This window comes from Onychomys torridus, chromosome 2 (assembly GCF_903995425.1).
Source record: "Onychomys torridus chromosome 2, mOncTor1.1, whole genome shotgun sequence".
In the NCBI taxonomy this organism is placed as follows: Eukaryota; Metazoa; Chordata; class Mammalia; order Rodentia; family Cricetidae; genus Onychomys; species Onychomys torridus.
The window spans coordinates 154,898,667-154,961,953 of NC_050444.1; the positions used below are offsets into that span (position 1 = coordinate 154,898,667).

At 52.7% G+C, this 63,287-nt stretch overlaps 2 protein-coding genes across 3 annotated transcripts; one reads left to right on the plus strand and one right to left on the minus strand.

Annotated features, from left to right (window-relative positions):
- Window positions 1–268: 268 nt before the first annotated feature.
- On the plus strand, window positions 269–27,717 carry Epha2 (EPH receptor A2). 2 transcript variants are annotated; one of them, XM_036178484.1, is made up of 17 exons: window positions 269–490; window positions 5,552–5,619; window positions 7,500–8,175; window positions 15,413–15,568; window positions 15,643–15,975; window positions 17,208–17,323; window positions 17,644–17,797; window positions 19,070–19,169; window positions 19,609–19,664; window positions 19,851–19,976; window positions 20,094–20,282; window positions 20,421–20,482; window positions 20,565–20,774; window positions 20,932–21,081; window positions 21,806–21,999; window positions 22,427–22,582; window positions 26,730–27,717. In XM_036178484.1, exons 1-17 carry the CDS (start codon window positions 409–411, stop codon window positions 26,833–26,835), a joined length of 2,934 nt encoding a protein of 977 aa, XP_036034377.1. In that variant the 5' UTR covers window positions 269–408; the 3' UTR covers window positions 26,836–27,717. The 2 variants fall into 2 exon arrangements, with proteins under 2 accessions (XP_036034377.1, XP_036034376.1); XM_036178483.1 differs by having other exon boundaries at window positions 363–490; window positions 20,094–20,482; window positions 26,730–27,626.
- Window positions 27,718–56,125: 28,408 nt separating this feature from the next.
- Window positions 56,126–56,557, minus strand: LOC118577382 (60S ribosomal protein L29-like). The gene has a single exon (XM_036177537.1). It carries the CDS (start codon window positions 56,555–56,557, stop codon window positions 56,126–56,128), a length of 432 nt encoding a protein of 143 aa, XP_036033430.1.
- Between the last annotated feature and the right edge of the window lie 6,730 nt (window positions 56,558–63,287).

Genomic DNA, 63,287 nt, shown 5'->3' on the forward strand with positions numbered 1-63,287 from the left:
CCGCACATTTGTGCTTGGGTATCAGATCCCGGGGGACTAACCACTGGAGGCGCTTTGAAGCGCGCAAACTCCTCAAGGTTTGGGGCTGAGGAGATGCCAGCCAGTGCACAGGGCCCCCTACAATCCTCCCCAAATCCCTGCCTTCCCCAACCCCAACTTCCCTCTGACTTCCCCGCCCTCCAGTCCCGGTGTCAGCCCGGCCCCTTTAAAGACATTCCTGAGGGCGTGGTTTCGGTGACGTCAGCGCGGGGCATGAATGAACAGGAGCGGGTTCTCACCCAACTTCCATTAAGGACTTGGGGCAGGAGGGGGAAGCAGTAGTCCCGTGGCGGGCGGGCGAGTGGGCAGGAGCGGGACACCGAGACCGGCGTGCGGACAGCAGAGATTGCGGGGAGCGACAGGCGCGGCATGGAGCTCCGAGCAGCCGGCTGCTGCCTCGCGCTGCTGTGGGGTTGCGCGCTGGCGGCCGCGGCAGCACAGGGAAAGGAAGGTGAGTGTCTGCGTGGTGGCCGCAGCCAGCAGGGACCGCGGGCTACGGGACCCCGTGCGCTGGAGCCCCACGCTCCTCTCCGGGGCACACCTTTGGAAACTGACTTGTGGCTGCTGGATCTCGGCGCACTGGGTTCGGTGGGACGCGCGGGTTGCAGTCGGGACGATCTTGGGGGACCCCCTCCTGGGATCCCAGGGTCTCTGGAACTAAGAGATTTAGGCTGGGGCGTGCAGGGCTCGGAGGCCGCGGAAAATAGGACGCGGCGCCCGCCACGCGGTTGCAGCCTGGCGGCGGCTTCTGGAACGCGACCCCCGCAGGGCGCGCGGAATCCCTCGGAGGAAAGAAGGCGTCTAAGTGGACTCTTCCCGGCGATCAGCTACTTAGTAACCCTGATTTACCCATCTATCCCGATTTCGTGAGGAAGGCATTTGGGTGCAGGCCCCGATTTTTGGGGAGGGGGCTCCTCAGCGGCCTGAACCAAGATGGTTTCTCTGCTCCCGGTTTTCACTTGGGTCCCAGAGGTCAGCATAGGGAGCGCCTAGAGTCAGCTCTGACCACGCACACCTTCCCTCCTAGCCAAGCTTCATTCCCAGGTTCGGTAGACAGGTTAAGTGCCAGGAGGGAGGACAGGAAGTCCCAAAGTCAAGTGTTCTGAGCAAGGGGTGACTCAGAAGGAGGAAATGCGGCAGGTGGGGTTGCGGCCTTTCTCGGTGTAGAGGTGTAGAGCCGTCATCTCGGGCCACCCGGAGCCCAGGCACCTGGAGGTAGGGAGTGAATCACCTGTCCCCGCCCCAGCGTCCCGGAGCCACGCAAGGTGAGGGGGCCGCAGATTTTGCCTTTCCCAAGGCGGCCAGGGGTGCGCTTGGGGGCGTTGTCCCTCAGCTAGGGTCTCGGAGAGGATGGGGATTCCTGGCCTGCCCTTGGCCGAGGATCTTCCTGTCCACCCAGCCGGAGCTGGCTTCCGTTTCCCACAGCGAAAACTTTTCCCTGCTTTTGGTTCTAGCGCGGCTCCTGCCGGCTCCAGCCGGGGAAGCGTGGAGGAAACCCTGGTGGGTGAGAAGTTTCTTTATTCTTTTCGCCTTCCACATTGGGAAGGTAAAAGGCCAGTTTGGAGCTCTTGGAAGGTGGGGAGTTTGAGGTGGAGGGGTGTCACATCCTGGCCCCATCCCAAAGACATTTCAAAGCCCCCGGGCCCCTCGGGAAGTTCTTTTTGTGAAGGTGTGCCCCAGGACAGGGCAGGGCAGGGCATCGACGACCCTCATTCCCTCTCCCTGATTCAACTCTGGCTCTCTCTTCCTGGGAACTGTGGTTGGGGAGAAGAGAGAGACAGCTGGAATTGCTAGCCCTTTCCTGGGCTGCCACGGAGTTGAGGATTAGACGTCTGCTTTGCTATGCGGGCTCCTGACCCCCAGCCCCCAGCAGGGAAGCCTTAAACAATCTTGTACTTGTGCCCCTGGGTGCATCTGTCCCCCTCATCCCAGCCTTTGTGATTAATCCCGTTCTGCATGGGATGGAGGAGGAAAAGGGTGCATATTGATTGCCCTGTGGTTGTGGAAAATTCTTTGTATAGGCTCCGGATTCCCAAGGAGCAACTACCAGGCACTGTCTGTGTGATGGGCGTGGGCGCAGGGGTGGGGGTTGGGGGGGTAGGTGGGGGGGAGTGGGGGGGTGGGGGGTGTTGTGACCCAACTGGTTTCACTGGGTGGGGGGAGCTGTGGCCAGGTATGATCTGTCTCCTTTCTAGCCTTGACACAGCTGTGCAGGCCCTTCTACCCTTCTTTTGCTGAACTTGGAATCCCAGAGGGAGCCAGTTAGAGTCTCAACAGCTGCTGAATTTGCCTCCCTACAGCAACTTTTACTTTTTATTACATTGTGTGTGTGTGTGTGTGTGTGTGTGTGTGTGTGTGTGTGTAGCTCAAACTTGTTCTCTCCACCATGTGGGTTCTGGGGTTGGAACACAGGTGAGAGACAAGTTCCTTTGACGGCTGAGGCATCTCACTGCCCCTGTCCTTCTTTACAGAGAGGGAGGGAGGCCCACCACTAGTCAGCCAGGGCGCTCTCTGCGCAGAGGGTCTGACCCACACATCCAGCTGTCTCATCCAGCCAGAACCGCTTGCTGCTGACTCGGTTGGATGGGGGTTAGAGGTTCAGGAGGCCTGGAGAGGGTTTCTTAGCTCAGCAAGGGCCTTGCCTGTCTTCCAGTCCCATGCTTGTTTGCATCCGGAGTCTCTGGTTCCCCCCCTCCCCACCTTTTAGGTGTAAGCTGATCTTTGGGTAAAGAGGGATGAGGTTAGCAGGGAGGTGGTAAGGGGAACATTGCATTGTGGGAAAGCTTGTAAAGTAATGTAGCCCACAAAGGTAGCGTTATGATGGCGGATCTCCCCCATCCTACTCCGGTCAGAGTGTCTCTTAGGGGACAGAGGACTTATGGGGTACCTTATCTAGGGTAACCTTTGGTGAAACCCTGAGAGGGTCATGCCAAGGGGCTCCCAAGTTTCCTGCTTCCAATAAGCCAGAACCTTTGATTACCAGAGCCCAGGGACTCTGTCAGGGCAGAGGGACAGCTGGGCTCTCCCGTTCCTGATGGTTGGGTTTAGGGAATTTCCATGGGAGGGGGCTGTGGCTGGCAGCCCTTGGGGTGCGGGAAGCCTTCTTTTCTCCTCAGATTGAACCTGGTGATATTTCTATCTAGATTCAGGCTTGGGCTGGCCCTCCTGCCAGGTTAACCCTTCAAAGCCCATTCCCCAGGGGACTTAGCTTGAAGTTTCTACACTGCTAGTGTGTGTGTTTTGTGTGTGTGTATGGTGAAGTGTGTGCTATGTATTAGATTTAGAGACTTAGATTTGAGAGCAGTCCTCCCTTTCACTCCCCTGCCTAAGCCCAGAACCATTCCCGTGGGGTTGGTGAGTTTCCTAAGGTTAGGCCCTGGGCACGTCTGAACAAATCCCTGCCGTTACCCACCTCGTCTTCCACTGTCTCCAACTTACAGCCTCTTCCACTTCCACCAGCTGTGGGATATGGGACCTGAGTCACTTCAGACTTCCTCTTCCTTGTCTGGGCTGCCAGACCCTTCCTATGGTGGCTGAGGCCGGGGTCAGGGTGGGAGTGCCTCTCACTGGTCCTGTGGCTTCCCTAGGAAGGGAGCTGTGCAACCTCAGAAAGCATTCTGTTTGTCTGAGACACAATCTCACTATGTAGCCCAGGCTGGCCTCAACTCACAGAGCTCCTCCTGGATCTATACTCAGCTGTCCTTTTTAGTGTTAGTTCAAGACATTTATTTATTTTTGAGACAGGGTCTCACTGTATAGCCCTGGCTGGCCTGGAACTTGCTTTGTAGACCAGGCTTTCCTTAAACTCACAGAGATCCACTTGCCTCTGCCTCCTGGATGCTGGGATTACAGGTGTGTGCCACCAGCTCTGATTTATGTGGTGTTTGAGATCAAACCAGAGCTTTGTCTATGTTGGACAAGCACTCCGCTGTTTGTTGTTGTTGGTGTTGTTGATAGTGGTGGGACTTGCCCCCTAACTATGTACTCCTCAGCTGAACTACACTGTCCTTAGGGCCGTGACTCCCACTCACCTCCTATATCTGGAGCCCTAGACTGTCTCAGTGTTTCCCAGGGAGCCATTCTCCTAGGTCTTGGTGTGGAGGAGTGTAGCTTCTGAGGTCAGATCTTCAAGGTACCTTGCCCATGAAAAGAATTACTTTACTGTTCTTGCTTCCTCCACCACGGGTCCCTCCCTGGCTTCTGAATCTGGGGACCTTGCATGGGTCCAAAGCCTCAGTTCCCCTAATACCTTACTCTCCAGGGAGGGTGGCATGACTTAGCCTTTACTTGGAAATGGAGGAGAAACAGATGCACCTGGCAGAGAGGTAGGGGTGGCAGAAGGAGCCCGAGGGCTAGGCCAGGTGCAGGGAAGCCCCTGGCAGAGAGGCCTCCCTTTTTAGATTAAAAGGGATTTTATGTTATGTGCATTGGTGTTTTGCCTGTGTGTATGTCTGTGTGAGGGTGTCAGATCCCCTGGAACTGGAATTACAGACAGTTGTGAGCTGCCATGTGGGTGCTGGGAGTTGAACCCAGGTCCTTTTAACTGCTGAGCCATCTCTTAGCCCTCTCCAGATGTCTCTTGAGGGAGGATAGGGTGGTCTCGGCACCAATGGTCCCTCTGGGCCTGGAAAGTCCCCTATGAGGATTTGCACCCATCATTCACACACACACACACACACACACACACACACACACACACACACACACGTACTTATGCCAGGGGTAAGAATGGCTTTCCCAGGGAGGAGACCTGGCCAGAGATGTGTAGCTTTGGGATCCTCCTTGAGACCTTCATGCCCTTGACTGTGGGAGGAAGATCCGTTTCCAGGCTACCCACGTCCCCCAGATCCGTCCCTCTTGTTAACATCCCTTTCTTTCTTTTCTTTTTTCTTTCTGACATGGTAGCCTTGCTGGCCTGGAACTCACTATGTAGACCAGGGTGGCTGAGAACTCCTAGACATCACTTGCCTCTACCTCTGGAATGCTGGGCTTAAAGCTGTGTGCTATCATGAAAGGCTGGCCAACAACCATTCCCCATGGAGCACTTGAGTGCCGATTACTCACAGCTACTGTGTGTGCTGGGTGGCCTGGTTTGGGTCTGGGTGTTCTAGCTAGGGGGACGTGACAGAAGCAGACAGTCCTGTCCTGTGTCCTGTGGAGTGTTCTCTTGTTCAAGGAAGCAGATGGGGCAAGGGGGTATCATTTTATTCTGTTCACCCCAGCATACTCCCCAGCTGCTGTCCTGCAGTGTTGAGGTCTGCCCTACCCTGCCCCAGCTGGGGGCTTAGGGGACAGCATAGCTGAAACCCTGGTGACAGGCATGAGTCCTGCCTCTTCCCAGATCAAGTCATGTATAGCTCCTGGGGTCGGGGTGTCAGACAGACAGACAGACAGACAGACACACACACACACACACACACACACAGAGGCATGCACACGCCACCCCACGCTGGTCCTGCCGTGTTGCTCCTGGGAAAGCCCCAGCTCACTGGTCCTTCCCCGTCTCTTACAGTTGTTCTACTGGACTTCGCAGCGATGAAAGGGGAACTGGGCTGGCTCACACACCCCTATGGCAAAGGAGTAAGTAAATTCCAGGGCTGAGGGTGGGTGGGGAGGAGGGCTGCGGGTCCCCGGAGAGATGGAGGATGGGAGCCTGGATCACACACAACAGCTCGACCCAACTTGCAAACTGCTTTTACCACACAGGACTGAGTTAGTGACCTCAGCCGCGGCAGAATGGAGCTAGGCAGGCAGGAAGGGACCTTAGGTGGCCTATCTGGGGAGACAGCTAAAGACCCCAGCAGAATGGGATGCTCCAGAGGGGCTCTACCTGCATCTTGGGAAGGAAGGGTTAAAGGCTGCCCTGTCTTGGAGGTCTTAGCACAGGAGGTGAATTGTGAAGGACATTAACTCCCTTCCTGCCTGGGGAGGACATCTCCATTTCTGCTATGCTTTACAGTGATCTTGCCCTGACCCCCGATTTGGAGGCAGAGGCTGGAGGACTTTGGGAAAGATGCTACTGTGCTTCAGGCCTCAGATTGCCTTGCGTGCAATGCACCCTTGTTAAGTTGGTCCTGGGACTCTGAGCCGGGGAGAAGGGTGTGTCTAGGGACTCTAGGGACAATTCTACAGCTGGCCAGATCTGAGTGACTTGCGTCTATCCCAAGTCCAGCGCCAGGGAGGCCTGAAGTAGGTTTGGGAAACAGACTTCTAGGACCCTGGAATGTCCAGCAGGAGGCAGATAGCCTTATTCAACCCAATCGTTACACATGGTGGGGAACTAAGCCCTGGGGGCACGTGGGTCTTGCCTAACGTCACACAGGGCAGGGCAGGCCTCTTTTGTTGTTCCCTTTAGTTGTATTCATGTATTTACTTATTGACTTTCCCCCCCATTCATTTATTCACACATTTCATTCATCTGGGACCTCCCTAAGTACCTACTCTATGCCAGAGAGGCCCTGGGGATTCAGAGCTGAGTCAGTCGCTATTCCCACGATGAAGAGTTCAGAATACGGCCCTGGGAGCCAGGCTTAGGTTACCATATGCCAAGTCTTCCGATGATAGAAGGGGACATGGAGAAGGTAGGGGCACACAGCCCCACCCAGACATTCTGGAGGCGTCTGAGCTATATTGTAAACAGAAGCTGATCAACACCAGGGCTTGGAGGATCATCCATTGCTTTAACTTAACCATATATGTCACCACACATGGCACACAGTAATGACCCTAGTCACCATGGCACCATGCCAACTGTTTCATGTGGTTGTCGCCCTGAGTGCCATGTGCTGTGTTCAGTGTTTTGTAGACATTTTGACATTTATCCCCACAGCAGTCCTGTGAGGCAGAGTATACTGCTCCCATTGCACAGAGGGCGTTTGGGGAGCACAAATGATGAGAGCCTCAGACTACCCCAGGCCCACTGATGGAGAGACTCAGTACCCAGACACTGGGACCAGAAAGACCCATAGTTAGGTCCTCTTTTTTTTTTTCTCCCGAGACAGGGTTTCTTTGTGTAGTTTTGGTGCCTGTCCTGGCTGTGTAGACCAGGCTGGCCTTGAACTCACAGAGCTCCTCCTGGCTCTGCCTCCCGAGTGCTGGGATTAAAGGCGTGCGCCACCACCGCCCGGCCCATAGTCAGGTCTTGGCTCAGCTATTTTTTGGTTGCATTTTTCTAGGTCCCTATTTTCCTTCCCTGTAGAATGAGGGCATAAGAACTGAGAGTCAGGTGTGGTGGTACATACCCATCATCTTAACACTTCAGAAGTGGAGGCAGGGGATCAGACGTTCAGAGTCATCCCTCATGACAGAGAGAGAGTTCAAGGCCAGCTTGGGCTACATGAGATACTGTCTCAATAGAACGGCAAAACTTAAATATGGGAAAGGGAAAAAATTATGAAGCTGTGCCCCCTGGGATTCAGTCTGTGCCCTCCCCTACTAACCCACCTGTTACCCACACACAGTGGGACTTAATGCAGAACATCATGAATGACATGCCCATCTACATGTACTCCGTCTGCAACGTGGTGTCTGGTGACCAGGACAATTGGCTTCGTACCAACTGGGTGTACAGGGAGGAGGCTGAACGCATCTTCATTGAGCTCAAGTTCACGGTGCGTGACTGCAACAGCTTCCCGGGAGGCGCCAGCTCCTGCAAAGAGACCTTCAACCTTTACTATGCAGAGTCGGATGTGGACTATGGTACCAACTTCCAGAAGCGCCAGTTCACCAAGATCGACACCATAGCCCCTGATGAGATCACAGTCAGCAGCGACTTTGAGGCTCGCAATGTCAAGCTGAATGTGGAGGAGCGCATAGTGGGGCCGCTCACCCGGAAGGGCTTCTACCTGGCCTTCCAGGACATTGGCGCCTGTGTGGCGTTACTCTCCGTTCGTGTCTACTACAAGAAATGTCCTGAGATGCTGCAGAGCCTGGCTCGCTTCCCCGAGACCATTGCTGTTGCAGTCTCTGAGACACATCCCCTGGCCACTGTGGCTGGTACCTGCGTGGACCATGCCGTGGTGCCATATGGAGGCGAGGAGCCCCTCATGCATTGCACAGTGAATGGCGAGTGGCTGGTGCCTATCGGACAGTGCCTGTGTCAGGCAGGCTACGAGAAGGTTGAGGACACCTGCCAAGGTGAGTGGAGGTTCCTGGGATGGTGGGAAGCCGTGCTGGTGGGGAGGTCACGGCTCTGGGATTGGACCATCTTAGTAAGTAGGTTGGAGATGTCACTGCCCTGATGATGGCCTTGTGACTAGAAGCTGCCTGGATCCTCCCAGGACTGTGTGAGGGCTGTGGGTCTAGGACAACAATGGCATGGGTCCCAGTTCCCAGACCCTCTAGTTTCATCCATATCCTTCATTCCCCTGCCTGAGTTTCATCATCTGTGAAGTGGAGAGGGTCATAGTATCTATCTTGGGGGGTAGTTGTGATAATCACATGATCTCATGCTCGTAAAGTGCTGAGGTCAGTCAGTGCCTGACACATAAAGACCTGTAAGTGTGTGGCTGTTATTTTTTGATTCATCCCATGAATAGTTCCTGCTCTGCTGGGTCTCTGCAGTCTGTTCCCAGGAACCATTTCTGATTCTCATGCTGTGTGGCCTCAGGCAAGTTGCCTAACCACTCTGGGCTTCAGCTTTTCCTTGAAGAGAGTTAAGTAGTTTGTTGATTCAGACCCAGGGTATGCTAGAATCACCTGAATGCATTTGAGAAGCTGTGAAGTGGGGTGCACTCTGAAGTGGGGTGCATTTGGCTCTCACTGGAGCCACAGACCCAGATCCTGTTGGGGTTTATTGACGACATATTGAGATTGCAAAAGGCCCTGTTTGGGTGACTCTCTGGGCATTAGTGAGCTCACACAGCGGAAGCTATGGGGACAGCCAGGGCCTGTGACAGCGGAAATGTACAGCCGCCACAGGTTCGCAATGGATGTCTCTGGAAGTGACTGGGGCAGAGCATGTGTGGAATGCAGCTGACCTTTGGAAGGCCACCGTCGCCTGGTCGCCTGTCGCTGGGAGCTGCTTTTGCAGAGATAAGCTGGGTGTTGAGAAACTGGGGGCTAGGGCCTTATGTGCCTTGCAGGTGCGCATACCTGCTGGATGACCCTAGCTGGGTAGGTCCCTCCTCATTTCTGGCATCATTTCCTGTGAGCAAAATGGGGTGGGGGATCACCTTCATCTGCACACCTAGCTTGCCATGAAGGCTGAAAGACCCTAAAGCTTTTTCTAATAGGTGGTCTATGTGCCTTCCAAGGCAGTTCTTAGAACCTCGCTTAACACAGTGCATGAGCCCCTGCGTGAGCGGTTTCTTAGGAGACTTTCTCTATCACCCTTGCTGCCCTCTGCCCTCTACTGAGTGAGCCCCCTTTCCTAGGTGGCCTCTGCTTAGGTGACCTCAGATGCACACTCTCAGCTTCAGACAATGACCATGGGTGTGTGTATGTAGAAGGGGGGTGCTGGACAGGACGAGTGGGCCCAGGCGCTCCTCCCCCATGACATCCTAACACAAGAATGCAGGGGTGGAGGAGGGGTGGTTGAAAACTTTCCACCCTGGTGATTCAGACCCTGCGGAGATAAGTGGGGCTTGGGGGGGGGGGGGGGGTCTTCATGCAGAGGGGCAGCTCCCTTCTCTTGGGGATCAGGGTTCTTGGCAAGCTTGGTTTATAAAGAGCCCAGCCAGCACCCCTTGGGAGGAGTCATCCCAGGAGGACCAGTTCCTAAGAGGGACACTTGACTTAGCTGGCATAGCCCTCTGGGTTCTAGCCACCCACTGCTCTGGCTCTGTCCGCTTTGCACCTCTTCCCAGCAGGGAAAGGGTCCTGCCATGCCAGCCTGGCAGCCTGCGTTCAGTTCTCAGGTAGAAGGATAACACCAGCTCCGACCGCCAAGTTGACTTCCACACAAGTGCCATGGTGTGTGTGCACTCAATCATGATGAACACAATTCATTTCAAAATTCATTCTTCTTCACTCTGCTTGGCAGCCTGTGACCATGGCACTGAGGGGTTCGATGACAGTGTGCTCTGAAAAGTTTGTCTCCTTGAGTGTGTACGTCCTTTCTGTGAGGCCGGGGCTCTTTGGTAGTCCCACTGAATAGATGAGGACACTGAGGCTCAGAGGCTTACCTGGAATCATATAGCTATGTCAGGATTTAAACCATGGTGCACAACAGTACCCGGGCTGCCATGGGTCAGGAAGTGGGACAGGAAATGACCAGATCCTGTGGAATCCCTGACTCAGCTCTTGGCACCGAAATGGGTTCGCTGGCCAGTTCTGGGATGGCAGGTCTTGGCACCGGGGCTGGGGATCCATCGGAGGGAGGGGTGGGGTGACTAGAGGGCCATTGCTTGGGTGTGTTGGGGACATAGCTTTTACTGATGAGGGGGGCGTGGTACCCCAGGCCGACCTGCACCTTGTCAAGGTCATTTCCAGAGTCATTGGGCTGCGTATGTGTTCTTTCTGGGGATTTCCTCCCCCAGAAAGCTGGAACTAGTCTGGAAAGAGTTAAGTGGTTAGTGGAAAGGAGGGTCCTTCCAGGTGCCGAGTGTGGACAGGTGGGCATGCTGCCCAGCCACAGCTACCCAGAGCTATGTCAGGAATGAGCCAGCCTCCTCCAGCCTACCCCCAGCCCTGTCCAGGGGACAGTGGAGTCACTCAGGCTGACTGCCATCTCCCTGGGGGCTGCTTTGTCTGTGCTTCCTGTGTTGGCTTCTGTAGGGCCCCCGGCTGGCGCCTCGCCTCGGCCCAGGGAGACCGAGGCCAGGTGAGCAGGTGGCCAGCGGCCTAGGCCAGAGGCTCAGCCCAGCAGCTGGAAGGCTGGCCTCTGGAGGATGTCACTGCCTGGCTCCGGTTTCATGGCCCCCTTTCCCACACAGTGATACTTTATTCCAGGTACCAGAGTAGACATTTCCCAGGCAAGGTTTCTAATCTGCACAGCATTGAGAGAGGGTGAGGTATCTCCCACTTTACAGATGAGGAGATCAAGGCCCAGAGAGGAAATGGCATACACTGTCCCCACTTGCCTGGGGCGTGGAGTGACTATGACTGCGGCAGAGTCCCTGTGGGCTTTTTCCTCACTATCTGCAAGCAGCTCTCAGGGACCCTGAGACCCTGTGATTGGATCCTAGAAGTTGCCGTTTTCTTGGTCAGATCAATATGAGCTATTCCATGTGATTTACTGTGGATGGTGAGAAGGGACTCCCAGCCCAGGGCCCACAGCAGTGAACTTGGACTATGGTGGGGCCGGGGGTTCTCAGACTTATGCCTCACCTGGTATGTGATACCAGGTCTTATTTCTGTGGGTTTCAGGGGTAAGGGTTGTGGCGGCAATCCCCCAGCCTCACCTCTGTGCTCCCCAGGAGCAAGGCTAGGCCCCAGTGGCCCGGCCAAGCAGGCTCTGCCCCTCCCTAGTTACCGGAGGTAAGGAGGTAAGCGGGTCCCCTGAACGGAAGGAAGGAGGCAGGCAGAGAAAGCCAAACAAGATAAAGGCTGGAGGTGGGAGAGCTGGGTAGGCGGAGGGCAGCACTTAGCTTATCTGCTGGGTGGCGGATATGCCCACAGATAGCTCCCAGGGCATATGCGAAAGGAGCAGAGCCCTGAGAACCAGGAATGGGGTTCACCTTTTCTGTAGGTACCACAGGGCCTGTTGAGGACACCCTCCATGCCCTGGGTCATCGACTCACAGGTTGAGGTTCACTGTCAGGGTACAAAGTCCAGGCTCCACTACCAGAGGACCGAGGTAGTGAGGTGGTATTTTGGTCGTTGGCTGTTCCTGGCTTGGGAAGGCTGATTGCCACCGGGACTGACCTCTTGACCTCACAACCTCACCTCACTGAAGCCTAGGAGGCGGCTGGGCCTGGGGAGGGGCTCCACAAGGAGCTGGATTAGCGCCACACAGAGGGCGTCTGTCCCTGAGTCACCCTGCACTGCCACCTGAGGGGCGGGTATCAAGAACTGGAAAAACCAGGGTACAGCCCTATAGCTGTGTAGTGCCTGTGCCCCGGTTCTGCTTGGAGTGGCCCAGGCCTGCCAGGCAATTGGGGCCAGAGATACACTCTACAGGTGCCCCAGGTATGCCCAAGCCAGGCTCTCCTGCCAGTCAGGTGGGTGTCCAAGTAGATGGTGTCCCTGAGGGGCTGAAATGCCACTCACTACTGCAGCCCTTGGCATGTTTCACTGTGCGTGGTGAGTTTACCGTTCACTTGCTCCTTCATTTCTTCACTCACTTCATTTTTTCAAGACCCATCCGTTGAGCACCTCCTCCTTCACATCAGGTCCTGCGCTGAGCCACACGTGGGGCAGATAGACCAGACTCTGATGCTGTTCTTGAAACTGCCAGTCTCAGAGAGGAGGGAGGGGGAGGAGGGGGGGGAGAGAGAGAGGATCCTCATATGTGCACAAATAATTTCAAATGAGGCATAAAAGCTAGGCTGTGAATTCCCCTGGAGCTGAAAAGATGCTAATCTTTCCGTCACACCACCATATCCCAGTTCCCAGCATCGTGCCAGACACGTAGGTTGGGCTCATTTCTGTTGGGTGAACTTGAACCTGAGTAATAGTTGCCCTATTGGAGCACCAAGGAGCCCGAAACTGAACAGTTGGTGTAGGTTATAGAGGAGTCAAGCTGGCTGGCTATTGGCAGTGGGTGGGTGCTTGGTGTGGTGGGTATATTTGGTGTGTGTGGCCCTGGATGTTGTTTGCCCTGGATGTTGGGGAATGTGAGCAATGCTGAGGGTCCTGGTGGTCTTCCCGATGTGTTCTGGGACTCCCCAGACACTTGCAAAGCCTGACAGGCACGGCCTGGGGGTGACCCAGGGCTCTGTGGTTGGAGGAGGAGGGGGGCAGTGCGTTTTCGGCAGGCAAGCGCATGCTCTGTGGACGCCGCCTCTCGTGCATTATCTGGCACATCCGCAGCGGAAATCTCTCCAAATTCCCTTTTTCCTGCCGGCAGGCAGGCCACCCCCAGGCTCTGGGGCCAAAGAATAGAACCCATCTCTTCCCCCACTTCCTCTCCTGGCATGAGATGGTGGGGGAGCTGGGACATAAGGGTTGGCAGGTGGCTTAGGCCTTTGTGACCACACTAAGCACAGGGGCTGGGAGGAGGCAATTGTGATTTGGGGGCTAGACCCTCCGTCTCCCAGTCCCCTGACCTTGGTCCCCAATGAACCAACACTTACTTACTCACATGCAGGCGTCTCAGGGTTTAAGTGAGAGCATTAGGGGATTGGAAGCTGGGATTGCAGGCCTGGCATCCTTGCCTCTCATTTTTGTGGTGTCCTTCTCTTAAGAGAAGGAGAGAGCTATTTTTGTATTGTAACAGCTATGTAACGGGAGCGAGGCCAGAGACACACAGCTCTCCCAAACCCACCAGGAGGCTTTGCAACTGACTGAGAAAATGACTCTCGCTAACCCCGTACCTAGCCCATTGGGGTGGTGTTTGGAAAGATCTGGGCGCTGCCCTCCGGGCCGCTCTGAATAGTCAGGGTTTCCTGGTTGGTAAAGCAGGACTCATGGCTTGCACAGCACTGAACTTTGTTCCAAATTGAGGTGTTCCTAGGAACAGAAAGGGATGACAGGGAAGGTGCTTAGCTTCAGGCATCCTCGGTTTATCTTTTTGGCTTGGAGACCTTGAATAAATTGGCCTGTCAGAGCCTCAGTTTTCCTAACTGCAGAATAGGGTGAATGCTAGCCACATCTTGAGGACTAGATTGTCAAGTCCAGCACTGAATAGTCATGCTTCATCCGTAGGAACTCACACTTTGTGCAGGTTAAGAGCTATTCCTAGGTACTTTGTCTTGCTATTTGGTTCTGAATTAACTCCCTTCTCAAGTGTGTGTGTGTGTGTGTGTGTGTGTGTGTGTGTGTGTGTGTGTGTGTGTGTCCAGTGGCTGGGCCAGCCTGGGATACCTCAAGGGGCCACAAAGAGTTAGGATGTTGTTTGCCGGACTTATAGCAAATGCAGGGCACAGGCTAGCCCTTGACAGAGCCCCGCCCTCAGTCCCATCTCGCTTCCACCTCTGCTCTGTTGCCCAAGGAGGGCTAGGCTATGCTCTCCAGCCTGCTTGATCAAAGGTTTGTAGAGGGCGGGAGACTTGAATTGGCTTCCCGGGGTGGATCAGGGTTTCTCAGGCCATGAGGGCCAGGGCTGCCCCGTATCCGACAGCCTTTGTCCAGGGATTTTCTTCCCCCTATAATGTGATGTCATTTTCTATATCAGACCTTCGGTGACACCCTATTGCTCCCAGGATAAAATCCAAACTTCTTTCCGTGACATTCAAGGCCTTTCTCCACTTCATTATTGCTTCTGTTCCTTCTGTTTGTGTCAAGAAGGCTGCTCATATCTTCTGTATGACATGCTCTTGCTCACCCTAATTCCCTATCCTCGGAGCTGCTAAACTTCTACACAGCTGTTAAACCCCAGCTGAAGTATCTCCCCTGCCCCCCATGATGCCTCAGATGCCTGGCTACCCTCTTTGGCCTCTGCCAGCCACTCACTGTACATGTCACACCCTCCTGTTTTCTGTACTTAAGATTCTCCGTTTTCACTTTGGGGTCCGTGAACCACATGGGGCTAGGCAGAGGAGGTGGTCAGTGAGTGACTGATGCAGGACCCCCCCCCCTGAAGAAAAAGTGAAAAGGGGCATTCAGGGTTGAAAAAGGAGGTCCCCAGGAATAGCACTCTGGCCTCTTCCAAAGCCACCCCAGCCCTGGTGAGCCCCGTGAGATGAGCCTCGTGGCTGAGCAGCTTCCTGTCTGTAGGCCAGGAAAGGGCTTGGGGCAGGGTAAGGTGGTGAGAGGAAGCCCCCAGAATCAGGTGCCCGAGTCTCTAGCCAGCTGGGCCGGGATGGACTGCTGAAGAAGGAAAGGTTACTTCCTGGCGGCCCCTCAGGGCAGAAATGACATGGCTTTGGAACCGGATCCAGGGAAAGAGCTGGGCCTGGCCTTTCCTGCCTCTTGGAGGCCAGCCCCGGAACAGGAAAGAGACCAAGTCAGGTTAGAGGAGCCTTGGCAGGGGGGCATCCTGACTTGAGAAGGCCAGCTGGTTAGTCAAGGGTGGGGGTACGCAGCTCCAGTCTCCACCCTGGTCAATTCACATCTGCTGTACACAGGAGAAATCCCGCCGGGCCATTCTGCACAAATCAGGTTATAGGACCTATTTATGCTGGAGGGCAGGCTGTAGTTCTAGAAATGCTAGGCTTTGAGGTGTGACACTTCTTGCAAGAGGCAGCTGGCATCAGATGTACCAGGGTTTGGGGCACTTGGGACAGGTTATTTTGGTGCCCAGCAGGCACTGGCCATGGATGTGATGTCAGTAAGAATACAGCTGGGAAAGGACACATGGAACTGACCTCCCGTCTGTCCTTGTTCCTCTCAGCCTGTTCGCCAGGATTCTTCAAGTCTGAGGCATCCGAGAGCCCTTGCCTGGAGTGTCCGGAGCATACCCTGCCGTCAGCCGAGGGTGCCGCCTCCTGCCAGTGTGAAGAAGGCTATTTCAGGGCACCTGAGGACCCGTTGTCCGTGCCCTGCACACGTGAGTCTTGCAGAGATCTAGGGAGGGGTAGCCGAGTGAGGGGACAGCCCCTTTGACCTCCACTCTTTTGACAGGTCCACCCTCTGCCCCCCACTACCTCACGGCAATCGGCATGGGTGCCAAAGTAGAACTGCGTTGGACACCCCCCCAGGACAGTGGGGGCCGCAAGGACATTGTCTACAGCGTCACCTGTGAACAGTGCTGGCCGGAGTCTGGCGAGTGCGGGCCCTGTGAGGCCAGTGTGCGTTATTCAGAGCCTCCCCATGCCCTGACCCGCACAAGTGTGACCGTCAGTGACCTGGAACCTCACATGAACTATACCTTCACTGTTGAGGCCCGCAATGGCGTCTCCGGCCTGGTGACTAGCCGAAGCTTCCGCACTGCCAGCGTCAGCATTAACCAAACAGGTGAGCTGAGGGATGCTAATGACTATCCAGGGGACCTGCTTGGGTGGGACTTGAAGACAGGCACCCAGGACTCAGCCAGAGTGTTCAGAGTGGCTAACATCCTTTCATACCAGCCAGGCGATCTCTATGAGTTTGAGGTTAGCCTGGTCTATTGAGGCTAGCCAGAGATAAATAGTAAGATTCCTGCCAGGCATGATGGCCTATGCCTATAATCCCAACACATGTTCTGAAGGTGGAGGCAGGAAGCTTAGGAGTTCAAGGTCATCCTCAGCTATATAGTGAGTTCAAGGCCCACGTGAGGCAAAGGGAGAACAGGGCGGTTCAGTAAGTACTTGCTGCATAGACTTGAGGACAGCACCTCATGGGGTGTGGACCCCTTGCACCCATACAGGCAGAGACAGGGAATCCCCAGCTGATAAAGCCAGGTCATGGTTCAGTAACAGACTCTACCTCAAAATACCTGCCCCACCCTCACATGACATCTCTGGACTACTTAGCCCCGGGACTTAAAGTATTTCTCTATAAATTTATTTTTTCTTTTTTTTTAGGGAGGGTTGAAAATATATTGTATCGGGGATGGGAAGGTGGGCTTAGTCAGGCAAGTGCTTACTGCACAAACATGGGGACTGGGTTGGAGTCCTCAGCACTCATGTGAACACGTGACACCACGGGGTAATCTGAACACTGGGGTGGGGACAGGACAGATCCCCGAAGCTCATTGATCAGTGAGCCAAAATGAATTAGTGAATTCCAGACTCAGTAAGATCCTCTGTCTTAAAAACAAGTAAGTCGAGGGTTTGAAAAAAAAAAATAATCGAGGAAGATGCCCGACGTCAATTTCTGTCTTTAACATGTATACACACACACACACACACACACACACATACATGCCACATGCACATGTGCAAACATCTACATGAACACATTCCTACATAGAACACACACACAAAAGAGTATATTATATAGGACTGTTTGAGCCTTGCTTGCCTGGTCTCCAGAAAGATTCAGTGGCAATCACCAAGTGTCTTAGTTATTATGTATACATTCATAACTGTCACCAGGGCACCTCTGATGGGCTAGCCTCTGATCAGTCAGGGCGGGATCTCTAACCAGAAATCCAAGAACCCAAGGCAGGGCCTGAAGAGCATGGGTGTGGGGCAGCTGGCCCTCTGTCTCTCCACCCTTCACCCCTTGATGACTTCTTACGCCCCTCCCCACCCTCTTCTGCCCAGAGCCCCCCAAGGTGAGGCTGGAGGACCGCAGCACCACCTCACTGAGTGTCACCTGGAGCATCCCAGTGCCACAGCAGAGCCGCGTGTGGAAGTACGAAGTCACCTACCGCAAGAAGGTAACAGGGTCGGCACAGGCCATGGAGATGTTTAGTGCACAACGATCTGGAGAGGTTCCCTTCTGCATCCGGGGAAACTGAGGTCTCCCAGAGCATCACGGGGAGAATGTTTTGGGTTCTCAGAACCAGTCAGAGTGGGCTGTGTGAGATTCAGGCAGTCCTGGGGTCGGAGGGTCCCTTCTACACCGTGGTTTCCTGGTCCTAAGAGTATCTGTCTGATTGGCTGACACAGCAAACCACCTTTGTGGCTGGGGTCTTGGCTCCTGGCCGAGGCCCTGCCCTACCTCACTTCCTGCCCCTTTACCCACCACTACCCACAGGGGGATGCCAACAGCTACAATGTGCGCCGCACTGAAGGCTTCTCCGTGACCCTGGATGACCTGGCTCCCGATACCACCTACCTGGTGCAGGTGCAGGCCCTGACGCAGGAGGGCCAGGGTGCTGGCAGCAAAGTGCATGAGTTCCAGACACTGTGTAAGTCAGGGGACCAGCGTGTGGGCCAGTCCAGGGACTCTGAACTAAATAGGACATTGTTGAGGAGGAAGTGGAAGAGTCTAGAAATGCTCCTTTCTTTTAGCAAGGGCATAGAACAGCCAAATGTGGGGAGAGTCAGGACTAAGGCTGGCAGGCAGGACCAGGGATGTGGGTTCAGAGCAGTGTTAAGGGGTGAAGGCAGGCTGTGGCTCTGGCAATGATATTTCTGAGTTCAGACCCTGCATATACTAGCATAGAGCTCAGTTGGTCAAGTGTTTACGTAGCATCCCCAAGGCCTTGGGTTCAATCCCTTACACGTGTATAAACCCCTGGTGTGTGCCTGTGAAGGATCAGAGGTTTAAGGTCCTCCTCGGTTACATGACGAGGCCAGCCTGGGCTACATGAGATTCTGCCTCAAAAATTAAATAACTATTTAAATAAGTACATACCTAAAACAACTTAAAAACAAACAGCTAAAGATTATGGTCCTTAAATTTTCCTCCATGGACCATCAGGAAGGCCCCCTTCTCTCTGTCTGGCTGTGAAACGGTAATTAATATCCACAGGAGAGGGTCTGGAGAGGTGGCTCAGTTAAGATGGAGTACTCCTCTTGCAGAAGACCTAAGTTCCCAGCATTCCTGTCAGAAACCCCTCAGCCACCTTAACTCCAGTGCCAGGCACCTGCATGCACATGTGCACATATACCTCCCCATATATGTATTTTCATAATTAAAATACATCTATTTGTCTTTTTTTTAAAAAGATTTATTTATTTATTATGTACACAGAAGAGGGTGCCAAATTTCATTACAGATGGTTGTGAGCCACCATGTGGGTGCTAGGAATTGAACTCAGGACCTCTGGAAGAGCAGTCAGTGCTCTTAACCTCTGAGCCATCTCTCCAGCCCCTATTTGTCTTTTGCTTATATATTTTGGTTCCCTTTTTTTTTTTTTTTTTTGGTTTTGTTTTATAGGTTATAGGGTTTTTTTGTTTTTGTTTTTTGTTGTGCGTGTGTGTTTCTTGGTTTTGTTTCTTTGTGAGGCTGTTTGTTAGAGAGAAGAAAGAGAGGGCATGGAGTTGGGGTAGGGCAGGAAGATCTAGGAAGGGAAAAGTGTGGCCAGCAAAACAGAAAAAAAAAAATCCTTAGGAAATTGTAAGGTAAAAGCACCCGGTAAAAGCATCTGGTCCTTACAGGGAGCTTTGAGTGCAGTGGGGTGTGTCTGTAGGATCTGAGAGTGGGCGCTGTTTTATCAGCTGGTCTTTCCCAACAGCCACAGAAAGCTCCGCCAACATGGCGATGATCGGTGGTGTAGCTGTTGGCGTGGTCTTGCTTCTAGCACTGGCGGGAATCGGCTTCTTCATGCACCGAAGGTTAGCCACAGCTCCTCCTGGGCTCCCCAAGGGCTGGTGGGACACAGAAAGGCAGATCCCCAAGCAGGCCAAGGTTATTTAACCTAATCTAATCCAAGTCTGTAGGATCCCTGACTATGGGAGGATGAGCTGAATTTTAGGGGCCACGGGGCCATTGTCGTTACACTCCTTCTTAACTTCCTCTGGACACTAGCAGGACGCACTAGCTAGTTCAAATGAGGACAGCCCTCATTATGGCTGCTTACAAGGCCATTGCAGTGAGTGATCTCCAACTGTGAGTCCAGACTTGGTGGCTTTCTCTGCCTTCCCCTCACCCTCTGCCCAACATGGGGGCTGAGTGGATTGCTAGGCAGTGAGTTCAGGGCTTGGTTAGTAGGTCCTTTTGGCCAACACAGGCTGTACTGACTATGTGTGTCTGGTCCCTGGGGGTTTCTTCCAGGAGGAGGAACCTGCGAGCCCGCCAGTCCTCTGAGGATGTCTATTTTTCCAAGTCAGGTAAGATGCAGCAGTTTCCCAGCTCTCTGGTGGACCTGGAGGTCTCACTCAGCATCTCTGGCTGAACCCCTTTGACTCAAATCTTCCTGAGGTCCCAAGTCATGTGGCTTCCCCTCTCTATAGCCTCACCTTCCAAGAAGCCCCCCTCAAGCTGTCTGTGACCCAGCTTCTCTTTCCTCCTTGCAGAACAATTGAAACCACTGAAGACCTATGTGGACCCCCACACTTATGAAGACCCCAACCAGGCTGTACTCAAGTTTACCACCGAGATCCACCCATCCTGTGTTGCAAGGCAGAAGGTGATTGGAGCAGGTGAGGCTTACCCACATACTGTGCACCTGGAGGAGACAGGTGATGGGTGGTCCAGAGCAGGGCCTGCCCAATGCCCAGGCTTACTAAGGACACTTCCCACACCTTGCCTGCCTGCAGGAGAGTTTGGAGAAGTGTATAAGGGGACTCTGAAGACATCATCAGGGAAGAAGGAAATACCCGTGGCCATCAAGACCCTGAAAGCTGGCTACACGGAGAAGCAGCGTGTGGATTTCCTGAGTGAGGCCAGCATCATGGGCCAGTTCAGCCATCACAACATCATCCGCCTGGAGGGCGTTGTCTCTAAATGTGAGAGCCCGGGAGGTGGTCAGGGGTGGCCCCTGGTAGTCAGGGGAAAGGGCTGGATCTGGGACCACCTGACCTTGGCTGTGTCTGTCCCCACCCTCCTTACTGTCCTCACTCACCACCTGTGTCCATGTTCTACAGACAAGCCCATGATGATTATCACAGAGTACATGGAGAACGGAGCCCTGGACAAGTTCCTTAGGGTAAGGTCATGGTCTGGGGGGAGGAGGGGATGGAAGCTGAGGTTTCTGGGGCCAGTTGGCACTGAGGGGCTACAATCTGCAGGAGAAGGATGGCGAGTTCAGCGTGCTGCAGCTGGTGGGCATGCTTCGGGGCATCGCATCCGGCATGAAGTACCTGGCCAACATGAACTACGTGCATCGGGACCTGGCTGCCCGAAACATTCTTGTCAACAGCAACCTGGTATGCAAGGTGTCTGATTTTGGCCTGTCCCGAGTGCTGGAGGACGACCCTGAGGCCACCTACACCACTAGTGTAAGTCACAGAAGGGGACATCATAGGTGCGGGTGAAGGGCTGGAGGGTTTTACCCTGGATCTGGGACCTGAGGAGTGAAGGGTGACTCTAGGCCCATAGAGAAGGGGGGCCTGAGTTCCGGCTGGGACAGGGGTAATGGGGGCTGGTCTCCTGCAGGGCGGCAAGATCCCTATTCGATGGACAGCCCCAGAGGCCATTTCCTACCGCAAGTTCACCTCAGCCAGCGATGTGTGGAGCTACGGAATCGTCATGTGGGAGGTGATGACGTACGGCGAGCGGCCCTACTGGGAGCTGTCAAACCACGAGGTAGGCCCCTCTTTCTCCCACTGACCCGCTGTCAAAATTTCCCTCGTCCCCAAACCCTGGGGCCCTGACACAAGAACATCCAGTAGGAACCTCAGATACTGTTCTGTGGTCTGTCAGGGGGAGGACCCAGCCTCTGGAGTGAATGCAAAGTCAACAAGAGGGAGAGGAATTGTGTGCACATGCAAATATGTGTTGGGTGTGTTTGTGTTTGCATGTGTGTCCATGGCAGTGTGTGTGAGTGTGTGTGTGTGTAGGCACATGCATGTGTGCATATGTCTGTATGTGGGTATATGAATGTGTCTGTACATATATGTGTGTATGTGTGCATTTGTACATGTATGTACATGTATGCATGCATGTTGCATGTACCTGGTGCCTCACCTAGTCTAGAGGCCTGGGATTCTGCTTGTAGGGATCACATCCCTGCAGAGACCGAGGAGAGTAAGTAACACAGACAGGCTAAGACATGGCAAGGAGAAAGAACTCCAGTCTGTGGGGTGGGTAGAGACGGGAGGAGGCTGGAGTACAGGACACCTGGGGCTGACCTCTACAGCACTGGAGATGGCCCCTCAGCACTTGCCTCATGGATGACTTTGAAACTGTGTACATACTTAGGAAAGGGTGCTTGTTTGTTTCTGGGGCTCTTCCCCCAAGCAGCGGGGCAGGAGGTAGGGGTGACAGTTCTGTGCCTTCCTAAGACCACCCTGATACTTGTGTCCTCTAGGTCATGAAAGCCATCAATGATGGCTTCCGGCTCCCCACACCCATGGACTGCCCCTCAGCCATCTACCAGCTCATGATGCAATGTTGGCAGCAAGACCGTTCCCGCCGGCCCAAGTTTGCCGACATCGTTAGCATCCTGGACAAGCTCATCCGAGCCCCAGACTCTCTCAAGACCCTGGCTGACTTTGATCCCCGGTGAGTCTCATGTCCTGGACCTGTGGATTGCTGGGCTTCTCGGGTTGACTGTATGGCTAGGTGGGAGTCAAGGGTGCTCAGAAGTGACATGTCAGCGCTGGTGATGAAGCCCACTGGTAAACTGTTTGCCTGGTATGCACAAAACCCCACATTCATTCCCCAGCTAGCCCGGCTAGTCCTTTTGCATGGTCCAGTAACTCCAGCACAGGAAATCAGCTTAAATGGTACATGGGTAGGCACTGGGCTCTATGCAGATAGGGAAACTGAGGCACAGGGTGCCAAGGGCATCTTAAGCATTCTTCCCTGTCCAGGCTTCTTCATTTGCTCAGGGGAAACAGATGTATGCCCTACCCACGTTAGGACAGTAGGGCTTTGGTTGGTCAAGTTTGGCAGCCCCTCACCCATAGCTTGTGGATTTCCACCCCAGAGTGTCCATCCGGCTGCCCAGCACCAGTGGCTCAGAGGGAGTCCCCTTTCGTACGGTGTCCGAGTGGCTGGAGAGCATCAAAATGCAGCAGTACACGGAGCACTTCATGGTGGCTGGCTACACAGCCATCGAGAAAGTGGTGCAGATGTCCAATGAGTGAGTACATGCCCTTGACCCCTGTTCACCTCTGGGGACAGCCTCTGGTGCACTGACTGTCACTCCTTTCTCTCTCCTCCACCCCCCCCCCCCCCCCCCATGTATATCTTTTTTGGCTGGGTGCCCCGCCCCCTCCAGAATAGGAAGGCACTGGGAGTTACAGTTATCACTAAGCTGTGGGTATGGAGGGCTATTTGCCCACCCTGGGCTGTGCTGCAGGGAATCATTGCTTACATAAGCAGCGACCTACAGACACTGGGAACACAGATTCTGGCTTCGATCAAGCAGGACCCAGAGCCTTGTGCGTCCTTTTCCTGGTGCCTGGGAACCAGAGCCTTGCCAGCCTCTCCCAGGCTGCTTTCCCTGTGTGGTTAACACAACCCTGCCACTCACCCCCTGCTGGCCTTGGATGTGCCCTTAGTCAGTCTGTGTAAGTGACTTCAGTCACTCCTCAGCTCTCTTCTCCACACCCCACCCCACCCCATCTCCATCACTGACCCTTCCCAGAACAGCCTTGGCAGGGACATCTCTTCCCGTCCCTGGAGGGATACAACATTGTCCTCTTAACCTTTGTGCTTCTAAAAATAGTTGTGGGTCCCAACTGCCCAGGATCCAAGTGTCTAAGGCCATAGTAGAAACAGGCCCTGGGGTAGGAAGGTTTTGGGAACTGCTTGGATGAGGTGACCCGGGCCTCCCATGTCCCTGGGTTCTAGCCGCTCTGGGACCTGGGCTTAAACTCAAACATTCTCTGGGGTCCCTGACAACCTCCCAACTGGGCTTCTGACCTGCTGGTCATGAATGTGGCCATGAAAACGGTGGGTCATGGGAAATGGACGGGAAGAATTGACCAGAGGGAGATATGAGAATATGGAGGACAAACATTAGATCCCAGGATACTTCTTGCTGCCAAGCAGCGGCTGGGCTCACACTTTGGCTCTGCAGACACACCTGAGTTCATGTCCCAGGTCTGCAGTGCAAGTGATTTTGGTCTAGCTTTGACCTTGGTGCCCATCTCTCCATGTGGGGATTGGGTGGGTGTGATTCAGGTGCTTAGGGTGTCTTGATCCTTCTCTCCTCAGTTCTGCTGTTCCCATAGTCCCATAAATCATGGTTCTGTGCCCTGGTTACCAAGTCCCCCTCCATGTCCCTGGCAACCCAGGTCAGGCCCCTGGGTTCCTTCAAGTCCTCTCCCCCAAGAAAGCACAGCTTTCTTCTAGTGACCAGCACTGAGTGTGAGGAGCAGGTTTACAGGAAACACATGGCCTTAGAAACATCTCAAAATAGCCTGGGGCGCCCCTCGCCAAATCCTTTCCCACGAGCTGGGACAGGCTCCTGGACTGACAGGCAGTGCACACAAGCAGGCAGTGTGCTTGCTCGAGGGTTATTTGGAAAGCATCTGGATAAAGCCCGGAAGTCGTTGAACGCTCTTTCCTCCTGTGCTCATACCCACTGGCTCATGGGGCTGCCTCTGCCTCTCTGAGAGGATGTGGGGATGGATCTGAGCACGTTTTAAACCCACAGACTGTGGCGGCCACACCGTGGAGCCCAACAGGAACTGGCAGCAAATGAAAACAGTTCCCTTCCGGGTAGGGTCAGGATTTAGGCTTCAGTACCCAGTCCCCTCAGACTCCCTTCCAAGGACCTGGCCTCCTCTCCCATACTCTCCATCCACCTCTTCTCAGCACGAGCCCCCCATGCTATTTTGGACTTGGTTGGGTTTTGAGCTGGATAAAATCAAAATGACTTTTTGAGGACCTGATATAGAAAGTAGTTTTGTTTGATTGGTTTTGGTTTTGGTTTTGGTTTGTTTTTGAGATAGGATTTCTCTATGTAACAGTCCCTGGCTGTCCTGGAACTTGATCTGCAGACCAGGCTGGCCAGGAACTCACAGAGATCCACTTGCCTCTGCCTCCCGAGTACTGGGATTAAAGGCGTGCACCACCACCACCACCACCACCTGGCTCAGAAAGTCTTTTATTGCACTATACCTTGAACAAAACGGCTGCCCAAAGGCCGGGCCTGCCCAGCATTAAAGCTGCACATTGTGGCATCCTGGTTCAAGGGGGCATAGGCTCCAGATGGGTCTTAAGGTTCTGAATCCATTTACCAAGTGTGAGTGATACAGCTCTTGGGTCTCTGGGGACTATTGTGCCTCCACCCTCACCCTCTCCCATAGTAGGTCTTCATGGGTCTTTACACTCACAGGATTTCTGGCTCAGGGGAAAGAGGAAGGGTACAGAAGTGACCTGGCTTATGTCTCTCATTCCTGCACAAGGATGCATGGGACGCCTGTTCTGCAGCCCTGAGGGGAATGAGGTGGGAACCAGAACCAACCTGGACCCTGGGGGCTTGTCTGACGCTCACCCCAGTGAGTTGTTCTATCTGTAGTCAAGAAAAGGCGGCCTTTAATGGCAGCATTGGGGAGGTAGAGGCAAGTGGGTCTCTGGGTTTGAGACCAGCCTGGTGGTCCACATATGAGTTCAAGCCAGCCAGGACTCTACAGCGAGACCCTGACTCAGGAAGGAAGGCTGCTTGGGTTGGCTGGTTGATTGTGGGGTTTGGGGAAGAAGCACACAGCGCTCAGGAATACATCATCCTAGCCTTTCATCTCTGTAAAAAGAAATGGGCTTGGGAGGTGCAACCAGACCCACCACAGCCTTGCCATGAACCTGGCCCGAGAATCTTTAGACTCCAGACTGGGAAAGGAACCGCTGTGGTGGGGGAGATGGCCTCGAGGTGGGGCAGGGGTCAGCCCTACAGCGATGTTTACATCCACACCCGTTTACTGAGCCCTGCAGGGTGGGATCAGTGAGTCTGGGGTTGCCTCTGCCTGCCTTTCCCTTAAGAGCCCCCCCCCCCGCGGAGGTTCCCTGCCAACCCCCTATCTATCTTCTGGCCCTGCTGCAGCAGAAGCAGCCCCCCTCCCTCCGTCCCCACCTGGGCCTGCCCATCCCTGCTCAATGCTTGGCTCTTTCTGAGCCTGTGGGAAAGTCATGTCTCCGGCATTGCAAACTCCAGGAGCTTATACCGTATAATTAGTTCCAATTACAGCCAAGAGCTGGCCTGTAAAAACCTGGGTGTTTTCATGAGCTAGGGCTGGTGGGTTAGCACAGCAGAAGAGAAAACTCCTGGAGTTAGCAACAGACATCTGTTGACTGCTCCCGAAAGCTTACGTGGTTCTACCTAGAATGGGGGAGGGGTGCACCAGGAGAGCCTACTCCTTCTCAGGGGTCCCCTGTGACCTAGCGTCAGCCTGGCACTGAATCCTAACCCCTCAGTTGGACACCACTATCCCTCAGATTTCCACAAGGAAAGGCAGCCTGCCTCTGGTGACCTGCAGGCCTCACCCACTAGAGTCTAGCAGAACCTTAGCCACTGGGGATGGGGAGGGATGAGAGTGTAGGGGAGTAGAGGTGGTGGATGGGGCAGTCCTTGGATGGAGGGCCTTGACAGGACACTCCTAGAGGGTCCTTGAAAAGCCACTACCTGAAGATGCTCCTGCCGCTTAGGGAGACAGACCGGAAAGACGTTTCTTCACTGTTGGTATAATTGCTGTGTGACGTCAGAAAAGTCTCTATGCCTCTCTGAACTTCAGGCCCCTGATGTACAGGGGTAAGAAGGGCATCTAAGGCTGGGCAAATTGTTCAGCCTGTAGTGTTTGCTGGGCAAGCAGGAGGACCTGAGTTCAATCCCCAGAATCCATATCAAAAAAGCTGGCCGCAGTGGTTCCCATGGAATCCCAGTGCTGAGGAGGAAACAGGCATATCCTTGGAGATTGCGGTTGAGAGACTTTGTCTCAAAGTGAGCAGCTCCTAAAGTGAGGTGGCCCTTTGACCTCCCCATGCATTACACATATAAATGCATACACACATAAAGAGCACCCCCACACACACACCCGTGAAGAGCTGCTTGCAGAAGAGGCTCAGCAGGAGTCAGTTGGCAGGCCATGTTAGGATGTGACCCCCACCCCCATAACTGGACCACCCTTACCACAGGCCCTTAAAGCCTTCTCCCTGTCCTGCTTTCTTCTCTGCCTCTGCTTCCCTGCTCTGTCTCTAACTCCCTCTCTCCCCCTGCCCACTCCCTCAGCTGGGCCACACTGCATAGCCCTGTTCCTAACTCTCCCTCTCTCCCTCCCCACCCACAGTGACATCAAGAGGATTGGGGTGCGTCTCCCTGGCCACCAGAAGCGCATTGCCTACAGCCTGCTGGGACTCAAGGACCAGGTGAACACAGTGGGGATCCCTATCTGAGTCCGACGGGGCCTTGTGCCCACCTTGACAAACAATACTTGAAAAAACACAGTGGTCTCCCTGCCAACCCGTGCCAGGCCACTAGGACTTAATTTATTTCTACTTCTGCATCTACGCCACCCTGAGGACTCTGCAGGGGGACTCTTGAAGACACCCTGGCCGGGCTAGAGAAACTCCTGGATTCTGGGCTGGGGGCCTCTTCCCTGGCCCAGGACCCAGTTAAGCTAAGCACTTAGCGGTTGCCATTACATTCCCAGCATTCCCTGGGGCTAGAGTGCCATCAAGACCATTGACACCCACGTGAGACATTTCCAAACTGGACCTCTTCATCACCTTTTCTCCCCAAGAAGCCACCTCAGGAACTGAGGCTGGGCCCTCAGCCCAGACCAGATGACTAGGACACTGTAAGCCCCACCCCTCGTTAGAGGGTAGATTATGGACTCAGCTGGGTGGAGCCACAGCAATCTTCCAGTGCCTTCTTCGGACCCAGGGCCCTGCCCTCCGCCCTGCAGGGCCAGTTTCTTGCTTTCCTGGGACCCCCTCAGGATGCTTGTTTGTGTTGAGGTTTTTTTTAAGTACATATTTTATACTTGTGGAAAGAATGAGTGTGTGGCGGGGACCTTGCCAGGGCTGGGGACGAGGATGCTCTGCAGTAGACATTCCTGGGCTGGGGGCCAGCCAGACTTGAGGGGGCTCACTGCCCAGCCACCTCATCTCTCGCCCCTTTGGACGACTGTCGTATGCTGTCAGTGTTACTGATTTTATTGGGTTGTTTTTGTTTTGTTTTTTTTTTTTTGAACCTTAACTTATTTTTTTTTATATTTATTGTTAGAAAACAACTTATTTCTGCTCTGGAATAAAGCTGCAGATGGTTCAAACTGACTTTGGCTTTCAATCCTGAATGCTCAGTGGGGTCTGTGGCTGCCTGTTGGGGGCTAAGGGGACCCCCCTAGCTCCAAGTGTTCAAATAGAGCTTGCACAACAAGGGAGGGTGCCGTGTCACCCTTGGAGAAAGAGTGGGTAGGAGTGGGCAGGGGGCCAGGGAGCATGCCCTGGCCTCTCTACACCAGCAGGCCTGATCACCTTTGATCTCTAGGCTTCTACAGGGCTGGGAGGCAGTGAGACTAGCTGGTAGCCTCCCTCCCACTCATTCCCCTGGTGGGAGCTGCTAAAATGGACAGGAGGGCTAGCTACAACACCTTCCACACGTTTTTGTCATGCCGGAGTATCGGCATTTATGAATTTTGTGGGCATCTCCATTTTATGGAGGAGGAAGGCTGAGGCTGTGTGCGGTGACCAGGCTTGCCTGAGACCACAGCGTTTTAGAGACAGGCTAGAATTCAAAGAAGGGCCAGGACCTCCCCGACCCCATTTTCTCATGGAGAAACTGAAGCTTTAGAGATGGGCAATGACTTGCCCAAAGTCACACAGCAAAAGCCTCCAAGGACATCAGTCCCAAGCATTTGCCGGATTTACATGTCAGGGTGTTCATAGTGGGGACTTGGAAGATGCTGTATACAGAGGGGGGACCAGAGAATGAATAAATGAGTGGAGTTTCCAAAGGCGGGCTTCCCAGGAGGAGGGGACACCCTTGGGCTGCCTCTGGTACTAGGAGGAATCAACCAGTGAGGCAGTTGGCGGGAGCAGGGCAGGCAGAGTCGGGTGCGGGGGTGTGAAACTACACAGTTGTGCAAGCGAGCCACAAGCAATTTGGTGTTATTAAAGCATGACGATGTGGGATGCCTGAGAGATCTCTGGGGCCTTGTAAGGCAGGTCCAGCAGCGAGGGCTTTAAGTTGGCGGCAATAGGGAGCCACTGAGGTTTTAAGCAGGGTGTGGCTGGCGTGATTAGAGGCAGGCAAGCCTGGAGCTCCGGCCTCCTGCCTCTCAGCATAGAGTTGTGGGGAGACAAGAGAGACCAGCAAGGATGAGAGAGCACCCCGCTTGCTCTGAGGTGTTGAAGCTGGCCCGCTGTCCTGACTCCTTGCTCCATCTGGTGCCCCTCTGGGTCGCAACCTACTGAGTTCTGGTGAGACCTTCCGGGGTCAGGTGTAGCTGGGCCTGGCTGACACATGGGCACTCAGAGCAGCTGGGTCCTGCCTGTTAGGGCCAGGCTAGGCTCCCTTGGGTGTCCTAGGCACAGTGGCTGAGTCAGGTTCTCTATGGCTGACTCTTATCTGACCTAGCCAGGGTGAAGAATCAGCATGGGTCCTGTCCCCAAGTAACTACCTGATGTCTGTCCTTGCTGTGAGCAGGCATGGAAAAGGAGAGGTTCAGTGTAAGAGTGTTAAATTTGTGTACTTTTTCCCTGGAGCCCCTCCTTCAGGTGTAAGGCTTTTCTAAGGTGGTGGCATCAAGTGGGGCCCGAAGGCGGGTGTTAGCAAGTGGCTACCTAATGTAGCAATGAACCCTTTAATCAGTAAAAATAGAAATGCTGTTTAATTTTATTTTTTATTGTTATTATTTATGTGTATACAGAATGTATCCAAACACAATTGTGTGCATACCACATGTGTAAAATTCAAAGGACAGCTTTGGGGAGCCCATTCTCTCCTTCAGCCTTGGGATCTGGGGATTGGATTCACATCATCAGGCTCTCCAGGCATATGCTTTTATGCACTGAGCCATTTCAACCTCCCAAAACTTTATTTAAATGAGAGCAAACCAAATGTGTTCCTAGGCAGCCTGGATGAAGTGAACCCCTGCAACCACTAGTAGCCCAGCCTTAGGTCTCCATTCTCCAGTAAAATAATCATGGTTTCTCAAAGAAAACCCTAGGGCTAGGCAGGGAAACTCCAAGATGAGCTGGGAGCCTCTACAAGGAGAGTGAGGAAGAACTAAAAAAAAAAAGTAGACGGAGCCAGGCGCATCTCTGTGAGTTTGAGGCCAGCCTGGTCTACAGAGCAAGATCCAAGACAGGTACCAAAACTACACAGAGAAACCCTGTCTCAGAAAAAAAAAAGTAGACAGACCATGTTGAGGACACAGGAACAAGGTGACAAAGTCTCCAGTGGGCAGATAGATCTAGGGCAAGGTGAGCAACAAAACAAATATGGTGACGTCACCTTAGGACCCAAAGTATGAAAGAAACACATATGACTTCATGCTAGCACAAATAAACAGCTGAGTTCACAAATAAATGAGGAAGATTCAAGCATGCTGGCACACCCTGGAATCCCAGCGTTGGGGAGGGTGAAACAGGAAGGGTCATGAGTTCGAGGCCAGCCTGGGCTACACAGAGAGACCTTGTTTCAAAAATAGATAGATGGTAGGTAGGTAGACAGACAGATGGGTTTATAGATTTCAAAATAATTCAGATGGATTTTCTCCCTCTATGTCGGGTACAGTTCATGTCCCCTCTCTTGCAAATGGACTGTTGGCCCTTCCAAGAAAAGGAAGTGTTGGGTCTGTAGCGATGGCTCATTGTTACTGTTTTTGCAGAGAACCAGCACCGATATGGCAACTCACAACCACCTGCAACCCCAGCTCCAGGGGGATTCAGTGCTCTCTTCTGGCCTCCACAGACAACTGCACTTATGTACATAGACACACACAACATGTAATTAAAAACTTTTTTTTTCTGAGATAGAGTTTCTCTGTATATCGTCCGTGGCTGTCCTACAACTCACTTTAGACCAAATGGGCCTGGAACTCAGAGATCTACCTGCCTCTGCCTCCCTAGTGCTAGGATAAAAGGTGTGTGCCACCACTGACCACCTTAAAAACAAAATCTTAGGAAAGGAAGCATAGAAGCGTAGTAAGGCTCACAATAAAAAAGGAAGCAAATTAAAAAAAAAAAAGCTCCAGGCGGGGAAAAGCCAGCAAGTGCCTCTCTCTGTAACCAAGGATCAAAGTCAATAACATCACCAGTTAAAACGGGTTAAAGCAAACAAGCAGACATGTGACAGTGCACAGCGGAGAACCCCCTGGCTGCCAGCCACTACCCACTGCTCTAAGTGGTGATGTCCCATTTTAGAAGTTTGAACACTGAGGCCAGGACAGTGTGGAACCTGCCAGAGCCACTCAGTTCTCTCGGGGGGAAAGTCAAGCCCAGCTTCCCCTTTACCATCTTCAATCACCATGACAGGAAGCTCCCCCTCTACCACCATGGGCTCCCTAAAGGTCTAAAGGGCACCCACCTATTAACTCAGCAAGGTGATCAGGTGTTCAAAGATCCTCTGCTGTTATTGGGAGATGGAGGCTAGCCTGAGCTACGTGAGATCTTGTCTTAAAACAAAGGGAGAAAGAAGGGTGGGGACAGGGAAGGACTAAGATCTGGGGAGACAGAAGTTCCAGAACATTCCTAAGCATTGTCTACACTCCAGGCACCCAAATGGCTTGTCCCTCCCCAGAGTGGTTACTTCCTGCTGTGTGAGCCAGCTGCAGAAGCCAGCGTGAACCAGGCCCCCTGGGGCCCCTTTCTGTCTCTCCTGGGCCTTCAGCAGTAGGGGTGATGGTAACAGTGGGGTGGGAACAAGGCTCAGGGAAAGGAACTGGAGAGGACCGCTGGGCCTAGTCTGGACTATCCAGAGGGGGACCCACTAGATGACACTAAGTAAGGAGGGAGAGCCCTTACGGTGAGAGTGCACCTGGTCCTGCCTTGACCCCCATCATCTGTGGGTGGGGCTGAGCCCCTTTCCACACCAAGGCCTCAAAAGCCTCTTTCACTTCCGCCACCACACTGACCCCTTGGTGACCCTGCTGCCAACAGCCCTGTGTCATCAGCTTGCTCATCCTCACACAGAGAAGAACCTTATCTCCAACTCAGTCTTCTCAGCGGGACAACGAGCAGATGCAAGGGCTGTGGCCACCTTTTGATGGGCCCCACCAAGTCCTCTCCTCTGACTTGGAATGACTTTGAACTTGGACTGATCCCCCTTCCACCACCAGATGAGCTGGCTTGACAGATGTGCATCCTCCCAAACCCCCCCCCCACCCCATCCTGGTTTATGCAGTAATGGGGATTGAACCCAGGCTTTGTGTGTGCTAGACAAGCACTCTACCCACTGCCCCTTACACCCTCAGCCCCCTCCACCCAGCCTTACACCCTCAGCCCCCTCCACCCAGCCTTACACTCTCAGCCCCCTCCACCCACTGCCTTACACCCTCAGCCCCCTCCACCCACTGCCTTACACCCTCAGCCCCCTCCACCCACTGCCTTACACCCTCAGCCCCCTCCACCCACTGCCTTACACCCTCAGCCCCCTCCACCCACTGCCTTACACCCTCAGCCCCCTCCACCCACTGCCTTACACCCTCAGCCCCACACCCTTCACCCACTGATCACAATCCTGCAAGATGCTCATTTATTACATTTTACCAATGGAACACCAAGGTTGGTGAAGTTACAGAACAAAATGCCACAGCTACAAGGTGACTGATACTTTGGGATATGACAAGGACCAGCTCAACCTCAAGGCTTGCTCTGAGTGACATTGAAGGCTGGGTGGTTTTCCTTGGGATACAGCTGGAAGAGGACACAGTAGAAGGGCCCTGTTGCTCTCTTGCTCTCTTGGGTCTTTGGTGTCTGTGTTGTGGCATGAGGAAGTGCAGGGTGACTCCCCTCCAAGGGCAGGGTGAACACCCCCTAGTCTTGCCACCCCTAGCCTCAGCACCCAGACAGCTGGCCCCACTGCAGCCTCTTTCTGAAATTGTTGGCCATGTTTCTGGGAAGCTGCAGGCACCCTGCTGAGGACGGGGCCCCTGCTTTCCCCCTGGGCCCAGGCCCCATTTCAGCCGGCTCATCACATTCCCCACTCCACAGCCCAGGCCAAGCCATGCAGTTTCCACATTGGTCTGGCACAGCCTGGCAGCTCAGGACCAGGTCTCCAAGCTAGATGGCCAGGCCCTTCTCCATCAGGGACCAAGTCCAGGGGCTGCTGGCCAATCCCAACGTCTGCACATAGTTACTGCTTCCAGACTCACCACCCTCCACTGTCCCTGACTCACACTAACTTGCCTGGTCCTCCTTCTCCCTGCAAGCCACCCCCCACTGCCCTGGAAACTGCCCCCATACCCTAATACCTCTACCCCACGTCTCCAGGAGGCCTTTGCAAAGTCCTTTGTTGTCTGCCATGTTTAAATGACAGCGGCTTGGATGGCCTGCAAACCAGTGTCTGTCTGTCTTTATCTCACCCTCTCTTCTGAAGCGTTGACTCTGACCAAAATTGGGTCGAGGGCCCTCTTTGTGGGGCCCCGGGCCTGCCCTTCAGTTTCCGTCTGGTGCTTAGTTCCACAGTGCAGGTGTCCTACCCAACCCCCACCACCCAGTCCCCAGCCATCTGTCCCACCCCCAGTCTGGGTAGAGCCATTGTAACAGCCCCTGACATCACGGCAGGGGGCAGTGCCATGTCACAGGGCCCCATTGTGGCTCTGCAGGGGGAGTCCTGGCCCACCAGAGGCCCACTCTCCACCCCGCCCAATCCTATTAAGCAGGGGTCTGGGACAAAGGAAAGGACTTTTTGTTTTAACCGCGTCTGAGGAAGGGGTGGGCACAAGGGTTATGCATTCCAAAGCCTGCTCTCCCCACCCCCAGCTGGGCCTCCAGGTCAGGGCAAGGCCTGACTGCCACCACGCTATGGGCTGTCTGAAGTTTCCCAGCTCACTTCACCCGCAAAGCTAGGGTCCATAGCTGAGGAGGAGGCTGCAGGCAGTCCAAAACCCAGCTGGTTTCGACTACTCCACCTGTGAAATGAAGAGGGGAGCCTCAGGGGAACCCCAGCTCTTGGGTCAAGGAAAGGGACAGTCAAGAGCCAAGAGAGCAGAGAGGTCTTGACAGGCCTGGGGGAGGCAGGCTTAGGATGCAGTGGAGGAGGGGCGAGCAGGGGAATGTTGCAGGGCCCTGCTACCCAGAACATCAATAAACTCTTTGTTTGTTTGTTTGTGGATTGAGACAGGGTTTCTCTATGTAACACCTCTGGCTGTGCTGGAACTTGCTCTATAGACCAGGCTGGCCTCGAACTCACAGAGATCCACCTGCCTCTGCCTCCTGAGTGCTGGGATTAAAGGTGTGTGCCACCACTGCCTGGCCTAATAAATTCTTTTTTTTTTTTTTTTTAGTTTTTTATATTGTTTATTCTTCTTTGTTTGTTTTTTTTGTTTTTCGAGACAGGGTTTCTCTGTGTAGCTTTGCGCCTTTCCTGGATCTCGCTCTGTAGACCAGGCTGGCCTCGAACTCACAAAAATCCGCCTGCCTCTGCATCCCGAATGCTGGGATTAAAGGTGTGCGCCACCACCACCCGGCATAAATTCTTTTAAACACTGACTGAGAGCTCACTACATAAGCCTAGAGGGTGCTGGCCATCACCAGCTCCAGACATGACCACTCGGACAGTTCTCAGAGAAGGACCAAGCTCATCCTGTGTTCCCCAGAAGTCCTTATGTTCCCCATGGCTAGGCAAAGCGGGACTTCAGAGGCTCCAGCTTGGCTTTGTGGCTTTTTCCTCAGTGCTCGGTCCTTCTCTTCTTTAAGACTCAGGTTACTGTTTGTGAACCAAGAACAAGGCAGACCAGCACTCCTCAATCCACCCCTTCACCGATAGCAGGTGTTTCCAGGTTCACTATCACCCCATCTCCCATCTCTCTGGGGCTCAGCTAGGGCCTGTACCCTCTGTTGTATCTGTCCAGGCCTCTGATGTGAGGAGGGCATAGCTAATGGGGAGACACTCAGGCCAGGGTGGGCTGTGGCTCCATCAGAGGCATTGGCATCCCCAACAACACCATGTGGGCTTCTCTATCATTGGCAGAGTGCCTAGGTATGCAAAGAGGCTGAGGGTGGCTCAATTTCAGGCAACAAAGCCCCCTTTCTCCTCATCTTGTGGAATGCCTAGCACCCCCCTCCAGCCTCCATTTCAGCACCCAGACCCCAGGGTTTACTCCATGGGATTTAGGCTGAGCTGCCCACTAGGCAGCTGTAAAGAATCTCAGCTCTCCACAGCAGCAGGCCCAGCCTACCGTGACACACGTGGACACACTTATCCCCCCTAAATAACTCAGCCCTCAGGTCAAACCCCAAACCCCGTTGTGGATACTAAGCAGTTGAGGCCAAAAGTGTCCCCAGCCAACTGGGAACTGAGCAAGTACCACATGCTCTGTGCCCTCCCTCACCTTGGCTGTTCTGTGTCTTTGTGTTTGATAATGGATTTTGGAATTAGTATCCGATTATGAAATTAGAGACCCTGATTCTATCCATGCCTCTCTTTGCAGAACTGGATGTTATGGAATAATCTTTTTGTACACTATGAAGATGTGTCTTTGTCAAGGTGCCTTCTGATTGGATTAATAAAAAGCTGACTTTTTATTAGCTGATGGTTAGACAAAAAGAGGCTGGGCAGGAGAGCCAAACAGAGAGGACACTGGGAAGAAGAGGGGTAGAGTCAATGGGGTCACCAGCAAAATGCAGAAAAAACAGGATATGAACATACCATGCTGGAAAAAGGTACCACCAAGTGGTAGAGGTAAAAAAATATGGGTTAATTTAAGATGTAAGAACTAGTTAGTAACAAGCCTAAGCTATTGACTGAGCATCTATAATTATTAATAAGTTTCTATGTGGTTATCTGGGAGCCGGCAGTCTTGACAAAAAACTCCTTCTACATATGGCACCCAACATGGGGCCATGAATATCCATATAAAACTTGAGAAAGCATAAGAAAAGATTCCAACCACACAAAAAAATGGAACCAAACACAGCTACCTAGTTCTGCAGTCTCTCACATGGGATATGGTGCAGAGAGGCATCTTCAGGCCACTGCCTGAGGGCTTGAGCTGCCAGAATGAGCCCCACCAGCACCCCACGAGCTACACCATTTGGTGGACTTAAGATTTTGCTCATGCAGACAGAAAAAATTATAGATATGAAGTAAAGACAGATCCAGACAAAAGAAACCTCTAAATAGGTTACAGTGTACTTAAAAATATACATAGACTTGGGAGAGAAAAGAGAAAGTGTATAGACAGTCATAGAAAAAATTTAGTTCAAAAATAATAAAGTCCTTTAAAAAGGAGTAAAGTAATATTTTTAAAAAGCCACATGAAGATAAAAAAAAAAAAACAGAGAGTCTGGATCCTGTATGTTATTGTGTTGTCTTTAAATATTTTTATTGCTGATGAATGAGGAATATCTGCTAAGATAAACTGGATTATAAAGGGTGCTAGATTAAACCAACCTATATATTTTAAAAATATTTTGACTTCAAAATGGAAGTCAAAAGATATGTTGCTTTGGGGAAGAGGTTATGCTTATGTTCCCACAGAAAACAAAAGGCTGTGGATTTGTTCAACATTGAAGATGATCAGGTTTGATAGATAAAGACCCCCAGAAAATCCTGGCTACAGACATAAAGAGATAAACCTAGAAAAACTACAAAACACATAATGTATATTTTACCTACTCAAACATAAAACAAAAGAACCATCTTTGGTTAACTTGTGTACAACACACAGTCTATACTTGTATTAATGCAGATATATATATTACCTTTAAAAGTTTATAATTAGGGGTTGGGGATTTAGTTGAGTGGTAGAGTGCTTGCCTAGCAAACACAAGGCTCTGGGTTCAATCCTCAGCTCAAAAAAAAAAAAAAAGTTTATAATTAATAAGTCTCTGTGTGGTTATTTGGGAATCAGTGGTCCCCGCAAAAACTCTGTCTATGACTAGGGATTAAACCAAGAACCTCATATATACTAAACTATCTTCAGAGCCTTCTTTAAAAAGAAAAAATTTAACAAAACAAAACAAAAAGCAAAAACAAACAAAAGAAGAAGCCAGGTGGCAGTGGCACATGCCTTTAATCCCAGCACTCGGGAGACAGAGCCAGGCAGATCTCTGTGAGTTCGAGGCCAGCCTCGTCTACAGAGCAAGATCCAGGACAGGCTCCAAAACTACACAGAGAAACCTTGTCTGGAAAAAACAAAAAAACAAAAAATACAAAAAAGAAAGAAAGAGAGAGAGAGAGAGAGAGAGAGAGAGAGAGAGAGAGAGAAAAGAAAGAAAGAAAAGAGAGAAAGAAAGAAATTATAGGCCAGCAGTGGTAGCACACGGGAATTAAAGAATCTTAGCACTCGGGAGGTAGAGGCAGGCAGATCTCTGAGTTCGAGGACAGCCTGGTCTACATAGGAAAAAAAAATTATTTATTTACATGTATGTGTATACACATGTTTACCACAGTGCCTGTGTGCAGGTCAGAGGACAAGCTGGGGAAGTCAGTTATCTCCTTCCATCATGAGGGTTCTGAGAATCGAACTCAGGTCATCAGACTTGACAGCAAGTGCCTTTACCTGCTGAGCCGCCTTGCCAGCTACTCGGTCTTTTTTTTTTCCAGACAGGATCTCTCTTATATTATAATCCAGACAGGACTCAAACTCTCAATCTCCCAGCCTCAGCCTTCCAGGTAGCTGGAGTTATAGACATACATGAGCTACTGGTCAAATCTCAGAGGCCCAGAGGGAACAGGGGTTTGCTGAAGGGTACACAGCGGGGGAGGGAGGGCGGGGGCATGAAGAGAGACAGGACTCAGACGGAGGAGTGGGGAGGTAAAAGCCATGTGTGTGCTCTGGTGGGAGAGAACACCCAGATGACAATTGCTCTCTTCCTATGGACCATACAGGGAGGAAAGCTAAGCTCCAGCTCTTGGGCCCATGGATGGGAGATGCTGTGTTCCCAGGTCTCCTGGCAGCACTGGCCTAGCAGAGCCCAGCACTGCCCCAGGCCTTGGCTGGCAAGCCTCAACAGCCCTAGGCTACTGCCTTGGTCTTGACTGTGGGTGGGATCTGCCCCTCTCACCAATCCCTGGTCAGAGTCTGCCCAGACTCCTCAGGAGTGCTGACTGGGGGTGGGGTGCCAGGGAAGGTGAGACCTGAAGTTCAAGAGTCGGAACACTGCCTGCACCCCTGGATCAGACCACAGGAGCCTGAGGGAGACACACAGGCTTCCGTTGCTATGTGACCTTTGGCGTGCAGTTATCTGGCTCTGGTTTTTCTGGGATGCAGAATGGAGTCCATGCCTTAGAGCCGAGGCAGAGGAGCCCTGCTAAAGTTCCAAGGTTGGGATCAGCTGGAGAGAGGGAGATGTGGGAACCAGCCTCCTAGCAGGCTCCTCTCTGCCTCCTCCGGCCTCAGGAATCGCCTTAATTACAGCGTCAGCCCTGCCATGCTTCCTGCCATAAACCCAGGAATCTAAATTAAAAGTCAGAAGGCCGTTACCCCTTCCCTCCGACCCCCCAAGTCTGCTGGGAAGCTCTCCTGGACACAGGCCACGAGTGGAGGACTAACTACTAAGATGCCCAGGGCCCAGAATGGGGGGCTTGAAGGAGATTAAGAGTCTGTACATCGCTGCCGGTGCCTGTGACATGCCAGCAACACCACCAGTCTGGCGCCAGGACTCTGGTTTCCAGAGGAAGAAACTGAGGTATATGCCAGAGTCTCCCAGGACAATAATGGCTGAGTTGGCTGGATCCGAGACTGTAATTCCCAGTTGGGATTTAGTTCCTTTTCAGAAAGCAGAGGGAAATTTAGGAGACTGTCAGTCCTTTGGGGGAGTGGGAATATCTTGACCCACATGCTCAGGCTCCTCAGCTCCCCGTGGAAGATAAGAGGGGTTTAGGGCTTCCGTGCATAGGCCGGCAGGGTGTGGACAGGCTATACTACATGGAGAGTTGGCCCTCTGCAAGCCCAGTCTATCTGGCCCCATGTGAGTTTACTCTCTGTTCCCTAGGAACCCGATGGGGTAGACAAGCTCCTGACTGGGAGCCATGAGGAGCCAAGCCTGCCTCAGATCTATCAAGAAACCCAGAAAAGATGCGTGTACATGTGCATATGTATGCTGTGTGTAGCCGTGTGTTTGTGTTTGTGTGCCTTGTGTGTGCCCTTGTGTGTTTGTATGAGTTCATGTCTGTGTGTGACAGCAGGCGTGTGCGTGTGGTGGGGGAAGTGAGGTCATGCGGGCAGTTGGAGCTGAGGGTGTCCAAACCACTGGAGCCACTGGGGGAGAGACAGACTCTGCAGGGGAGGAGGGCAGGGGTGAGGGAGGCTGGAGAGAAGGCTAGGAAGCTGGCCGAAAGATGCAGACTCAAGCATGTGGGATGTCATGTCAGTAGCACAGGGAGACAAAGGGGAGGTCTCAGAGACTCCCCGAGAGAGGATGGGCTGGGGACAAGATGACCAGAGACACTGGCAGGCACAGAAGGAGGGATGTGAGCATCTGGGAGGAGGGGCTGCCCAGAGGTAGGGGGTCCAGAGAAGACAGGCACACACTGAGGCTACATTTTCTTCGGGTTGGTGGCTCTGAAGTCACCAACTCCAGGAGCCTGTCCCAAGTGTCATGGGAGGACCCCAGCTCAGAGAGAAGAAGGAATACTGGGAGGGGGGGTGAAGCCCAGAAAAGGACTTCAGATGCAGCTGTGAAGGAAGCTGGAGGGCTGGTGAGGTGGCTCAGCAGGAAGGTGATTGCTGCCAAACCCCATGACCTGAGTTCCATCCCTGGGAGCCACGCCCACAAGCTGTCCTCTGACCTCAACGTGTGCTCACACGTGTATACATCACAAGACGCGCAGACACAAACAAGTAAATAACTAAATAAATGTACTTTTTGAAAAAATTTAAAAACAAGGCAGCATCTAAAAAAGAAAATAAATAATAATTAATGAAACTGGAGCAGGGTTTATAGTTGGTCGACCGCAGGCAGGACTGAGCCAGAGACTGGCTGTCCACTTCTCTTAGCCACAACCATGGCACTTTTTTTCCCCTTCGAGACAAGGGACATGTATGTAGCCCAGGTTAGCCTTGAATCTGGTATATAGCTCAAGATGACCTGCAACTCTTGATCCTCCTGCCTCCTCCTTCCAATCACTGAAATCACAAATGTGCACTGGCATACCACCCACCCCTGCCCCACCCTGCTCTGACCCTGCAGTCATTCACTTAGCCTGCCCTTTACTTATGCCCTTTACATTCACTTATGGCCTCTTACTTTCTCCCTGTGTAGTGCACTTCAACTAAGGCAGCTATTTGCCTCCCCAGAGGGTACGTTTGCTCTGTCTAGGGGGTAAGCGGGCACTCCACCTTTCTACTGACTGAACAGAGACCTTCCTCTGGTCATCCTGTCCCCAGTCCATCCTCTCTTGGGGGGGGGGGGGTGTGTCTCTGAGACCTGCCCTTTGTCTCCCTGTGCTACTCACATGACATCCCACATGCCGAGTATGCATCTTTCGGCCATCTTCCTGCTAAATTCAATCAGCAAATAATTACTCAGTAGCCAGGTGTAGTGTCACACGCCTTTAATCTCCGCACTCGGGAGGCAGAGACAGGTGGATCCCTGAGTGTGAGGCCAGCCTGGGCTACAGAGCAAGTCCAGAACAGCCAGGGCTACACAAAGAAACCCTGTATAAAAAAAAAAAATGAAAAAAAAAATGAAAAAAAAATTACACACACACACTACACATTCACAGGCATTTGTATGAACATATCTATGCTTGCACACCACACACATACATGTGCAAAAAAATAGAAATTGGAAGGACAAACACCAGGAGGTTTGTGATAAGGTGCAAGTAGCCTCAGGTCTCTTGGGGATGACATTTGAAGCACATTCTCCTAAAATGAGAGGGCGCAGCTGAGTGACTGAGCAAAGAGTATTCCAGGCAGAGGTGACAGCAGTTTCAGAGGATCTGAGGCAGAACAGGTTACAAACGAGGACAGAGGAGGAGCCATCTCTCAGGCTCCAATGTTTACCTTTTAAAGATGCTAGACCAGTGCTACAGCTGAGGGGCAGGGAATGGAGCACTTGCCTAGCTCCAGAGACCCTCTGTCTACTTTCTGTCTCTAAGATGTTCCTAGTCTACACTTTCACAGAAATGCAGTCTGCAGCACGTGACCTTCACTTGCCCTGAGGGTTTTCAAGGCCACTCTGGTGTCTCAGCAACCTGCTCTGTTCATGTGCTTTCATTCTTTGGTTTTCTTTTTGCTTCTGGGGATGACCATAGGGCCAGGGCCAGGCAACAGCTACATTCCCAACTTCCTTTCCTTTCTTTCTTTCCTTCCTTCTTTCTTCCTTTCTTCCCTCCTTCCTTCCTTCCTTCCTTCCTTTCTCTCCTCCTTCCTTCCTTTCTCTCTCTCTCTCTCTCTCTCTCTCTCTCTCTCTCTCTCTCTTTCTTTTTTTTTTTTTTGAGTTTTCAAGACAGTGTTTCTCTATGTAGCCCTGGCTATCCTGGAACTCACTCTGTAGACCAGGCTGGCCTTGAACTCAGAGAGGCACCCGACTCTGCCTCCTGGAGTGCTGGGATTAAAGGCATGAGCCACCATGCCTGGGGTCTCCTTAAGTTGCCCAGGCTGGCTTTGAACTCACTTTATAGCCCTGGCAAGATTTGAACTGTCAAGCCTCCTGAGTATCTATGCTTACAGACCTGTGTCACCAGGCCCACCTGTTTTTGCTCAATTGTTTAGTGTGCACGTGCCTGTGTTTGTGTGTGTGTGTGCATGAGTGTATATGTTGTCTCATTCATGCAGTGCATGTGTGGAGGCCAGTACAATCCTCAGGAGTTGGCTTTGTGCCTCTAATGTGTAGGTTCTGGGATGCAGCTTAGTTCTTTTTTTTTTTTTTTTGGTTTTTCCAGACAGGGTTTCTCTGTGTAGTTTTTTGGTGCCTGTCCTGGATCTCACTCTGTAGACCAGGCTGGCCTCGAACTCACAGAGATCTGCCTGGCTCTGCCTCCCCAGTGCTGGGATTAAAGGCATGCACCACCACAGCCTGGCGCAGCTCAGTTCTTTAGGCCTGTGCAGGGAGCACTCTTACCTGCTAGGCCTGGTTTTTGTTATTGAGATAGGGTTTCACTGTGTCGTCCAGAGCGGCCTGTCCTCTTGCTGCTTCACTTCCCGAGTGCCAGTTCACAGGTGTGTGAGCACCACAGCTGTCTGTCAGTTTCACAGGACACATGTTCCCCATTCTCTGAGGTACTTCAGGGAGAGGAACTGATGGATCCTGTGAGACTACACATTGATTTCCAAAATGGCGGCCCATTTTGCACCCCATCCTGACACAGTTTCCCTGTATCCTTGGTGACACTTGTTATGGCCTGTGTCTTTGGTTGCAGCCATTTTAGTGGGTGTGAAAAGGAATTATTTCATTGTGGTTTCTATTCCTAGTGACTAATGATATTGTCTTCACTCAGATTGTTGTAACAAAAATACCACAGATTGGGTGACTCAAACGTCAGAAACAAATTTCTCACACTTGGGCCAGCAGCATGGCTCTCTAGGTAAATACGCCTGATGACAAGCCTAATGGCCCTGGTCCCCAGGAGTCGAAAGAACTCCCCCAAGTTGTCCTCTGACCTCCACAGATGTACCCACAAGTACTCAACAAATCAGTAAATAAATGTTTTATAAACATCCTCAGACTTGGGGAAGCTGTGAGTCCAAGCTGATGGAGGGGCCAGAGTTGGCTGGGGGGGACGACAGACCTCTCCCTGGAGCACAGTCAGAGGTCTCCTTGCTGGACACTCCTGTGGCGATGGGGGAGGGGCTCGTAGACCTTCTCTTGACATTGCTGTAGTTGGGAGACAAATTCTCATGGAACTCAGCTCCAAGCTTGCTAAGTAGTTGAGAATGACCTTGACTTTCTGACCCTCACCTTGCCCTCAGATACTTCACATCCCTGGGGGGCTCCATCTTCACCAGGAGTTAATGGTGAGTGGGTGGAGTGTGCAGTAGAGAGACAGCTTTTTTGTTTTTGTTTTTCCTGAGACAAGGTTTCTCTGTGTAACAGCCCTGGCTGTCTTGGATCTCACTCTGTAGACCAGGCTGGTCTCAAACTCAGAAATCTGCCTGCCTGTACCTCCCAAGTGCTGGGATTAAAGTTGTGCACCACCACTGCCCAGTTTAGCTTCGTCATTTTGTGTGTGAGGTATATCCAGTTGCCCCAGAAAATTTGTTGAAACCTACCCCTACCACACACACACTGAATTTTTTTTTAATATCTTGCTAAAATTTAGTTTCCCAGGGTTAGAGAGATGACTCATAGGTTAAAAGCACTTGCTCTTACAAAGGACTCGAGTTCAGTTCCCAGCACCCACGTGGTGCTCACAACCATCTATTACTACAGTTCTAGGGGATCTGATACCTTCTTCTGACCTCCATGAGCACTGGGCATGCATGTGGTTCGCATATGCACATACAGACAAAAATCCATACATGTAAAATAAAATAAGTAAATATAATTTTTTTTCTTTTTTAAAAAAATTTATTTATTTTTATTTCAGGTGCATTCATGTTTTGCCTGTATGTATGTGAGTGTGAAGGTGTCAGATCCCCTGGAACTGGAGTTACAGGCAGTTATGAGTGCCATGTGGGTGCTGGGAATTGAACCTGGTTCCTCTGGAAGAGTAGCCGGTGCTCTTAACCACTGAGCCATCTCTCCAGCCCAACATAAAAATATTTTATTGGACCTTGAGATTTTAGTTTTCCTCAGCAGCAGTGTGGGTCCTAGTGACTGCTGTTACTTGACATAAAAGTCCCTTTGAAGCCACAGATTCACACTAGTTTCCCCTCACCTTTGCCCAGGTTATGCCTTAGCCAGCATGGAGCCTCTACCTATCTACCTCTGGCACCTCTCTCCAAGCCGTAGACTGCCCATGACTATGTCATCATGGCAAGCCTTCCCAGCTGAAGACCTGTCTCTCTCAGCCCCCTGAGGCTCCATCGCTGCGGCCAGCTGCTCCTTGTCACACACTCACATGGTGCCACTGTCTCCTGCAGGCACTGGGAATTCAGCTGTGCATGAGACAGGGCTGCCCCTGACCCCACACACACCAGGAAGATAATAGGCAGGAAGTTACAAGTCACCATGGTCATGGTTGAGGAACCTTGCAACCGGGATCCTATCAGGGAAAGCTTCCTGGAGGAAGCAAATTAAAGCTGAGGTTGCAAGAATGAGGAACGGTCACCAGGCAAACAGGGTTGTGGGAGGGAAGGGCAGTCCAGGCGAAGGAAAGAGTATCCCTCAGTGCTCTGGGGAGAGAAGGCGGCCGGGGCCGGAGAGGAGATGTGGAGGAGCGGCTCTGCACCCTGACAAGCTTTAGGAATCCCACGTCTTCCTCTAGACAGGAGCTGGTAGAGGACCCTGTCCTCCAAGGAAAGCCAGCTTGCTCCCTTGATCGCTACGCTGGGCCCTTGCTTTCAGGAAAGGTCACAGTCCTTGGCTCACACCTCAGTCCCACGGCCAGACTCCTTCCTTCCCTCTTGCCCAGGGCAGAGTGGAGGACACAATATCCCTCTGCTGCAGAGAGCAGGGTTTAGAGCTGAAAGAGTTTACAGAGAGGCTCCTTCATCCCCACCCCCACCTCCTCCACCCCCACCCCCGCCATAGTGTCCTCATCCTGAAATGAGCCCCGAGGCTCTGCCGGGCCTTCCTGTGGCACCTCCGTTCTGTCCTGTTTGCCTTGGACATGGGCCCTGATCTAGGAACAAGAAGGGACAGGGTGGAAGAACACAGCCCTGAACCCTGAGCTCTTAGCAGTGGTCTCAGCCACACTGCTCCCCCAGCCAGGAGTCTAGTGACGGAAGACATAGGAGGCCCACCTGAACCCTCCTCTGCCCATCAGTTCAGCCCAGTGTCAAAGGGTTAACCTTCACAGAGCCAGTGTGAAGGGGAGGCCAGACTTCCACCCACCTACTCCAGGGTATGAAGTGAGGAGCCAGGTGATAAAGCCAGGTGGGAGAGCTGTCAATCATTTATCCCACTTAGCCTGCCCTGCCCATTGTCCAGATGGAAAAACTAAGGTGCAGATTGTAAAACGAAAGACAGGCAGCTGCAAAACAGAACCAGGTTTCCTGACTCCCAGCCTTGTGCTCCCTCCCTCACCCTGGCCTACAGGTGTCAGATGCCTGCAGGGGATGGGGGCTTGCCATGAGGACCGGCAGGGGTGTCACACCTCATATTGGTCTTTGGTGGCCAGGGGCTGTGGGGCCACCTCACACACACCCCCAGTCTGGGATCCTGGAAACAGGGCCCCTGGCAGCAGAAGAGATTAAGGTTCCTCTCCAACTCCGTCATGCTTCATGGGAGACTGACACTTCACGGCTCCCAGCTCTGAAAACATCAACAAAATGGGACGAACAAAACAGGCCTTGTTTTGTCTTAAGGACTGTGTCCAAGCCTTCCAGCCACAGGACCCAGCAGGCACTCGGGCTGCTTGGAACTCGGGGTGCGCACACCTGGAAAATTCGGGGCGTCTGAGCATGGGGGTCTTCGAAAGAACCGAGCCGGCCTCAACTTGTGCTTTTGGGGGTGTTAGGAAATGTGGCTTTGTCCCGTCTGACTCAGGTGCTGTCACAGAGCGGAGGTGACTGTGAATGGGGATCTTAGAGATTTTTATCTAAAAGGAAATGAAGCTAGGGCCTCTGTCATTCATCCAACCAGGATAGAGGATGTTGGGTCCTCCTGCGGTTTTGAATGCGTTCCTTTTCTCATTTGTGCTCAGATGTGACGTGGCATAGTCTCGGGTTTGTCTTGGTGCATTATGGTCCTACAGTAGCTTTGTTTGACGTGGCGATCTGCAACACTGCTTCTGTTTGCAGGGATGGCACCCACTCAGGGACCCTCTAGCGTTTTCCATTTGAAGGGAAAGCCAGCCGCCTTACCCACGGTTCTGGTGGGAGGCAGGTCTCAGCCACCAGACGGGCTTGCTCTGTGGCTACAAAGGAAGCATGGACCTCAGTTCAAATCCTGAGGTGTGCCCTTGGACAAGGCTTGAACCCCACCATGACCTGCAGCTTCATTCTTTCAACAAACATCAAAAGAACACTCATCGGGTCTCGGTGGCACACGCCTGTAATCCCAGCACTCGGGAGGCAGATCCAGGCGGATCTCTGTGAGTTCGAGGCCAGCCTGGTCTACACAGCGAGATCCTGGACCGGCACCAAAACTACACAGAGAAACCCTGTCTCGAAAAACAACAAAACAAAACAAAACACCACTCACTTTATGCCAAGACCAGCATGCCTCAGGCCAGTGCCTTGATTCTCAGCACTTAGTTTATCTGTCTGGGAAATGGGAACGGTGTTAGTACCTGAGATACATGAGAGAGCCCATTGCACTGTCCAGCACTGCTGTGACTAAAGGTTGCATGTCAAGTGTGGAACTATGCTGGCCCTCTGCCATCATACATCATAGACTTCTTATTAGTAGAGAGGCAAGCGGGAGTAACTCAGGAGAACAAGTCTTGCTCTTCTTTGTCCTGGTCTAGAGACCTGAGACTCCAGTGGTTCTCCATGCAGGTCTGGGCTGCGCAGCCCAGGAGCTGGGGGTCCTGGGGGTCCTGGGACTAAACATTGCATGTCAAGTATGGAACTGTACTGCCCCTCCACTATCGTAGACCTCTTATTAGTAGAGAGGCAAGTAACCTACACTTCCCCTTAACTCCCCAAAGACTGTGCAGGGAGAAGGCCCCATAGCTTGAAATTGCCCTGCAAGGAACCAGTAATTGACCCCGCCCAGGCTTAGGACTGACTACCCCAGAAGAGAGGCTACTGTTTCCAGCCTGCACCCCACCTCTGCATGCCACGGGGCCCTCCAGAACTGATGTCTTGTGGTTCTCCAGTATCTCTGAAACAACCCAGGGAGCTGCTGGGGCCCAGAGAGGTAGAGAGGGCACAGGCTGTGGGGGTGGGGGAGGGCAAGTACTGTCCTGCCTTCTGCAGGCGTGGAGAGAGGATTGGTGACATGAAGGCATGAAACCGGCCCAGAAGGAAGTTTGTGTATCTGTTGCACATGGCAGAGGGAACGCCTATGACATGGGCCTGCGTGATGTGGGCAGGCAGGGTACTCAGTGTGCCCCTGAACGGGTAGGTGTGGACCTGTGTAGGCGGCACTCTAGCAGGAAGGCGGTGTATCTGCCTTGTGTGTGCCTTGCTTTAGCCTCGGTAGGTGGGTCTGGGTTCAGGATTCAAATTGGCCTGGCACAGTTCCCATTTGAGCTCTTTCCTGGCTATGTGGTCTTGGCCAGGTCATTTGCTCTCTCTGAGCCTTATTCATCCACTCCACAATTTTACCTTGACTGGGTTAGAGAGATGGCTCAGCCCTTGGCGCTCTTTCAGAGGATGCAAGTTTGGTTCCCAGAACCCACTTCAGGAGGCTCACAACTATCTACAACTCCAGCTTCAGGAACTCCATTGGCCTCTGTGTACAAATGTGGACTTCTCTCTCTCTCTCTCTCTCTCTCTCTCTCTCTCTCTCTCTCTCCCTTTAAAAAAAATCTTTAGTAAAAAACAAAGTATAGGGAGTTGGAGAGATGGCTCAGCAGTTGAGAGCACTGGTTGCTCTTCCAGAGGCCCTGGGTTCATTTCCCAACACCCACATGGCAGCTCACAACTGTCTGTAATTCCAGTTCCAGGGGACCTGACATTCTCATACAGACATGCATGCAGGCAAAACACCAATGCACATAAAATAAAAATAAATAAATTATTAAAAAACAAACCAATAAAAACCAAAATACAAGCTGGGTGTGGTGGCACACACCTTTAATCCCAGAACTTGAGATAGAGGCAGATGGATCTCCATGAGTTCAAGACCAGCCTGATCTATGTAGCAAGTGCCAGGACAGCCAGGGCTACATAGAGAGACCCTGTCTCAACAAACAAAGAAACAAACAACCCCAAACCCCAGCAAAGTGTACTCTAAGACAGGCAATAACAGGCAAGTTATTAGTCTCCTGGGCCTCAGTCTCCCCGGCTCTAAATGGAGGGACCAGGGGGCTTGGTCAAGTGCTTTGTGATCTGTTTTCTTCTCCCTTCTGAAACCCTGACACATCTCTCAGCTGGTGGGAACTAGCAACAGGGAGGCCCCCTCAGGGCATGCTCCAGCTCCCATAATGCCCTTGTTCTGTCTGGGGGTGGGTCCTGGAACTAGTAGCCCAAGGCTTCTAGGTCTGTAAGGAGATGGGGGCCACCCCAGCACAGGCCAACAGGGGATCTAGAATACAAAGACAATCTGGGGACCTCGTCTGTGACTCCCCCACAGCGTGGGTACAGGTGTGGGATGGAAACTTCTCCAACAAGTTGGGACACCCTCTGTCCCCAGGGTGGGGCTCCAGGGAGAGGGCCGGGGAAAGGGCCGAGAAGGCAGCTGCCAACTTCCCACTTCCCTGCTGTTTACACCCAAGTGATGAGCTGGCTCCTGGCTTCGTTACCTTCTCACCTGGCCAGGTGTGCCAGGACAGGTTGGCTTCTGCTGGCTTCCAGCTGGAAGTCAAGGCCCTGTTCTGCCGGGTGCAGACACCAGAGGGAAACTGAGTGGGTCGATTGAAGACCCACTGGATGTGGGAGGAGGATGCTGCAGTTCCCAGGCAGGGCAGGCTGGCAGAGTCAGAGCATCCCTGGGCTCAAAGGCATGAGACAGAGAGGTGGAGTCAGTGGGCTTTCATCCCACATCGGTGGGGCAAAGTGGGTTATCACTAGGCAGGAAGGAACAGGTTAGACCCTAGAGGATCACCCAGGATGATGGCTGGGATCAAGAGTGTTGGCCTGATTCCTCTTGGTGCCTGCCTCTGGTGAGGATGAGATGGGGAGAGATGCCAGAAGAGGTGGGAGAGGGGCACTCAGGTGGCCATATCCTGTTTCCACCCACGGGCCTGTTTCCTTCCACAGTGCGAAAAATCCAGGTATACTGACTAGTTTTATGTCAACTTGACATAAGCTAGACTTGTTTGAAAGGAAGGAAGAAACCTCAAAATACCTCCATGATATCTGGCTGTAGAGCATTTTTTTTTTTTATTAGTGATTGACAGGGGAGGGCCCAGCCCATGGTGGGTGGTACCATCCCTGGGCTTGAGGTCTTGGGTTCTAAAAGAAAGCAGGCTGAGCAAGCCATGGAGAGCAAGTCAGAAGGCAGAGCTCCTCCATGACGTCTGCATTAGGTCTGCTGCCAGACTCCTGTCCTGACTGAGTTTCTGCCCCTCACTGCTTCTGATGATGAAGTGTGAGTAAAACAAATCCTCCCTGCTCTGGGTTGCTTTAGGTCATGACATTTCATCATAGCAATAGTAACCTTAACGAAGACACTAGGCTTGGGACTTAAAAATCATAGGATGATCCGAAGTTCCTTTAACCCAGTGGTTCTCAGCCTTCCTAATGCTGTGACCTAATATAGTTCTTCATGTGGTAGTGACCTCCAACTATAAAATTATTTTATTGCAAATTCATAACTGCAATTTTGCTACTGTTATGAATTGAAATGTAGATATATGATGTGCAGGATATCTGATATGCGACCCCTGCGAAAGGGTGATTCAATCCCCAAAGGGGTTGTGACCCACAGGTTGAGAATCTTTGCTTTAACTCATCAGAGCCTCGTTCCTCCTTCTGCCTGAGGAGTAGAGTGTATCTGCCTCTTGGGCCTTGCTCAGGGCAAGCAGTGTCCACTGGCTGTCAGACATACTTACCACATGCCACACCCCTGGACCAGATTAGCTAATTCCTGCCATTAGTCCCTTGAGGCAGCGCCCATAGAGCCTATTTTAGACAAGTGCCTGGAGAGCCAAGGGAGATGCAGGTGAAGCAGGACATGTTGGTGCTGGAGTCTCCCTTAGTGCACAGCCACAGAGTGTGGCTGCAGATATGGGGCTGTGGTACCCCCATCTAGGGCAGTTCTTGTCCAGACAAAGCATCTCTCCTGGTCTCTGTGGTGGAGTCAGCTCCAACTGCCAAGGACATAGGAACTCTAATGTCCAGGCTCATAATTTGCCCAGTGCCCACCATGACCAGCTCCCAGGGCTGCCCTAGGCCCCTGGACTTCCTCCAGGGCCAGCTTCCTTGCTGGCCCTCTGATGTCCAGGCAGGTGCTATGACATTAACCTTGTAGCTGTGCCCTTTGCCAGGTTCAGGGTGCCCTTCACCTGGGGCTGTGAGTTCTGGGGTGTTCAGGGAAAGAGGTGGGAGGTCCCTTAGGTTTTGACCCAGTTCCACCCTCCCCTTGTCTTTGTGCATAATAAACAGGTGGTGGTTGGCACATCATCAGGGACATGGTGTGCTAAGATTCACAGCTGCAAAGAGGAGGGACCACTGGGAGCCTAAGCAAGGCCCTCCGTGCGCGCACTTACATCCATCAAACCTGGCTACGTCTTTCCCCGGTCCCATGCCAATGCCCAAATAGAGTCTCTTTCCTTACCGAGTCTCCCCTCCTGCAGCTGGCTTCTGGCCTCCAGTCTTCCCCTTTCCCAAAGCCTCATCTGTCACCTGCCCCTGTGCTGGACCATCAATGACGCCCTTTTGCCCCTTGCTAATTCTGGCATTCTATGCCTTCTCCCCCGGGGCCTTCAGGCCCTTTTTTCTTTCTTTCTTTTTTTTTTTTAAACTAATTAATACATTTATTTATTTTTATTTTATAGCATTGGTGTTTTGCCTGCATGTCTCTCTCTCTCTCTCTCTCTCTCTCTCTCTCTCTCTCTCTCTCTCTCTCTGTGTGTGTGAGGGTGTCGGATCCCCGGGAATTGGAGTTAAAGACAGCTGTGAGCTGCCATGTAGGTGCTTCGAATTGAACCTGTGTCCTCTAGGAAGAGCAGCCAATGCTCTGAACTGCTAAGCCACTTCAGGGCCTTTTCAGAGATGGTTTCCTGGCTCTGAGTCAGGTCAGAGAACAGAGGTAAGGCTGGCAAAGGCAAGGAGCCTCCACCTTGCTCTGGGTTCCACGGCAAAGACACCCTACAGATGATTAGCCCCTGTGCCTTGGACCTGCGTCCCCGAAGTCACCTAGGAACCCAGCAACCCATAGGCATAGTTCTGCCTCCCTCCCCACAAACCAGGGCTTATGAAAATCAGGATACTACATGGGTCACCCCAGGGTTACATGCGCCCACTGGCTTCATTGCCTACCCACGTTCCCCACTGCTCTCCGGAGCCCTGCAGCTCAGGCATACTGTAAGCCTTCCAGCCACCCCCTCAAAGGCAGGGAACAAGCCCTGAGCCTCCCAGCCTTGTGTGGGGAAAGGCCGCCCTCAGCCACTCCTTTCTCCAAGCAAGGAGGCCTCCACCCAGACCCACTCCAACAGGTTGTTTTCCAGGCTCAGGCCTGGCTCGGCCTCCAGGGCCTGCCAGTCACGTAGACAAACTTGTTTCTCCTCTCTGCTGCCCAGGTTGCTGAGCACAGCGGTTTCCTGCTTGGAGAGCACACAATGGAGGCTGCCCCAAGGGACCCACCCTGGGGTGGTACCAGCCCAGCAGTGTCTGACAGGAGAGGACTGCTGTGTGACCTTGGGCAGGGCCACGCCTTCTCTGGGCTTGGTTGTCTCTCATGAGAAGTGAGGGGGTGAGAGACGGTCCAAACTTTCCCTGAGTGCTAAGTGCATGGCAGGTCCTACAAGCTCAAGAGCTGAGACGCTTGGCCACCACCAACTCTCTCTTAACTACCATCGTGTTTATAATGGGGGGCACATGCAACGACGTTGGTGTGGAGGTCAGAGGGACCACTTGGTGGGGGGGTTCTGTCCTCTTCTTCCACCTTAGCTTGGTTCCAGCACCTTTATCCATCAAGCCATCTCAACAGCCTACTTATTATTTATGTACTTATTAGTTAGTTTTGAGAGAGGGTCTCAAGTAGCCCAGGCTAGGCCCAAACTTGCAATGTTGTCAAGGATGAACTTCTGATCCTTCTGCCTCTACCTCTTAAGCGCTGGGGTTATAGGTGTGCAACTCCAGGTCTAGAGTGTATAGGGCTGGGGAATTGAATTTGGAGCCTTCTGCAGACTGCACAATCACTCTACCAACTGAACTATATACTATACCCCCAGCCCAACTCTCCCTTTTTAGGGAGAGCATCTCTGAACTTCTTGTGTCTTTTACTCAGAAAGATGTTTCCTGTCCACTCTACAAATGGGTGTGTGTGTGTGTGTTGGGGGGCGGGGGGAGAGCATCAGCCTGGGCTGGGGACACCAGAGGAAATGGTAGGAGGTACAGGTGATCTGAGGGCACCTGGGCCCCACTGGTGGTAAAGGTTCCAGAACAGTGGGGACAGGGGCTGACAATGAAGGGTGATGGAGGAAGGAGAGGGTCCAATAGTTGAAAATGGACTTCAGTTGGGGGTTGGGGAGATGGTCCAAAGGTTAAGAACATTGGCTACTCTTACAGAACACTCAGGTTCCATTCCCAGCACCTACCTGGAAGCTCACAGTGCTCTGTAACTTCTGTCCCAGGGGATCTTATGCCCTCTCTGGCTTCTGAAGGCACTGTCCACGCCTGTGTAAAAACACCCATACACTGGGGTGCAGGGGCACTTCAAAAGGAGGAGGCAGCCAATAAGGGCCCCAAATCACAGGCTATGTCCCCAGCCAGGGCCTTTCTGAGCCCTTCTGAGTTCTGCTTCTGCCTTTTCTCCACCTGCTACCCTCCCCCAGCACGAGACAACCTTCCAAGGCTTCCGAAGCACAACCCCTGAAGGAGCCTCTCACTGGTGGGGGTGGGAGCTGGGGAGCACAGTTGCCAGGATTGGCAGATGATCAGCCTGGACCTCCCTGAACCCCAGACTACATAACTGAGTCTAACTCAGCGCAGGTGGTCCCAGATGTTATGTAACTGTTTCTTCCAGATTGAAACATTCTATCCTGGAGGGACACTCTTTAAACAGCAAGGTCAACAACTCAAAATAGCTTCAGGAAGTCCCTGAAACTGACCAGATTCACTCTGCCCTGCCCTGACAGGAAAGCAATAAAAGCTGGGTGCCACTGGCGCAGTAATAGTGCAGGCCTTCAATCCCAGCACTTGGGAGGCAGAGGCAGAGGCAGAGGCAGAGGCAGAGGCAGAGGCAGAGGCAGAGGCAGAGGCAGAGGCAGAGGCAGAGGCAGAGGCAGAGGCAGAGGCAGAGGCAGAGGCAGAGGCAGAGGCGGGCAGATCTCTGTGAGGATAGCCTGGTCTACAAAGTGAGTTGTACAGTACAGCCAGAGCTGATTGTCTCAGATCTCAGGAAGCTGAGCTGCAAAGAGGGCTCTGAGACCAGCTAAGCTGCTTGGAAAGGACACTCCAACCTGGTGAGCTGCCTGCAGTCTGTGCAGTGTGTTCCAGGTTCCCAGCTTTGTGGGCTGTCACCCATGCTGGGGTGAGCTTTGGTAATACAGCCATTGTTCAGTTATTTCTGTTCCTCTAAGTTACACCTGTATTTCTTTAAATAATCCCAGTAAAAGTCATTGGTTCACCAAGTTAGCCTTTGGTGGGATCCATACTTCAGTCTGTCAGGGATTCCTTATCCAGGCTGAGAAGACAAGTGTTGCAAACAAAGTTTTTGAGGGGTTTTTGTTTTTTTGCAATAATTTATTTATTTGTACTCTATATGCATTGATGTTTTGCCTGAATGTAGGTCTGTGTGAGGCTGTCGGATCCCCTGGAACAGGAGTTATGGATAGCTGTGAACTGCCATGTGGGTGCTGGAATTGAACTCAGGACCTCTGGAAGAGCAGCCAGTGCTCTTAACCGCTGAGACATCTCTCCAGCCCTATGAGGTTTTTTATTTTGTTTTAGTTTTAGTTTTTTGTTTTTTTGTTTTGTTTTGCTTTTCTGAGACAGAATTTCTCTGTAGCTTTGGAGCCTGTCCTGGATCTCACTCTATAGATAAGACTGGCCTTGAGGCCGGGCGGTGGTGGCAGACGCCTTTAATCCCAGCACTCGGGAGGCAGAGCCAGGCGAATCTCTATGAGTTCGAGGCCAGCCTGGTCTACCAAGTGAGTTCTAGGAAAAGGCACAAAGCTACACAGGGAAACCCTGTCTCGAAAAACCAAAAAAAAAAAAAAAAAAGACTGGCCTCAAACTCAGAGATCCACCTGTCTCTGCCTCCCAAGTGCTGGGATTAAAGGCATGAGCCGCCACCACCCAGCCCCCAGGAAGTTTTGACACACAACACCAGAACACTGGGTCTCCAAAAAAGGCTTTCCTGGGAGCCTTGCCAATCCTCCAGCTAGGGCTAGGGAGATGCAGAAAGGTTGTCCTTCCTGAGACTCCCCAGGTAGAGAAAGAGGATGTGACTATCCCTAGAGACAGCTCCCACCTCCTCAGTCATCTTGTTGACACACCTGAACTGCTACCCAAGCCCTCCAGGACCCTCCGTGCCTGACTCACTCTGAACCAGCAAGGGCAGAAATGTCTATGAAACTCCAGGTCCCAAGAAGAGTCTGACCCAGGCCGGGGCCCCAGCAGACCCTCACTCCTTTTCTTCTCCCTACCCACTTGCTAATGTAGAACTCCACTTAGATTCCAACCCCTGCCCCTCAGAGCCTCAGTTTAACCATCTGCACAGTGGTCCTCAGGAGAACCCTCCTTCCTAGCTTGACTCTGAGCTTGGGGGTGGAGGTGGGGGTGGGGTGGGCTCTCGCTCTGTGGGTACAGAGTCCTGTGTTTTTTCCTTCAGTGCTGGAGATGAAATGGAGGTCCTTGTACACCCTTGGTGGCACACCCTTGGTGGCACAGCCCAGCTGCCACCAGAGCATTTGTTTATTTGTTTACCTATTTATTTATTGAGCTGGGGTCTCACTATAAAGCTCTGGCTGGTCTAGAACTCTCTATGTGGACCAGACTGGCCTTGAATTTGCAGTAACCCTGCCTCTGAAGTGCTGGCATTACAGATATATGCCGCCATACCCAGCAAGAATGGCAATTAAAATTTTTTATTAATTTGTTTTATGTGTATGGATGTTTTGCTAGCATGTGCACCATGTGTGTGCCTGCTGCCCAAGGAGGCCAGCAGAGGATGTAAGATCCTCTGGACCCGAGTTACAGATGGTTGTGAGCTGCCATGTGGGTGCTAGGAACCAAACTCAGGATCGCTGCTAGAACAAGTCAGTGTTCCTAACTGTTGAGCCATCTCTCCAGGCCCCAGGATTTTGATTTTCAATTGTGTTCTCTTACCAGCTCTCCGTGTGTCTGTCTCGCCCTGCTCTCCTGCACTTCCGGCTTCCTTTCTCCATTGTTGGGCCTTGTAAGTGCCTCCAACCTCACAGAGAGCCTCCCACCCACCTAATCCCCTCTCCCAAACTGGCTTCTGTCCTTCCCAGGGGTCTCAAGCTCAACTGAGGGACCTTGGAGGTCACCCCCTAGGTCACTGTCCCAGAGGACTGTGCCCTTCACTAGACATAGGGAAATTTCTGGAATCTGCTTCTTCATCTTGCTTCCCAGGGAATGGTTACCGATGGCCGTTGTTTCATCTCCCAGAACGAGCCATTTCCTGGGGTCCCCATAAGGCCCACCCTGACCTCCAGGCTACCCACTTTCACACCTGGGCTGGCAAAACACTTCCCCAGAGTTCTGGCTCCCCTCCTCCCTTTCCCTAGCCAGGGCTGGAAGGGCAAGAGCAGGTAGGTGGAGCTGGGCAGGGCTGGGCAGGGGGTGCCAGCTGGGCTCTGTTTGTTTTGGGGTTTTTCCTCATAAACTGGTCTTTCTACATAAAAGGCCTGGTGGCTGCAGTGACAGAGCCAGCTCCAGGCCTCTTTGAGTTGAGGGGACTCACCAGAGGTGCTAGGGGCCATTTGGACCCTTTGGAGATCCAGGCCATCTTGTAGAGTCTTTGAAGCCCTGTAACCCAAGGGGCTACCTCTCAGTTTCACAGACAAGGAAACTGAGACTCAGAGCGGGGGTCTCCGAGAGGCGAGTGCAGCAGGGGCAGCAGGGGGGGTGGTGTTGGCCAGGTAGAACTGGCTGGTTCCTCTCTTTCTTCCAGTCCCTTTCCTTCCCATCTCCAACCAGCTCGGACATCCCTTCTCTGAATCTCAGCCTCCGCCTCCGTCTACTGTGTCTTCAGCACAGTACCGGTTCCAGTACATGATCTTCCCGGTGCGTGATCCCGATGCCCACTGTCTCACCCCCCCGGGAAGCACCATCAACTCTCACACATGTCCCTGGGGCCCCACAAGGCCCACCCTGACCCCCTTGCTCACCCCTTCCCACACCTGTGCTGGGAAAACACTTTCCCAGGGCTCTGGCTGTATCCAGGCTGGAAAGGCAAGAGTGGGAAGGGCCCATGTTGGCACAATGGGGTTTGCAGAGTCCAACCCGTTTCTAAGAGCTGTCATTCAGGGCCACTCAATCCACAGAAGCTCTGGGAGGGGAGGTCACGAGGCTTTTGATGTTGTTTTTTTGTTTTTCTTTTATCTATCTATCTATCTATCTATCTATTTACTTATTTATTTGTTTGTTTGTTTGTTTGTTTGTTTTTTAGCAGATCCTGCCTCAAGTTTATTTGTAAAAACAGCATGGGTCCTGATCATCTGCAAATAGTGTGTAGGTGTGTCACACCAGTCCATCTGTCTGGCAGACAGAAGCCTTTTCTATGGGGCCTTCACAGGAGCCTGGGCACCTTTGGGAGCCTGAGCTGGAGCTGAGGCCTCTGCCTTGGTTTGAGTCTTGGGCTTTGGTTGGCAGAGCCTACAACCCTTGGCCATGTAGCTTCTAATCTGCTTCCCAAGCTCGGGGTGAGTGATGAAAGCAAGGCGGCTGAGTTTGTGGCTGGGGCCCTTCGGCATCTTGGGCTTCACAAGGGCCGTGGTGGCCTCTGCATGTGTACTCACTGCCTTTGCCTTGTTGGCCTGCATCTTCTTCAGGCCTTTCTTGTTGTGCTTCTTGGCAAAGCACATGTTCCTCAGGAACTTGGGGTGCACCCCCTTGAGAGATTTGTATCTTTGTGCCTGGGGTTTCTTGATACCATTTCTGTGCCATTTTCGAGACTGATTGTGTGCGGTGTGGTTCTTAGACTTGGCCATGTCAGAATGGAAACCGACAGCTCCCAAAGTACCTGGGACCGGAAGAGCTGTTTTTTTGTTTTTCAAGACAGGGTTTCTCTGTGTAGCCCTGGCTGTCCTGGAACTCACGGAGATCCTCCTGTCTCTGCCTCTCATTGCCAGGATCAAAGGCGTGCACCTCTATCACCCAGCAACACTTCTCCTTTTATGGGGAAGGACTAGACACCTTGAGAAGCGAAGGAACTTGCCCCCAGGTGGTTCAGCCTGATCCTGGAGCCTGAAGGCATCGCTTGCTGTTGGAGGCTCTGCAGCCCAGACCTCTGACTTAGACGTTAGCCTGAACATTTCTCCTCACCTTTCCTTGCCCTCCCTAGCAAGAGAATCATTCTGCCTGTCGTCTAGCGCCCATCCTAACCCCCACCTCACTAGGTTAAGGCTAATTTGCTTCATGTTCTTACCCTGCCCAGCACCCACCACTATATTGAGGTGCCGCGGGTCCCCTACATTTCACAGCAGTGCCTCCAAGCCCCCAATGTAGGGTAGCTATCCAGGCTGATCTCCCAAGCACCAATTGGATTCCAGTTCAAGATTCACCCAGCTTCCCCATAGTGCCCTCTACTGGCCAGACTAAACTTTGCGTCTGCCTCTGAGTGCGAGCCCATGCTTGCTCCCAAATCAGCAACATAATAACCCCCTTGGTTTATAGAATTCTTTTCTTCCACTGAGCTCAAAGCTCTTTCCCATCTGTGATCTTCCTGGACCAGCTGCAAGAGTGTGGGAGGGCCAGCATTCATCTCCCCATTTTACAGAGACAAACTGAGACCTGAACAAGGAAGAGGCGAGCCATAGCGTGTGCAGCTGGCGGATCTTCCAGGTACATTTACCCAGCCCTCTTGGTTCCTGACGACCACACTGAGGCCCAGCGGGGACAGACTTGCCCGAATAAGTCTTGGGCTAGAACCCATTGTCCTAAATACCATCGGGGGCTTTCCCACGACAATCAGAGCTTTGCCTGCAGACATGGACCAAAGGCTTTGGCCAATTCATCAAACACCACAGACCTCTGTTAGTCTGTCTATAAAAGGGGCGTATGTCCTGCTCCTGGACCACTGGGGGATGTTCATGAGTGGTTGGAAGGCACTTGAGGAGGAGAGGGAGAACAGGCCCCATTTGATCTGACCTATGACCTGGGCTTCAGCTTGGGCAGCTCGCCACAATTCCCCGTAAGCTCCCAGAAAACAGTCACCACTGTGTCTATCTAGCATGCAGTCAACTCCCAATGGGCAGATGCCAACAGGACCTTCCCCTAGCCGGGCATGAACAGCAGCCGGGGGAGAAAATCCAGACCCAGCCTGACCTTCATGAGGCCAAGCCATGTGTTCTGCCCACCTTCTGCTCAGGCTGATCTACTTTGGCACCTGGGGGGTTGAGGTAGGATGAGAAATGTCTCAGCCAGCCTCAGCCACAGTCTCACTTCCTACCCCCCCTGTTCTGCCGCTCCTGGCACTTCTCATGAGCTGTCAACTTATTTGTCCCCACAATTGGTTTCTTTTGTTTGTTTGTTTGTTTTTCGAGACAGGGTTTCTCTGTGTAGCTTTGTGCCTTTCCTAGAACTCGCTTTGTAGATCAGGCTGGCCTCGAACTCACAGAGATCCGCCTGCCTCTGCCTCCCCAGTGCTGGGATTAAAGGTGTGCACCACCAACGCCCGGCTGCAATTTGTTATATATCCCCTCGGCCAGAGTCTTGACCAGATCCCTGCAAATGTTTCCATTTTCAGCTTTGAGGGTCATGCTGTGTCTGCCCCACCTCCACTGTTACACAGTATAACAGCTAGAGAACACAGGCGAATGAGTAAGCATGAATGTGTTTAAATAAAACTTTATTTACAGAAACAGGCTGTGTGCCATAGGGTGTTAACACCAGCTTCAGTCTCCAGTCTTGGGCCTGTGTGCTCTTTGCATCCCGTTGGGGATGGGGTGGGGTGGTGAGCATCTTGCAGGAAGTTTGAAGACGAAAGTGAGGAAGCAGGATGGACGGGACGGGACTCAAAGGACAGGCGTGTGTAGTGCGGCCCGACGGAGGGGATGTGTGGCTTGTGCAAATATCCAGAGGCAGGAATGGCGAGGGCAAGACAGGGCCCGGTGGCCCCAGGAGTTTCCTTAGAGGTCATGACGAAGGGGGACTGGGCTGAGTGTAGCTTAGTGGTGGGTGTTTCTTTTCTTTTTTTTTCTTTTGATTTTTCAGAGACAGGGCTTCTCTGTGTAGTCCTGGCTGTCCTGGATCTTGCTCTGTAGACCAGGCTGGCCTTGAACTCACAGAGATCCACCTGCCTCTGCCTCCCGAGGGCTGGGATTAAAGGTGTGCGCCACCACCGCTCACCGAGTGGTGGGACTGTCTAAGAGCTGTCCCATATGACCATGGTGTGGACTCACCGCTTGGGCTATTGAAGGGTTAAATTCATGCCAGGCAATGCACCATGCTGTTATTAACCCCAGCACTGGAATTACCCCCTAAGTCCCACCAAGGCCCCATCTGGCTCAGCAGGGCTCTCAATGGGAAGGCCCATCCTCAAGACTAGATGTCCCTACACCTGTGAGCTTCTAGGCTGGGTAACCTCATGCCACTGCCCACAGTGCTCAGGACAGGGGCTCAGCACAGTCAGCTGTGTCTCTTCCATCAGAAGTGGGGCTCCCTGAGGGGTCTACCACCCCCTCTCCTGTCAGACTGGGAAATTCTTGTTACACGTAGCCTCCCTGGGTGTCTGAGGAAGGTTCTGACGTCTGACTCTGACTACAAGTCCTAGTCTTTAGCTGAGTGAGTGTGACTTTCTTAGGTCACACTTTCCCAGCCTCCTGGGACTGTCAGGCCAGGAATGTCTCCAAAAGTTAGCATTTATCCACCCGCCCCCATGAGTGCACTGGATTAGAGGGGCCCATGGCTGTGGGTTCAAGTCCCAGCTCTTCTACCTAGCCTTGGTCTTCCTATTGGCTCTCAGTCTCCACATCTGTACAGTGGGCTCAGGACCATGCAGATCTCAGACTGAGGGATTGCATTCTTTATAGAGTTGTTCTATTAGAACAAAGCCCGCCTCTGGGTGGATGCAACCTTGTAGTCCTGGCTCAGGAGAAGAGACTCATACCTGGGGCAGACACAGCTCCGTGGTGAATCTCAGGGTCCAGTGGCCAGAACGGGGGCAGTGTTTTAGCCCCTCCCCGTCACCAGCCGCCAAGTTCAGGTCGCAGTGTACACAACTTTGAGCCCTGGCTGGGTCAGAGTTGCCAGCGTGGTACTCTGTGTCAATTGGCCAACGGTGGAAAAGGAACACGAAAACTATTTAGAATGATGCTGTGTCAGGCTGCCCCCTGGTGGTCACTTGCTGTGTGACAGGCACAACTCAAGAACTTACCGTCCGTCATCAAGGCCTTGGTTCTGGCAGGGGGATTTCTCTGCTTGCAGAAACCATCGGAACCAGAGTTACATCACCAGCCCCTGGACCCTGAGAAAGGGATCCTGTCACAAAGCAGCCATCATGGACCAGGACTACACTAGGCATTTGAGAGACAAACTTAATATACCACATTACTGACTCCATAGTTCTCTTGACTCCTGGAGGCTTCCCTGTCTCTCCCTGGTGTCCCAGGGTCCAGTACAGTCAGTGGTGGTCACTGTCTCCATCAGACTGATCTCCCCCAGGACTCTCTCCCTCATTAGATTGACAGTGCACACCCTCTCTCTCTCTTTCTCTCACTCTTTCCCCTCTCTAGTCCACCTGTTGTTGGAGGGTCAGGGAGACGTCTGATCTGAGGGTCCAGCTGGAAACCCCAGCCCCAAGTGAGAATGAACACACTCCGAGGTTGGCCCATGGCCTTATCTCTAGATCTTTCTAGAAAGGCTTCAATCTCTGACTGCTGGAACCCACCCAAGATTCTTTCCTTCTCTTCAGTCTCCTGGGTCCCTCCTCCCACACCCAGACCACTGGCCAACTCCTCTTATGCCCCTCTAAGCCTCATACACAACTGGGCAGTGGACTCCATCCTCAGGAGCTCCCAAGATGTGCCTTTCAAGCCCCAGACCAGACCAGGCCAAGTCTTTGTCCTTCTCAAGGGATCTGCCTACCCTGTGCTGCCAGTGGTCACCAGTGGACCCTGATCCCTGCTGGAGAAACCCTGCCTCCTGCCTCCTCCACTCGTACTGTAGCCTCCAGTATGCAGGGGCCTCTGCACTGATGTATCCCTTGCCTGGCACACGAGGGATCACCTGCTGGTGAGGGACAGGCGGACTGAGTCTTGGCCATGGTCGCTCTTCCAGATGTGGGACCTTGGGCAAGTCTCACCTTTTCACTTTCAGTCACCACCTACTAACTGAGTAGCTAAGGATCCTGCCATCCGCAGGTCTGCCAGGACCCCTGCTGTTCTTTCTGCTGTCAAGCTTTGCCTCTCTTGGAGAGACTCCTCACAAGGTCTCAATGACCAACCCAAGGGCAATTCCACCACAGTTCACCTAGGGAGACAATGAATTTACCGGGCTCACTTACAGAGTGTGGGTGAGGAGTTACTTGCAGGAGCCTGGTAGGACCCCCAGCGTAGTTGCATACAACAGCTACTTCACCCAGCGTAGATGATGGCTTCCCCTTAGCCATGTAGATGGAACCGCGTTCAACTAACTTTCCCTAGCCTAGAGATTCTAGCAACTTCTGAGGGCAGAATTGAATCGGGGTAGCTGAGAGGTGTGTCGGCGAGGGTCCAGTGACCTTCCCATCCTCTCCTCTGAGATAACATCAGCAGTCAATAGCCAACAGCCTCTTGCAAGTGGGCACATATGATCCGATGAAGATCGCTGCTGTTTTGCTCAATAGAGGGTCCTCTATAATCAGGGGGTACAGCCTCCCCTCTCCTGCTGCTCCCCAGATGTCACATGTGCTCAGACTGTCCCCAGGCATCCCTGTTTTCAAACCTCTGTGTACAGAGAACCTTCCACCAGTTCTAGCTGCCAACACTCTACCCAACCTTCAAAATCTGTTTTCAGGGTCACTGTAGACTTGAGGCTGTCCCCATGTCCCCTTGGCCCTTGGCAGGAGCTTTCTTTTCACAGGCTCTGCTGGCTAGGGAAACAGCACCTCCCACCCTGACCCTGAGCTCATCTCACACATGGCTCTCTCCACAGTGTCCCTGCTGACCCTGGGACTGCCGGGCAAGCACTGGTCTGATTCATCACTGTAGTGGCTTCTGCAGATGAATCTTCCTCCCGTCCAGCCCTGCACTGTCCCTTCTCCATGCTCTAGTGCCCACAGCAGAGCGGGCACTCTCAGTTGCAGATGTTTGTTTATTGATGGATAGCCATGGGAGGGGGCTATGTCTGGGTCCTCAAGATCATGCCAGAAGAGAATGTGAGGGGTGAAGGGTGCATCCTGGCACTGCCATCCCAGGTTTCCTCCCCTCTCTGCCATGAGTGGGTGTGGCAGGAGGTGGGCAGTGGAAGGTCACAGGGCAGATGGGCTGTGGGGTGAGTGAGGCGAGGACAGACCGTCCCGGGGAGGACAGCCACACATCTTGGAGCTGTCTGGACATTGTTTGCTTCAGCAGAATTCCAAGGACTGGGAAGGTGAATGTGGACACGCAAGGAAGAGAGACACTTGGCTCTCCCAGGATGGCCCAGTCTCAGGATGGTACCAGTGCTGGAGTGTCTATCAGGAGACCTATGTTCTGGTCTCTGTCCTGATATCAGGAAGCAGTGTAACCTTAGGCAAACTCCTGCCTCTATTGGAGCACCAGTGTGTACAGTGACAAGATTGGGTCAGCAGGAAGACTGTAAACACATGGGCAGGCAGAAGCATCCATCTCATCCCCATCTGTGTCTGAGTCAGCCAAACAGGGACCCTAGATGATGCTCAGCTCACCCCATCCACCTCTCTCCGCCCCAGGCATCTCCTACCCTGTAAACTGCCCTCTCTCTCCTCTCTTCAGGGGTCCTCTTCCACAACCCCCCACTCCAGTCCCCAGATTGTTATATTGCCAGCAGAAGCATTAGCAGCTGTGAACAGCTCCTGCCCTTACATCCTGGTGAGTCAGAGCCCTGCCTCCGAGCCACGTCCACTCGTTCTGGAGAGCAACGAGAAGGGCAGACACATCTGCCTGCTCAGTGCCAGGCCACATGCACAGGACAGGACCAGAGCTCGAGCATAGGCAGGTCTGTCTTTCCTTCTCCACACAGGGGCAGGAGCACCCCTAATGCTGAGTGAGCCACCTGGGTGTCCTTGTAATAAAGAAGGATCCCTTCACAGCCACCTCAGTGAGGCTAGGTTTGGAGGGGAGAGTACCAGGCTCTGAGCAGCTGGGACAGAGGCCTGCACCCACTGGACGCTGGACACTCAAGTGTTGTTCACACTTGCGTGTGGTCCCTGCTTCCTACGAGTAGTGGTTTCAGTTCCCCCTGTGGATGCAGGAGACCGCAGTAATTTGTCGTCATGACAGCCAACCCTTGAGGTCCCCGAGGGATGGCTCCGTCACCAGGGGCTCCAGCCCCTTGGTAGAATGGTACACTATTGCCTCATAGCCCGTGCACAACCTTTCATATGCTTCATTTTCTTATCTTCTTTTTTAAGGGAGAGTCCCATGTAGCCCAGACTGACCTTGAACTCACTATGTAACCAAGGATGACCTTGAACTTCTGATCCTTCTGATTCTACCTCCCAAGTGTTGGCATTATAGAAGGGATATCACCTCTGCTCCCAAGCACTGTAAATCCAATTGT

Bases quoted from the DNA above. Each gene is read 5' to 3' on its own strand.
- LOC118577382 (XM_036177537.1), bottom strand. From the start codon at position 56,557: ATGGCCAAGTCTAAGAACCACACCGCACACAATCAGTCTCGAAAATGG.
- Epha2 (XM_036178483.1), top strand. From the start codon at position 409: ATGGAGCTCCGAGCAGCCGGCTGCTGCCTCGCGCTGCTGTGGGGTTGC. The intron at 491-5,551 runs GTGAGTGTCTGC...CGTCTCTTACAG, and splicing joins GGCAGCACAGGGAAAGGAAG to TTGTTCTACTGGACTTCGCA. The intron at 19,665-19,850 runs GTAAGATGCAGC...TCCTCCTTGCAG, and splicing joins TGTCTATTTTTCCAAGTCAG to AACAATTGAAACCACTGAAG.